General features: G+C 40.0%; 1 protein-coding gene across 3 annotated transcripts; it reads right to left on the reverse strand.

Moving 5' to 3' along the window:
• Positions 1-7,416: 7,416 nt before the first annotated feature.
• Neto2 (neuropilin and tolloid like 2) lies at positions 7,417-55,629 on the reverse strand. 3 transcript variants are annotated; one of them, XM_063249297.1, is made up of 9 exons: positions 55,299-55,628; positions 34,280-34,336; positions 31,331-31,471; positions 30,477-30,725; positions 26,887-26,910; positions 26,655-26,782; positions 21,212-21,440; positions 10,485-10,598; positions 7,417-9,416 (listed from the first exon to the last, which is right to left on the reverse strand). In XM_063249297.1, exons 1-9 carry the CDS (start codon positions 55,330-55,332, stop codon positions 8,836-8,838), a joined length of 1,557 nt encoding a protein of 518 aa, XP_063105367.1. In that variant the 5' UTR covers positions 55,333-55,628; the 3' UTR covers positions 7,417-8,835. The 3 variants fall into 3 exon arrangements, with proteins under 3 accessions (XP_063105367.1, XP_063105366.1, XP_063105368.1); XM_063249296.1 differs by having other exon boundaries at positions 26,866-26,910; positions 55,299-55,626; XM_063249298.1 differs by lacking the exon at positions 10,485-10,598 and having other exon boundaries at positions 26,866-26,910; positions 55,299-55,629.
• Positions 55,630-60,948: the final 5,319 nt, after the last annotated feature.

The following is a 60,948-nucleotide window of genomic DNA, read 5'->3' on the forward strand; positions in this document are numbered from 1 at the left end:
TGTCACAGGTCTGAAATGTTTCTTAAGGTAGAATGTAGGAGCAGTTGCTTTAATTTTTGCTTTAAAAAAAAAACTCCTTTACTCTGTTGCTGTGGTTTTTAACTGGGGTTGGTTGTTTACCCTTCCCCCTCCCCCTGCAGGGGACATAACGGGTTACTGGGATCTGGCCACCTCGCCAAAGTATTTTGATAGCTCTGTGCCTAAGAAACTGTCCTCTAGGATGAAAAATCTTCTTTTCCAAAAATTAGATTCTCCTTTCTCTTCCCATGTGTGTTACTGTTATCACATGGTGATTTTGTTCATAATATTTCTCTTGTACACATCTCCAGCACACAACAATGCTTGAAGTCATTAGGAAAAATGCCAATTTCTTAAATAGTATTTTTTAATTAGTATTTTAAAACACTGCAAATTAATCTTTGGCTGATTAGGTGGCATGCATGCAGCTGCAACTATCATGGGTTATTTGGATTGGAGTTCCTTTATGAGAAGGTTTCCATGAAATGGCTAATTGCTTTCAGTCTCCTCCTGTTCAAGAAAGAAAAAAGGAACAGAAAGAAGCTGCTTGTGTTTTCTTGTGTAGTGGCACATTAGTATTCGGCAGGGGTCCTGCACTGAATTCGAGGCTGCTACTGAGATATTGTCATTAAATTCCGACTTCTGCATCTGGCACGCCGCCTACGTTTAGCTCCGTGTGTTAAAGTGTAGATTACAGCCCAGCAAATCAGTGCTCTCGAATTGTGGGTCTATGTAAACCCGAAATTAAAAACAGTATGCAATCACTCTTTGCCACCTGATGAGGGGAGAGAAGAAAGCTTTTTTTCAGGGCAAAGAGGTGAGAATGCCAGTTTAAAATAGAAACACTCCTTGGCATAAGCTATAGCTAAGGCATGGTTTTCGATAAAGGCCGTTTCTCTGGATCTATCAGCCTATTGGTGACCTGTGCATTTCAGGAAATTTCTTCATCTTCTTGACAAGCTTGGTTTGATGTGGTAATATTCCTTTAAAAATCTGTAAGCATTTGTAGATATTGAGGGGTGGGGGCCCTGGATCCTCAAGGAAGGTTACTGACCAGAACCCCAAGCCAGAAACAATGCAACGAAGTGTGTGTGATATCCTTACTCAAAAGTGAAGGAAGGACATTTCAAGGCTTATAGTGGACAGACAGGTGCTGCTCCCAGCTCAGTGAAGTGCTGCAAAGAGGCAGTCACCGCCTGCCACCTGACGTTTAAGACTGGTGGCAGCAGTGCCAAAAGTATGGTTCAGTGGTACAGCACTTGCCTAGCATGCATGGAGCCCTAGATTTGACCCCCAGGACTCAATGTTAAGAAAAGAGAAGGCACACTCAGCTGGTTCCCTTCTTGTAGAGATCAGAGGCTAGGTGGAGTTTCCAAAGCAAGACCAACTATCCTGCCTCCAGAGACTAAGATTTGACAGACAAATACTAGAAAAGGAAGTAGGATACAATTATATCTACAGGACAAAACTATGTCAAGACATCAGCAACAGTAACTTCAAATTCAAAGGAAAAATCAATGTATATACAATTAGGGATACAACTGTATCTTTCATAGCCAGTCTGTGCTATCAGCCAGCTACTAAAAACAATTTCAGAACTTTTTCTGATTTGGTCTTTTGATCAAGCAAAGAGCTTTCTTCTCCAGGAAATCTGTTTTTTCTCTTTTCTTTTTTTTTCAAGACAGGGTCTCACTATGCAGTTCAGGCTAGCTTTGAGCTCACTTTGTACCCCAGGTTGGTCTCAGACTTGCAAAGATCCTCCTGCTTCAGCCTCCTGAGTGCTGGGATTACAGGCATGCACCACAATGCTTGGCTAGGAAATTTATTTTTCATGACAGAAAAAAGTATTTGTATAGAAGTGTTTTGGCTATATTTCTTGTTTTGGGGACAGGATGGGTTCTGGAAAGGAAGGGCTTGCTTGCATTTCTTTTTCTTTTTTATTAACAGTGTCCTCCATTTGTCCCCCCCCCCACCCCTTTTTTTATCTGTTGTCCCAAGAATCATCCAGCCCTGGTCTAGGAAACCTGTTAATGTGATTGGAAATAAGAAAGGTGTTGGCTAAATTATGGGAACACTTTCACAGAGCCATAGTAGAACTGTATCCTGATAATTGCATCTCAGAACTGGTAAGGGACATCATTTAGAGTTAGGGTTTAATTTTAGTTTAACAATTTCAAATGCAGAATAATTGAATTTCAGTATCTTTGCTATCCATCAGGAAAAGCATGAGTTTGGTTAAATATTTTTATTTGTGGATGAGGTGGTTAAAATATCTGATTCATCAAGATAATTTTGAGTTTTTCTGTAAACATTAAAACATCAGATGGGGCTGAGGATTTAGCTCAGCGGCATAAGCACCTGCCTTGCAAGCAGGCGGTCGTGAGTTCGATTCCCAGTACTGATAAAAAGGAAGAAGACAAAAAACAAAACAACAAAAAACATCAGGTTAGATTTCCCGACTTTTTACCCAAACTATGGAGCTGGGATGTACCACTGTCTTCTCTTTATAGTGTTGTATTAATTACCTATGGTTGCATAAAAATTACTCCCAAACATAACAGCTTCAACAACAAACGTGAGCTCGGTCTGCGCTGAGCAAGGGCCCCTTCCAGGGCCCCGCGCGGTGGGCACCGTTTGCTTCTTTGCAGGTTAGTGCAGTAAAGGTTTCTCTCCAGTTTTATGTTAGCTGTTGGCCAGAAACCCCCTCTCTTTTTCACAGCGGCCTCTCTACAGGCCTCTCGACCCAGCAAAGGCGGGCGAGGCGGGCGAAGCTGGTCCGCTGCTCCTGCCGCCCCGCTGGGGGTCGGGGTTCAAGTGTGGCTCACGGGGCGGCAGCCCCGGGGCCCACGGAGAAGCTGCAGACTCGGCGCGGGGCGCCGCCTCGCGGGTGGGAGGCCTTGCGGCTGCGCTTGGCTGCTCTTTGCACCCGCCCGCGTAGGCACTGCGCAACCCAAGGGTGGTAACTCGGGGGGCGGAAGAAAAACCTCTCACTCCTCACGTGACAATGTCTTGGGAAAGATCAATACCTAAAATTTCTGAAGAAAGCTGCTTTCGGCGAGCAGCAGCCACTCACGGCATCTCAGTCCCGCGGGCATCAGATGCTGCGGATTGGGCCGGGGCTGGCACAGGAGGGCACGTTTAAGTAAAACCTGCCCTGATCCCAAATGCAGACCTAGTTAAGTCTGCTCTGAGTAGTGTAGACAGCATGGTAACTGCCACGCCTCTCTGCTCCTGCTCCTCGGCCTGTGCCTGATGACTGTCTGCAACCTGCTGACCTCTGCTCCTTCCTACTCACCGAGCGTGGCCAGGACCACTGCGTCCTGCACCCTGAAAGGGCAGCGTGGTCCTGGCCACGCGCCCCGCAGGCCCTCACTGCCGCTTCCAGGACTGCGTGCAGCAGATCCGGTCCTGCAGGCAACTTAAGACAAAATGCCTTGTTTTTTAAAGTTCACCTTCTCTGAACTTGAGAACATAAGATGGTTCCAAGTGTCACAGTTCAAGGTTGCGTTTTACAAAAACCGTAACCACGATTACTTTATTCTGGAATCTGGTAAACAGGAAAGCCAACTTGGTCCTAGAAAGAAATTGTGCTGCCCAAAGCAGCTTAAATTCTTTGCCAATACTAAAGAGTTTAGGAACTGAGGGAAACAAATTGAAGCAGAAGCTTTTGTTTCCAGTTCAAGGGTTAAGATTCTTTGAAGTGCCAAATCGAGGATTAAGCATGGAGGATTCTTGTATGGTCTCACCCAGTGCTGGTGGACCTTTTATAGGCTGAGTGCCAAACTGCAGCCCAACGCCACTTACTTATCAGAGTGCCAACACTACAGTGAAAGCTGAATACCGAGCTCCGTTTACAGAGGGCAACTCACACATTAGCAGCTTTTGTCTTAGAGGAAAATACACTAACACACGTGACACAGGTTCACCGCCAGGGGTCCAGAGGTTCAACTTAATTAAATGCACTGTGTTCAGAGAGGACTTGACAGCCATGCTAAATGTCACCCCACTCTTCAGCACAGCTCCTGGGCTTCTGCAGCCAGTAAAGCAATCAGTGAAACACATGGAAACATAGCTGAAAAGTTAGTGAGGAAGGGCAAGTTATTAGTAGAGGAAGCTAAAAGGCATACCTAAGGTCACTCTGTCATTTAGTGGGGGCTCAGACACAAATCATTTTCCAAAACTCAAGATACAGCACACACATGTTTAATTTCTACAGTATACACTGTTTCCTTTAGGTTATTTTATTAAAGATAAAAAAGAATGAAACCATAAACAAATAGAAATTAAAGAAAAGAAAATGCAATTTGTCATCAAACTGTCAATATCATTTTTCTTATAGATTAACATTTTGAGCCTTACATTTCTGTGCAAAAGGACTCAGAATACTCTAAACAACTTTGATAAACAAAATAGAGCTCCAACTCCTTTAGGTTAAAAAAAAACCACAAAAGCAAAAATAAAAGCAAAGCTTTTTCTAATATCAAGCCTATGTATTATCACACTTTATTAAGAATTGGCTGGGGATACAGCTCAGCAGCACAAGCACCTGCCTGGCAATTGCGCTGTGATGAATTTGATCCCCAGTACAAAAAAAAAAAAAAAAAAAAGAATTCACAGTAACTGCTTGCAGAGTTGTTGGTCCCAAAGAATTATGGTAATAAATGTATAGAACATGGTGTTACATAAATAAAAAGGAGAAAAAGAATGTTTTGAAAAAGGTGACGGAGTCACATTTTAAATCAGAATGCTGACACGCTGTACACCTGGGTGGTGGCTTAGAGCTGCTTGCCTTGGAGCTCAGCCAGCAGAAGCTGGGCCAGAGCTGCAAGGGGCAGGATCACATCACTTTTTCGGACTCCAGTCTTTAACAAGGTTAGACTGGATTGTCTTCCTGTGGTCACCAAAACCAAGTTTCTTCTGGGTCTAATCTATGTGACTCAAGTATATTATTTCCACAACTTGCAAGAAAACACGAACAATCCAGAACCATTTCACCATGAGGGCATACTTCACCGCCTGCAGGAATTATCCCCAGAGTGGCAGCCAGGTCTTTCCTCTTGGGTGTCATCGGCTGGTGCACTCCAGAAGCGAGGAAGCACTCTTCTCATCACTGAGTACAATGTTCAGTGCCAGACATTTGGGAGTTTAATAACCAGTAATTTCACGAAACAGGACAAAGCCTTTGTCCCCCCCCCTCCCCCCCCCCGTACCGACGATCGAACTCATGACCGCCTGCTTGCAAGGCAGGTGCTTATGCCACTGAGCTATATCCCCAGCCTCCAAAGCCTTTGCTTTTTAACACTAAACTTTTACACTGAATCTGTTCCCTCCACCGAAGGATACCACACTTTATTCCCATATACTTGAGATGCTGGGATTATGTTTCCTGCAGTTCGTGGGCAAATGAGGTAACACAGACATATCATAAAGGTATGCTTAAAAGGGTTTCTTTTCAGGCTGTGGGTATAGCTTGGTGATACAGTAGTTGCTAGCAAGGCCCTGAGTTTGATTTCCAGCAACAATAACAATGTCATTGTTCTTTTTAAAAAGCCAAGTCTTGCTATGTCGCTCAGGCTGGTCTTACATTCCTACCCTTAAATGATCCTTCTGCCGCATCCTCCTGAGCTCTGGGATGACAGCCACGTGCTACAGTGCCTGGCAATGCTGCTTCTTAACTGAAAATACAGCTCTTGTGGATTCAGTGAGATCCAACACCGGAGCACTGTGTAATCCCTCCCAAGGGATGGCTAAGTTTCAGGTCCTAGTAATACAATGTAGGGCTTTCACTTTAGTAAATGATTTGTAGTTTTCTCACTGATTTCAATGATTAAATAGCATTAGCACTACTCTGGAAATAACACCTAAGAGTTAGCGTTCCCTTCCCTTTCTGTAAAATACAGGCAGAATGTTTACCTAAGGGACCAGACTCCTGGCTGCCTCAAACCCACTGGCCCCAGCATCAGCCCGGCGACGGACCCACCAGAAACAGGTCCACGCTCGTCAGGCGGAGCCTTGCCAGGGAAGGCTTGCACTGTGACTTTTCCTGCACTGTGCATTTTTTTAAAACTCTGAGGAAATGTCCTCAAACCCTTAGAGAAAACCAGTCTTCACGGAGGGTATTTTCTATTATGAAAAAACTGTTTCCTTCATTTTAGCAGCCAACATTTAGAACCAAGTTTGCTATTCAAGGTTTGCTTGCTGAGTTGCATAAAACCATGTTATTTCTGTGCTGTTTTAATGTTAAATATCATCTGTATTTTGTAGACCTCATTAAATCTTTTTAAAATAGGATACAAATTTCAAAAATATAGTGAAGCATACTGTATTATTTTCTACAACTAGAGGTTAAAGATGGATTTAATAACTGCTTTTGTAACAATTTTCTATAGAAATTATGCTAATTTCAGTTATGAAGAATGAGATAGTTGTTATATTAAGTATGTTCAAATGTTGGTGGGCCTATGTTAGCCATTAAAATGCCTATACAATTTAGTGGAAGAATTTGGTTATCCAATCTGCCTCTAGTACTAGTTCAATGAGTAGTACATTAAGTCTTTTTACTTTTCCAGCTTGTTCTGAAAATAGGAAATTATGTTAAAATATTAAATCATAAAAATAGGTGTGATTTTCTTATCTTCAGGGTGTAATCTAGTTTAAAGATGAGTGGATAAAGAAATGTGGCATCTCCACACAAGGGAGCACTACTCTCCCATAAAAGGGCAAATTTGAGTCATCTGAAAGAAAATGACTGCATCTTGTGACAATGTTACATGAAATAAATTATACACAGAAGTTAAATACCACATGACTTCTCTTATGAGAAACTCAACATATAAATAAAGAGCAAAATAAAAGATAATAGTGGGCTGGGGATTTAGCTCAGCGGCATAAGAACCTGCCTAGCAAGTGCGAGGTCATGAGTTGGCTCCCTGTTACCAAAAACAAAACAAAACACCAGATAATAGGAAATAGGTACATCTTTTGCAAATGGTAAGGGGATGCAAAAGTGAAAGTGGGCGCAGAAGGGGAAGCAGAAGAATTCAGATGTTACAAAAATGAGGCAACACCCCCCCCGAACGTAATCACCATGTACTAATAAACATTAAAAAAGATGAATTTGAAAAAAAGACGATACAAGAAACACGTTCTGAGGCAATATTTTGTTAAGCATCAAATGTAAAGTCACTTGAAAACTTATGTTTGTAATATTTAAAAGAATAAATGAAACCCAGTGAAACCTCAGTCTTATTTCAGTGAAAATTTACTACAAAAATGTAGAGAATAAAAATATATCTCTTGAATAGCATACCTATATTAATTATAATTTGATAAATGAATTCCTTTCTACATGTATCTTAAAATCCAAAATCTCAGTGCAAAAATAACATGATTGCCAGGTCAAGTAACAATGCATATTTTAATATTGTGTAGTGACTTAGAGCAATAAATATCACACAGTGAAAAATTATCACAAACTAAATACAAAAGGAAAGAAAAAGCTTATGTACATATACCAACATGTTTATAATAAATTAGAGTGAACAGTTCCATCACAGCATACAAAGCCACTAATGGGAATAGTGAAAGAAATCTGTCATGTAGACCTTTAATTTAGATATAATAAAGATTGTACAGTATCAAATGATATCAAAAGTCTAAAAAAAAAAACCAAGAGTTTTTATAGCATGTTTATAAATTACTATTCTATATACCATAAAAAAAATAAGGTCAAAAGTGCAGTTTAAAAAAAAGTTGAAATTGTTATTTTCATAATAGCTAGAAAAATGTACTGTTCCAAGAAGGAAGCAATTTAAATGCACACACAAAGAATTTTCCAGAGAATTTTCCTTTAGCTCTCACACAATCTTGGTTACCATATGCCAAAAAATGAACCAACAGAATGGGAGCAAAGTAATCTTTTTTTCAACAAAAATAACAGAAAACACGGATCTGGGGTGAGCATGGCTGCAAAGCAATGTGCCTGCAGGTCCCCTCCAGTGGGCCAAATGACTGCCACGGAGTGAAAGGGATGTCGCTGCCTCTGACCGCACGCAGGCCATCTTAAGGCTTACACAAGTCTTTATCTTTGTCAAATTCTTTGCTAAATCGGCTAGGCACACACACCTCAGGATGATACAATTTTCTAATGTAACTAGGAAAAATATGATTTAAAGGTATAAACCATATCTACTTCTCACAGGAAGGAAGGACTAAACTGTCCAGCCACTAAAAGGCAGCACTGCAGAAATTAGTCAAGGAGAAATGAAAGAAACAATTCCTAACTGGCCCTCACCACAGTGCCTGTGTCTGGGAAACGGAGGAACAAATACCTGTGCTTTAGTGCAGTACGCTGCAGAACCACTTATGTGAGAACCTGAACTGGGACACCACTGGGATTTACAGCAAATTAAATTTAAAGAGGAATAAAAGAAATGTAAGATAAATTTTACTCTTAAATTTGCGGTGGGATTAAAACAGTGACAAAGCTCTGTTAGTCAGGAGCAGCATTTCCAATGCTGAAACTAAGGGGCAGCCAGAGCCCAGCTCAACAACACTCCCTTCTTTGACTGCTCGCCAACCATCGTGCTTTGTTCAGATGATGCCGGCAACAGGTGGTGATGAGATCTCCTTGAATACACTGAGCTCCTAGGTTGGTTTAACAGATAGTACTGCCTGAGAAAATAAAAAACATCACTATTACCATGGTTAACAGGAAATGAAGGTCTGCATGGTTTGGACTGGAAAAAAGGACCAACCACTGCAAACAGAATGGGTGCTCTGTAGGCTGCATACACACATACTTAGTAATTAATGTCACTAAAAGTCGATGGATATGGATGCTTGTGCAGAGTCTTCTCGCCCTCTGACATAAATTTCACAGGGAATCTCTTCCATTACTCTGTCTTCGAGGGCCTGTTCAGGGCACTCATGTGCCTGTTTGAAAGTGTAGCTACTTTTCTTGAAGGTGCTATTGAAAGTTTTCATTGGCTGTGGTTGCGCGAAATCATTTCGGAAAGGAAGTTCCATGGAACTGAGGTTGGTCCTGCTCTGTTTGACGCTGGATGCCTGTGACCCACAGTGATGGTCATGAATGCACCGGGAGGCAGCGGATGAGCGCCGCATCTTCTGGTAATTGTCCAGTTCTTCTGACAAGTCTGCCAGGTCTGCAGAAATCTCTTTGTCCCTTAGTGAAAATAGTTCATAATGAGGAGGATCAAACACTTCTTGGAACCCAGTTTTATTAAACGCAGTTTTGCAAGCCATGACCTTTTTCCGGGGTTGTTTTACTTGTACTAAAATAGAAATAATGAGAAGAACCAAGACAATCCCTGATGTAACACCAATAATTGTCCCATGAGTTTTAGTGATTTGTTCAAATAGGCCAGCTTTCTTCTTTTCTGTAGAAAGAGAAAAAGAAACACTGAGGCTTTCAAAGTTCATTAATAGGAGTCCTAGCACAGATTAGTAAGGTATTTTTACGTAAAGAATGGGTCCAATATATCACAGACAATGTAACTCAAAACTAGACTCTTAAATACAGCAATCCTGTTATGATTTCTAGGTAACCACAATACAGCTAGATAGATTATAGAAAAGATAGACTACACACTTGATTTCTCAGAGTACATAAACGCACACAATTTGCAAAACAAATAAAATACAATAATGTAGAAAATTCCACAATACTGCTGTTCTATGAAGCTCAGTTTTCTGCTGTACGGCAGGCTTGACCACCTCCTCTTTACACAGCAGTGGTATTCTACTGCTGACCACCAAAGAGAGACAGCAAACACGACCAGCCTGACCCATCCATTATGGTCGACTGTTTCTGAATGATCACCTGAAAATATTTCATGTTTAGTACTTAACGTAAGCACCTTTTCATTTACTGAACTCTTGGAAAGATGCAGATAAACTTTAGTTTTGAGAGAGTGCTTTGCAAACCAACTTGCAGACATTTAATTATTAAGATAGGCATATTTATCTCTCCCAGAAAACACTGGAAATACAGCATAGGAGATTTGTTGGAAAAAACCAGTTCTTCTAATGGCTCTCTGGTTTTTTACACTGCAGAACTGAATCTTTTAGTTGACTTTTACCTATGTTTTTATGTGATTAAAAAAAAACAACAATAGAGGCCCTTCTCTAAATTATTTTGACATCTAAGTAAGGTGAATTTACAACACAGATGACAAATTTCAACAGCAAAAATACAGAAGGAGGATAGGAAATACTATAATGTACTTTTGAATGACTTGAAATACTCTCCACAAAAAAACTTAGTATCTGAGAGTGTTTTTCTTTGCTCTAACCACATTCCAGAGGTCTGTTATCCATTAAAATTTATATATCTATTTCTGCTGAAGCAGCTGTGCTAAACACAGTTGTAGAAAAGAGTCTGTAACCCTTTCCTAACAAAAACAGCCTCTCTCCCCTCACAAAGGCTGCCTCCGCACGGGACTCACCTTTGCAGTGATTCTCATCCCAAGGGTACGCACAGTTCTGAACACCATTGCAGACTAAGGAGTTATTGATGCACATGTTGCTATGGCAGAAGAAAGTGCTGCCTGTGCAGGGAGCTGCAGGAACACAGAAGACTGCGCTGCTAAGAACAGAGACTTACAGATGACAAACTTGTCGGATTCATTTTACTTTCAGAATTTGACTTTGCAAAGTAATTTCTTACCTCAAAGGCCTTTCCATGAACACATTTTGTGTTACACAAAGACAAATGTCAAAATCCTGATGCTGCCTCATACAAACCCTATCTAACACGAGCACCAAAGAGTCGCTGTCAATGTAGTGACAATATAAATGTACTTCCATAATTTTTATGGAATTGCTGTATAGTTTGGCAAATTTTTCAGATTTTTAAAAGACAGGGTTGGCAAGGATGAAGACACAGGGCTCTCTGTGTGCTGCTGATGGGAATGTAGAATGTTGTTGATGATGTCAAAAACTGGTGGCAACTCAGCAAGTTCAATGTGCATAATTATTTTATGATTCAGCAACTCTCCTCTTAGGCATCTACCCAACAGCAGGAAAGCAGGACTGCAAACAGTGCTCTCGCAGGAGTACTCGCTTACCAGTGCTCACACCAGCCAACAGGCAGAACCACTCACACACTCGTCAACAGGAAAACAGAGTTACACAGATGATTATTATCAGTACTAGGCATAAAGCGAAATGAACTTCTGTTACTTACTACAACAGGGGTGAACTTTCAAAACCACGCAAACTGAGATAAGCTAAAATTATACATATTAATGTATGACAATTATGTATGACTTTACCTCTGTGCAGGACCTAGAAGAAGCAAATTCCTAGAGATGGAAAGTAGAACAAGGGTAACAGAAGCTGGAGGAAAAGCGGGTGGGGAATTGGTATTTAAGTGGACAGAGTTCACTTTGGGGTGAGGAAAGCTCAGGAAACAGACAGTGGAGATGGACGCACGGTGACAAGGACATGCTGTCACTGCACTGTGCCCTTTAACACGGTCACTTTCATGCTTATGGTAGTAAAAAGGGGGAAACATCCACTTTTCTAAATTTCCAAAGCTTTTTTAGAAGATCATAAAGGTACATAGAAAACACAGAATGCCATTTCGTATTTTCTACAAGTTATTTTTTCAGCTCACAATGTTTCCTGCCTTCATGGTGATCACCTACTCATTTTGCAAAACAATCTAATGTTACTTTCTTTAAAGAACCCCAGCTCACTCCCAAATGTTTCTGTCACACTCCATACTTCTCTATTGGATACTTCTTATATATGTAAATATTTGTTATGATAGATTATGATTTATGTACACTGCTGTTATGAAACAAAGCTCTAGACTGGAGACCAAACTCATAGTAACAAAAGTACTTCAGATGTAAAGACACACAATTAAGAATACAGTTTAAACCAGGAATGGTAGAGCGAGCCTGTATCCCAGTACTCTGGAGGCTGAGGCAGAAGTATCGCTATGTAAGGCTAGCTTAGGCGACAAAGCCAGCCTGAACTGTATAGTGAGACCCTGTCTCAAAAATACACAAAAAAGTAGCTTAGTGTCTTCTTCCCATAAAATAATATTGCAGCAGTATGACAGAAGCCCCAAAACTTCAACTAACCATTTTGACTTCTAAAAACATAGCTAACAAAATGTATTTAATGCCAAAAAGATTCTTTGTTATTCAGAAAATATATGCTTTATCAAAGGACAAGTAGGTGAATACTGCTCCATACCATACTGACAAGTGCAGGTATTTCTGTTTTCTTTTTCAAGTTTCTTTCCAATATGAAAGAAATTATCTAACAGTTTACTGAATAATATGTTTTTCTCCCTAAACAAGATCTTTTTCTTTAAAAATGTAGAATGAACTGTATTAAAATTACAGCCATGAGTTTAATGTTTTTTCCCCTTTAAAGAGAAGACTCTTTTTGGGGTGCAGTTGTAGGAAGTTTTGTAACCCGTGACCAATCTCCTTGTGATTACGTGGTTGGTAAAAAAATGGTATTTTGAGATTCATTTGCTAGACCTCCTTTGTCTTTTTCTCAAGTACCTCTGAATATGGGCTGGAAAGACAGGTACTTACTGGGCTTCCAGAAAGCCTCAAGCACAGCCTGACAAGCACAGGCTCACAGAGTGGACAGAACTGCCTGGTTACCAGGATGCAGGCACCCGCTCAAGGCAGCACCCTTTTTCACGGTGACAGTAAACTTTTAGAGAGTGAGTGCCCAACTGCAACCCAAGCCCACTTACTTATTGGAGAGCTGCAGTTAAAGCTGAACGCTGAGGTTTCAGTTTAGAGAACTCACACAGTAACATCTTTCATCTTAAGAGAAAAACAGTAGTGGAGCTTTTAATCATACGAACAGCTTTTTACTGAAAGCAAAACTGGCACCCGGTGTGGTTCTGCGTGCCCCTCTGATTTGTGCTGTGGTGCACGCTGACAGCTCCTCAGCCCTTGGCTGGGTGACTTGGTGCGCGCCCGCTGTGCCATGTGTGCTGCAGGTCTGCCCGAGCTGCCCCAGAGGTGCTCTTCTCCCAGGGCCAACGCAGCAGTTAATAATCTCTGGCTAGTGAGTATGAACCAGGGTTTTTTCCCCTCCCCACTGTAAGCCAATCTGAGTCTATAATTTCCATGGTACCTACATAAAAAAAGAGAATCAACCTTTTTATTACAAAAAATAAGATGAAAAACAAAAAGGCTGTAAAACATACAGTATAAATAACAAAATGGCAGAACTCCTTTCTTGCTAATTACTTATAATGTAGACGGATTAAAACTCTCCAAGCAAAAGAAGAGATTGGCAAAATGATTTTAAGAAACCAGATTCTATTCTATTCTATGATATCTGCAAGATCTTTAGATCTAAAGATGTAGGGCCAGGGATGCTACAGCTCAGTGGCATAAGCACCTGCCTGGTAAGTGCAAGGCCCTTAGTTTGAGTCCCTGTATGAAAAAACTAAATAAATAAGGGCTGGGGATTTAGCTCAGCAGCACTTTTAAGCGCCTGCCTTGCAAGCACGCAGTCGTGAGTTCAATCCCTAGTACCAATATAAATAAATAAATAAATAAAATCTAAAAATGTAGAAAAAAAAATCTCAGCAATCAGGAGGCTGAGGCAGGAGGATAGCCCTGAGTTGGAGACCTGGGCTACAAAGTGAATTCAAAGCCAGCCTGAACTGCATAATGAAACCCTTGTTAAAAAAAAAAAAAAGTTAAAGGTCCAGGGTGGAAAAATCTTACTACAGTTTCACAATTGATACACTTTTCAGACAAAAACTTAAAGTGACAAAGAAGGGACATGATATATTTATAAAAGGGTTAATTCATCAACACATACAATTATAAACATATCTGAACTAAAAATCAGAGCCCCAAAATACATGAAGCAAACACTGACAGAAATGAAGGGCCACTTTTTTTTTGGTACTGGGGATTGAATTTACAACCTCATGCTTGCCAGGCAGATACTTGTGCTACTGAGCTGAAACCCCAGCCACTATCCACCTGCAGTAATGGATAGAATAATCAACCAGTAGCTCAACAAGGAAGTAAAGGAGTCGAACTGTGCTGCAATCCAACTGGACTAACAGACATACATATGTAAGAGAGGCTACCTAACAGTAATAGAATAAGCGTTTTTCTCAGGAAAAACAGAATAGCTTCCAAAATAGACAATTTGTTCAGCTACAAAATAAGGCTTAATGAAAATTAAACAAGTCTTAATGAAAGTGAAAGATGGAAATCATGTATTTCTCTTCCAATCATGACATAATTGAAACTAGTTATCAGTAACCAAAGGAAATCCACAAACTCATCGATTTGTAGAAAATTAAATCACATAGTATTTATACTTTTCAAATTGTGATTTCAAAGAAGAAATCATAAGGAAAATCAGAAAATACCTTGGGACAAGTGAAACCAAACATATACAGTGCATAAAGGAAAATGGTAGCGGTAAATGCCTACATTTAGAAGAGAGGAAAGGAAGCCAGGAGTAGAGACACCCATCTATAATTTCAGCACTCAGGAGGCTGGGGCAGGAGTGTGAGCCCAGCCAGGGGAGTTTAGTCTCACAATAGTAACAGGCTGGTAGCTTAATGTGAAATCCCCAGATTCAATTCCTAGTACCACAACAACAACAACAACAGAAAAAAAAAAAAAAAGAAAGAAAGAAAGAAAAAGAAAAACGCAACGTGGAAGACAGGATCAATAACAACCTGTACGATAAGGAACTAGAAAATGATCAAACTGAACCAAAAGTAGGAGTAATGAAGATTTGATAAGACAAAGAAAATAGAAAAATGAATTTGAGAATAAAATGCAAGGGTTGGGTCTTTGAAAAGATTAACAAAACTAAAAAAAGAAAAGATAAAGACTCAAGTTATTTAAGTCAGAAATCCAGTTGAGGACATTACTACAGATGCATAAAAAGGGTTCTAAGAGAAAGAATACAGACTGTTAACTTAGAGCAGAGGTGGCGAACTGCTGGCACATGTGCCATAGCAAGCTGTTTGCCATCACTGGGAGCTCTAACAGGTTTGCCATCACTGAAGGAAGGGACAAATTCTTTGTAACATGCAATTTACCAAAACTGCGTCATAAATAAACAGAAACATTAAAAGATCTGTAACAAGCAAGGAGATTGAAAAATGTTTTTAAACACCTAAGAGCTGTGCATGGCAGGTCAGAGCCCCAGCTACTTGTGAGGCTGAGGTAGGAGGACTGGAAGTTCAAGGTCAGCCTGGGTAACATAACAAGATCTCATCCCAAAAAAAGGAAAGAAAGAAAGACACAAAGACAGGAAGACAGACAGAAAGGAAAAAGGACTACGGATCCCAGAGAGTATGGGATACAATCTGCAGTACCACAAACAAAACAAAATGATACAAAACACCCAGACTACCAAATATTTAAGGGAAAATGAACACTAATTCACAAAGTCTTCCCAAAAGTTGAGGAACTTTCATTCTGTGTAGCTAGCATGACCCTATCAAAACTAGAAAAAGATATAGGAGAAGGGTGCTATGGAATAACATCCCTTATGAATGCTGATGGAAATACTATTTTAAATTTGGCAACATACTAAAAAGAATTATACATTATGACCAAGTGGAATTCATGCCTGGAATGAAAAGATGGTTCCAAATCAATCAATGTCGTATATTACATTAATAGAATAAAGGCAAACCCCCCAACATGATCATCTCAACTGAATAGGAAAAAGCACTTGACAAAATTCAATAACCTTTTATGTTAAAAACATTCAATAAAGTAGGAACAGAAGAAACCACTCTTGACATGATACAGACCACATAAGAAAACCCAAAGGTGATGTCACACTCCACTGAAGGGCTGAAAATTTCTCTTTTCTCTTTCTGGTGTGGTGTCAGGGGCTGAACCTAGGGCCATGTACATGGAAAGCAAGTGCTCTACTACGCAACCACATATCCCCCAGCCCCTTTGATTCTGAGATGGAGTCTAACTGAATTGCCCAGGCTGGCTTCAAACCATACTGTCTTCCTGCCTCTGTCTCTGAAGCAGGTAAGATTACAGAAGAATGCCATCATGCCAGTGGAAAGCTTCTCCGGTAAGATCAGGAAAAAGACAGACACCCCATTTCATTTCTATACAATGCTATATGAAAAGTCCTAGCTGGAGCAATTAGACAAGAAAAGGAAATATGAGATGTGAAAATGGGAACTGAAGGGACAGCTCTCTGGTGCAGTTCCAATGACTTGGGAACCTGAGGTAGGAGGATTGCTTGAGTTCAGGAGTTGGAGTCAGCCTGGGCAACACAGCAAAAGCTCGCCTCAAGAAAGATATACATTTGCAGATCACATGGTTTTATATGTAGAAAATCCAAGATTACACACATATAGACATATACACACACTCATACCCTTTGGACCTAATGAAATAATACAGTAAAGTTACAAGTTGCAAAATCAATATACAAAAATTAGTCATGTTTGTCAATACTAATAAAGAACAATAAAAATTAAGAAAGTAATTGCACTGTATCAGCATCAAAAGGAATAGACTACTTAGGAATATATTTATCAGGAAATCAAGAGGCCTGTAACTGAGCCAGGGATGGTGGTGCCTGCCTGTGATTCCAACACTGGGAGCTGAGGCAGGAGGACTTCCACGAGTGCAAGGCCAGTCTGGATTGTACGGCAAGACCCTGTCTCACCAACCCCCCCACCCAAAAAAGGAGACACAGAGAGAGAGAGAGACAGACAGACAGACAGACAGACAGACAGATAGAAGAGGGAGAGGAAGAGGCAGAGGGAGAGGCAGTAGAAGGGGGAGAGCGAGGGAGAGAGACTTGTAACTGAAAATTTCAAAACCACTGCTGAAAGAAATTAAAGACAACAAATAAATGGGAAGAATTCTGTGTTCATGGACTGGAAATCTTATCATAGGTAACATGAAAATAATTTTACAGATCTGAAGTGAGCCCTACTCAAAAATCAATGGAGTTTTTGTTTGTTTTGCTTTTGCTGAAACAGAAGATACCATCACAAAATTTATGGGATCTCAAGAAAACTTGAATTGCTAAATCAATCTTGAAAGAGAAAAGAGCTGGAGTAGTCATGCTTCCAGATTTCAAGATGGGCATGGTCAACAGATTTTGGTAAGAGTGCCGAGAGCAATCGGGGGCAAGGCCAGCTCTCTGTACAAATGATCCTGGCAAACCTCTATACACAAGAAAATGAATGATGCCGACTCTTCCCTTTGATCATAACCAGAAATTAACTCCAAACGGATGAAAGACCTCAACATAAGAGCTAAAACTGTAATGCTCTCAGAAGAAAATATGGGAGAAAAAGCTTCACATAACTGGCTTTGGAAGTGGTTTCTTGTGTATCACACCAAAATGAAATTATTTATGCTATGTCAAAGGACTACTAAAAGACAACATATAAACTGGGAAAAATATCTGCTTATCATGTGTCTGATAAGTGACGGCTACCCAACATATATAAAGAACTCATACAACTTCAGAAATATCCCAGTTAAAAAGTGGGTGAAGGGCTTGAATGGACATGCCTCCAGAGAATTTATAATAATGGCTAATTAGTCCATGCTCAGATGTTCAACCAATCTTAGGCAAATCAAGATGACAAGAAGACAGTACTTTACACATACTATGATGGTTATTATAAAAATTATGCAAAAAACCCAAGTGTTGGCAAGGATATGGAGAAATTAAAACCCTTAAGGTACTGCTGGTAGGAATGTAAAATGGGGCAACCACTATGGAAAAGTTTGCAAACCTCAAAAACTTAAATGGATTTTCCATGTGATTCAGTAATTTCTATGATTCAGCAAAGAACCAAAAAGAACTCAGAAATTTGTATGTTAAAGTTCACGGTAATGTTATTCATAATATCCAAAAGGCAAAAGCAATGGAAGTGTTTATCAATGAATATATAAGCAAAAAGGAATATATATCACCATGGAAAAGCATTCAGCCTTAAAAGGACTGAAATTCCCATACACACTAAGGCATGGATGAACTTGTTTATGCTAAGTGAAGTAAGTCAAGACACAGAAATGTTTCCACTTACGTGAGTTACTGATGGAGACAGGAAGTAAAACGGCTATCAGGAATGGGGAAAGAAGGAATGGAGAGTTGTTTTATGGGTGGAGTTTCAGCATAGGATAACAAAAACTCTCTAGAAATGTACAATGATTATTGTACAATACTATAAATGTATTTAATGCCACTTAAAGGTGGTTGAGGATAAATTTTATGTCATATATATTTTATAATTTTAAATAGTTACAACCCTTTTGAAGAGAATTTAGAAATACCTAACTAAATTATATATGGCTTACTTTGGACCAAAGAATCTCATACATATTATTTCTTATATCACTGCTTGTACTTGGAAGAATATTGGGAATATTCAATAAGGAGTGTGAATATAGATGACATACAATGTCTACTCTAACTATAAAAATAAGGAAGAGAGCTGTAAAACAAAACAAAACTATTTCTAGGATATATTGTTAAAAACGCAAAGTGTAGAAGAGTAAAATGATGTTCCTTTTAAGAAATAAAAAAAGAAAAAAAATAAGAAAATACACATGTATCTGTTCACTTGTGCAAAAACACAATAGGAAAGAATAAAAAGCAAAGAACGAGAGAAAAAGCACTAAAGCAGGAGAGAGAGAGAGCAATGATATTTTTATCATTTCTCTTTATACAGTTTGCTGGCAACAACAGTTATGTCCCAAGCACCCTAAAATAAAAACAATTTAAAGGAACTAAGATGTGGTAGAAGACAAAAAACAAAATATAAACAGTGACAAACGAATCTAAGTACGGAACACTGTAACAGAAAGTGGCCTCTCTAGCCAGTACACTTCATTTGCTGAGGTGCTCTTACCTTTTGTGTCTGGAGGTCCCCCCAAAGCCTCATGCAGTCATGGGCAGGCTGCTAGAATTTGTGCTGACTCTTGGTTCAATGCTGAGGTTATGGGTGTGAGTGTCACACCCACCTCAGGGAGTGCACCCTACATACAGTGTAAGAAACACAAAGAGTCTTCTCTCATGCTCCTCCCTTTGCTAGTGCTGCTTTTGCTGTTTCCCACTACCATGAACTGCTGCCCCTCTGCCAGGCCACCCTGCCTTGGAGTCAACTGATTGTGGACTGAGATCTCCACAAGCTGTGAGCTAAACAAACCTTTACTTCTTTAACTTTGGGTGTTGGGAATTTTGTCCCAGCAATGAAAGAAAAGTAACCGGGCAATAACCCAGATAACAGTTTCTGTTCTAGTTCTGGTTGTTTCTCTCTTAGAAATAGCTGGTCACTGTGATACATAACCGGTTACCATGATGCACATTTTAAGAACCAATCCCTGACTGACAAGCCATTCTGCCTCTGTACCTCCTGCTTGTTTATCCCATACAAGCCAGAGGTTAGCGCCAGATATGCTGGGAATGATCCTGATCAGTGTTCATCGATATAAATAAATCCGCTCCAAACACTGGGTGTTGCTTTGGTGTTTCTGCTTGCTGTTGCAATATAACCAAAATATGCAAATAATCTAAGTAATAAGTGTATCATGACAATAAGACTAATAATAAAGAGAACTGTATATAAATAAAATAGTCTGCTAGAAATCTCTCAAAGATGTAAGGGCTGGCAATTTGGCAAATCCCAGGACTAGACAAATACATGTATATTAGGATCGAACAAATAAAATGCAAATTTGTGTTTTAGAGAGTCAGGTTTCTTACAGTAAGATAAAGTGCTCTTTGGAAATAAGACTTGTTCTATGGCTGGGGCAGGGAACCACAGCTGTGCCTGGTTTATCCAGAGCTGCCTAAGAGTAAGGGATTAAAAAGTAACAATTAGGCACACTGAAAGGATATGGGAGGCAAACTAAGCAGCTTCCCATGGCCAAGATGTACTCCTCTAGAGTTATGATAATAGAATACTTAAATATTCATAAGCTTATATTGATAAAATAACAATAAATAAATGAGGGGAAAACAGCTCTTTAGATTTTAGCAGAATTTTAATTAATATGCAAAGAAGGAAGGATGGTAACTAAAACTCACCATTAAATTAACACAAAAGTAACAACTTGGGTGTGACACATGGGAATACTCAATGAATAATAAAACAGTGAGAGAAAGAATACAATCTTAGACTTATTAAAGAGAAAGAAAAATAAACAGCTATTTTACATTGGAGAAAAATGGCAGATAGCACCTCAATGAAATGACAGAAATTAGCAATATTAGCAGTAAGATAAATCAGTATGATGTGCCCCTACCTCACTGACATGAAGCACTGAGAAAGGCACATCAACGTTGTGCTATTCTTGATGAGACACACACCCTCAAATGAGTATGAGAGCACATGAGACAGACTGGTAGACATTTTAGCACATTGCTGGTGAGAACTCTTCACGTGTCAAGATCGTGAAGACCAAGGAAGATGGCAGCTGTCACAGATAGAGGGGACGAAGGATCTTTGACATATGAATGCAATGTGGGAAACTAGGTCAGGAAACATCAATGGCAAAGCAAGTAACATGTGCTCAAGGTCTATAATTAGTTACTAATACTGTATCAATGTTAATTTTCATTTTTGTTTAATAAGATGTTAACATTAGGATTACCTGAATAAAGGTCATATGGGAATTCTGTACTACTGTACAACTTTCTGTAAGTTTAAAGGTTTCTTTTTTTTTCAAAAAAGAAAACAACAGATCCAAATCTTTGGTGCCCATCGTTTGGTGGATTCACTCACAATGCTAAATTCACCACTTTACTTTAAAATTAGAAAATCTTAAGAGAAAATATTAAGTCTCTAGCTTGTGCAATCCCATCCCTAAGTTGTCTAAACAAGAGTGGTGTTGGGACTGGGGATTTAGCTCAGCGGCATAAGCACCTGCCTTGCAAGCAGGCGATCGTGGGTTCGATTCCCGGTACCAATAAAAAATGAAAAAGACAAAAAAAAACAAAAAAAATCCCCACAAAACCAAGAGCGGTGTTGTGTTACAGTTCATATGTTAACATGTTTTCACCCATGACAGTTTCCTGAGAACAGGGATCAAAGACTTTTACTTCTACATGCTGTTACCTTTCTGTCACAAGTACATGCTAAAGGAGTATACTGTGAGTGAGTGACAGTACACAGAAGACCTCAGGGCTGTAGAAAGTAGGTACTTACGCTCCACAAAGGACGTAAAGAGCATTCTGAACCTGCTAAGCCGACTGCCTTCATCGGCCCACATTCGGATCACGCCGACTCCTGTTTTAAGCATCACATCATTAGCCACAGTGCTGCAGAACTTGGCTTTCAGATTTTCAATAGCACTACTTCCATCATAGACTGCAACAAAGTTTCTTTTGCATTCATTCGAGTGCTCCATTTGATAATCTAGAAATCTCAAATAAATCTGTAAAATTAAAACAAAAATACTGTTGTAAAAATCCTTTTTTTCAACTTCTCCACGTTCATAGTCAAAATGTCAGACTGAATTACAAGAGCCGAGACAAAAACAACAGGTGAAAGTCTAATAACTAAGTAGTTAAAAGAGCTAACGCTAATGGTCTGTTTCTTTGTCTAAATAATGGAACCAAGCATTAGGGAATGTAAACTTTTAATTTTGTCTATAAAGAGAAGAAACTTTTAAACTTCACACATTTTCCTCATAAAAACAATCTTATGGTACTGAAGAATCACTCATAGTTTTATCATTTTAATAGTCAGAGAGTTTACTTTAGTTTATATATTTTAAGATCCCAGTCTACAGGGTATGTAAGACACATACCTCCTGCTTTTGCAGGTGTTACACTTTTATAGCATCCCACAGTGCTGTCTCATCTACTTGCACATTTTCCTATTTGCCGCATACTTGTTTTAAGATTCACCCTTAACCCTTCTCTACATTTTCAGACAAAGCATGCACCATTAGCATCTCCCCTATTCAAAGTTCATAGGCAGTTTGCTAATCAAAATAGATTTGGTTCATGTTTGTTCAAAGATACCCTTTACTTCTGTACACTGTAAGTATAGTAGGAATTTAAATATTAATCTACAAAAGAGCCCACTAATAAAACAGGAATTGTTTGCATCGTGGCGAGACTCAGGAGCCTGTCTAGGGTTCTTGTGGGTCAGTTCTGAACCCAGGCAGGCCTAACTCCATTTTTACTCACTTACGTATGTCCTTGAGCACACATTCTGGCTTTGGATCCAGTTGTGCATATGTAACTCTACAACTAAATTTTACTGAGAGTAAAACTTTCCACTGAAGACATCTAATGGGCAATAACTTTCTAGCTGTTACTTTTGACTTAGAAGGCTTAGTAAAACAAAAACATTCCTCTGTAAAATACGTTGATGGCAAAATACTAAAAGCAATTAAAACTACAGCTTGAATTTTGACCAATTAACTTTAAGTTATGTGAAATGACCAGCACGCCATTTCTACAAGCATGGTAGGAAATAAATAGGAAACAGATTCTCCATTCTAAATGGTACAAAATCTTTGTGCATGTAGGCAGCATGTTTTTATACACAGATCACTGCTTCTCATTAATTTCTGCGTTATGTACGCAGCCAAAACACTCTGTTCATGGTTCTGTGGTGACAAATAATACTGTATCCTCTCAATTAGACTATAATGTCTCCAATGAGAGACTCTTTTGCTAAAAGTTACCCACCATAATCATTGCTCATAGTAGGCAGAAGTTACTTTCTGCTTTTCTTTTAATACAAAAAATCATGGTTATGCCTAAGCTTACAGTAAATACTTTTCAAGAGCATTTCTACTTTTAAATCAAGAGTTGAAGATAAATCATGACCATATAACATTTCTGTTGTGAATACAACTAAATATTCTAGTTGGAACAGGATCTTGCTATGCAGTTCAGGCTGGCCTTGGGCTCACTTTGTAGCACAAGCTCATCTTGAACTCACAACGATCCTCCTGCCTCAGCCTCCCAAGTGTTGGGAGTTCAACCAATTTTTAGAAAATATTCATAGCAGTATGAATGTGACAAAGTGTGGAAGGGCACAAAGTACTCTTACACCAGTTGGCACGGAAAGACATGCTCATTAAATGCCCTTGGCCTCTCAGCCTACACCTGTGTCCCAAACAGGGAAGCAGAAAGTTACCAGGGATTAAGGGGAGAGTTTGGTCTCCTCCTCTGCAGACCAAGCAGAAACCTGGGTTCTCCTTGGAGTGGAATGCTCTATTCATGACAGGTGAAACCAGTGGGTAGAGCCTTAGCAGACGCCCACCAGTGTCACTAAGCTGACCCTCCTCACTTAGCCTTAGTTCACTGTAAAGGGCCTGCTCTGAATTTCCCCAGGCTGACAGCTTTTACAATGGATTCAAACACTTTTCCCAGCTCGTTCAGAACTCTAGTGGAGCAAAGGCTGTTATTTACTTGGAATCTAAGAAGACCCCAACAAACGTGAAATGAAATCTTAGAAATCTACTCCCATTATGGAAAGGCCATTGATGAAAATGGAGTAAAACAATTCTGTGTATTTTTAAGTATATATTAATAATTGCTTTCTTCTGTATATTTATATAAGTATTCTGCACGTTTCCCTTCAAAATCACGCATTTACTAATTTATTTCACCTTGGGTGTGCAGGATTACAGTGGTCTTTAACTTTCCTCTCTAAATGTCTCTGCTCAGTGGTAACACTGATGTTGCTGGCAGCTGAGTCAGATACCCTGCAACTGTGGGGGAAGACAGACACCTCTGCTGTGTTCCAGACCTCAAGACAAAAGATCAAACAAATGCACCCATATCCTAAGGGTAAGAAGAGCCAACATTCTAAATAGGTCTCTATCACCCCGAGGAAGCCAGGAGTCACCATCCCAACCCCCCACAGGAAGAGTCACTGCTCTCTAAGCATACTGGCTTGCTATATGATTCACTTCCCCATTTGTCCCCAGTTTAATCAATTTTACCTGAGCAATAAATCTTTTTAGTTAGCCACAGTTCTGTCCCACCTCACGCCTACCTTGCAAGTTCCTATGTTTTCCCAACCTTAGACCTGTTTCACTTTGTGATTTTGCTAGAGACAAGTCCCTTAAAAACACAGGGTCCTTGGCAACCCACTCAAGACCTGTTCTGTGTCTTTCTCTCAGACAGAAGCTTTCTTTCTCTCAATAAATATATTCTGCTCTTCACCTTCGTTGTTCCTAAAATTCATTCTCTGACTTTAGAGAACACAAACTCGTACCAGACATCTAGTAGGTGCTGTACACTAGCAAAAAGAGCTTCGTTATTGCTTGTCATGCTTGTGTTATGCCAAAGTATCTGTAATGTCACCTACCTACTGTTCTATATGCGTTTTTCCCCTCTCTGGATGACCTAATTGATATGTTAATCAATGCTCTCCTCTGTAAAGAATTGTGAATCCCTGGGAACCTAACCTAATTGATATGTTAACCATTGTTGCCCTCTATAAATAACAGATGTGGTGCTAAAATAAGCTAACAAAAGATTGTTAATGACTGTTAGACTACTCTACTCTCTGCTAAGGAAAACAAAGGTTTTCCTCATTTCCTTAGCAGATTTCCTGATCAATGCCCATAACCCCTTACTCTGTAAACTGTGATATGTACATAAAGGCTGCAAGCTTTGAGGATGACACACAGCTTTTGCAACTTCAACTGCACTGTGTTGCTGGGCCCAGGATAAAATAAATCAGCGCTGCTTTAAACAATATGTTTTTGCCTCATTTTTTGAGCATGAGTTTGGGGACTCGTTTGTGGATTACAAGAGTAGGTTCAACTTTCTTTCCCCAATGTCCCTTGGGCTGGGAATAACAAAACACCCGCCTAGCAGGCATGAGGCCTTGGGTCTGATCCCCAGTGCCACAAAACCAACCCACCCCACAAAGAACACACCACAGTACTGGGCTGTCTTTGTAATGCTGGGATTGGGGTTCTAGTATCTTTCACAGAGAAATCTTTATTTCCTACCAAGTACTTTATAATTTTACATTTTTGTATATAACCTGCTTTAATTTCTGTATAAGACATTAGGTGTAGGTGAAGGTTCTTTTAAAAATTTCCAATGTGCATGTCAAATAGTTTAATTTCTATCTATTGAGGCTATCCTTTCTCCACTGAGCTGCCTTTTATCTGTTAAAACCAACTAACCATATTGTACAACCCTCGCCTCTGGGCTCTTTCTTCTCTTCCACTGATCTATTTTTGTTCTCTTGTCAGTACTATTGTCTTGATTATTAAAGCTTTTTTTTTACTTTTCCCTTTTTTACCGGTACCAGGGATCGAATTCACGACTGCCTGCTTGCAAGGTAGGCATTTTGCTGCTGAGCTAAATCCCCAGCCCCCTAAAGCTTTATAGTAAATACTGAAATCAAGTGACCAGTCTTCTGCCTTTATTCTTTTTCAAAAATTATTTTGGGTTTTATAACTCCTCACCTATCCATTAAATTCTAATATATTTTCATACAATTTTAAAAAATGTAACTTTTTTTGGGGGGGGGGGAGACAGGGTCTCACTACATAGTCCAGGCTTTTTTCAATGCACTTTGTAGCCCAGGCTGACTCTGAACTCCTGATCCTCCTACCTCAGCCCCCCAAGTGATTACAGCAATGTGCCACCACGCCCAGCAATGATGGAATTCTGATGGAGCTGTTTTCAACTGTATACATCAATTTTGGAAGAAATGAAATTTTAGTATTGTAGAGACCATCAGTACACATGCCAGATGCCTGTTTCCATCTGAATTGGTCTCCGGAGTTTTTCAGTTTACAGGTGGTATGTACACTTTTTAATGGGGAGTGATTTTTAAATGGTACTGTTTTAACTTTGAACTCCAGCTGGTATTCCTAGTTTACGATGATACAAAAAATTTTGTGTTGAAATAAACATACTTATTTGTTCCAGAAGGATTTCTGGATAATGTTTGGAAATTTTTAACTATGCTACTAAGCTATATCCCAGCCCCCTGTTGTTCTTGGCAATGTGTCTTTAATGCATTAAGTTTTTAAAAATGTAAAGATTAATGTATTTGTCAATTAGCCTTTGTGTGTACTAAAACTAATTTTAACTGTTGATATTCCCAGTATGAATTAAAAGCAAAAATAGCAACCAATCTAATTGTGTCAGAATAATTTTAAAACACTTCCTTGTAGTATTTTTCAATAAAAGCTCTACACAGTCAATGGCTCTACATGCCAAACAGTAAGAACGCAGAAGTAGGCTCAGCATATTTGTATTTTTTTGAAGCCACTGCAAATAGAATTGTTTCCTGATTCCTTTTTCAGCTATATAGAAAAAGTATTGATTTTTAAATGATTTTGCATCCTGTCAACGTGTTTATATTTTGCATGGTTATGACCAACTCTGGGACCCTCAAGAAGACCTGCCTTGATTTCACTTGTTAGACAAGTTTCACTACATTGCCCAGGCTAACCTTGAACTCATGATCCTATTCCCTGTGTTTCCACCAAGTAGCTGGGACTATGGGAACATTCAATTGTGCTTGGTTAATTTTTAAGCTATAATATCAGTTTACATATTCAACAAATATAGCCATGAGTCAAAAGTTAACAATTATAGAAGCCATGTCATATTATGTTTTTTGAAATGACTCAATACACAGCAATCAATACCTTAGCTTTTGGAGTAGCTTTAATTGTCCAAATGCAATCAACTGCTTGGCCTGGTTTTGTTTTCTCTTCTTGTTCTACCTGACTGGAACGCACTATTCCATCAGCTCCTGACAGCTCAAACTGGCAATCTAGAAAGAATAAATGAATGATGTTCAAAGGAAAATAAAACTGATCAAATATACCATGGGGAAAAAGAGGTAATATACTAAACCTGGGATAGGATTTAAAATACCTCCTAGGTAAGTAAAGTCTGGATCTGTAACAGAAAAAAGAAGATAGTCATTGGGACAGGTATCTTAGGGCTTAACATTTTAAGATTTGTCAAACCTTCATTTAACAGCAATGTAAAAGAAGCTTTTACTGATATAAACTGTATGAACTTGCTTAAAGAATCATTTATGTAATGATAACACTTATACTTCACAATATCATAATTATGTTAGCAACAGGAGCAGCTAGTCCACTAACAGATGAACAGGTAAGCTGGGCATGGGCTTTTAACTTGGGGGGCTGATAGAGGAGCACTGCCGAAAGTCTGAGGTCTGGTATGCAAACCTGTGGCAATTCTCCTACCCCAGCTTCCGGAGTGCTGGGATTATAGATGTGGGCCTCCATGCCTGACTAAGGCTATCCTTTTTAAACTTTTAGCAGAGAAATGTCAAAAAAGATTTAAATCCTAAATGGCACAGAGGTGGGGAGTCATACCAGCTATCTGGAAAATTAATCAGATTTTTTTCATACATAGGCAAGAATTGTAAGATATCATAATTGCACTAATAAATTTTCCCTAATTATCTCAATTACTAACTTTGCACCATCAATTGGTTTTTCTCTAAATGTGTCATTCCCTAGGGAAATCTTATAAACATGACTTTAAGTAAACACAGACACAGCTATACTTTATGCATACCTTTTATTTTAACACAAAGTATTTTTCTTTCCTTAGTAATCACTGCAGAATCTGTGCTGCATTACAAAGGCAACATAACACAGCAGAAAAAATTGCCTAGAGAACTGGAACCCAGTCTTGGGTTTGCCACTGTGAAGTTAATCACTTCACCTCTCACTGTGTTTCCTCATCCCTAAAATAGGATATTACATATTTCTCATAACACTGTTAATAGCATAAAGTTAAATAGAACAATGTATATAGAAACTCTGAAGTAGTATCAATTATAAAGGATGAAAGTGTAGAAATCCTAAGCATTTTGTAATGTCCATGTTTTAACTATGTAGCCAACTGTCACAGTTTCTCTCACGACATACAGAACTAAGAGTTTGAAAAGGAGCTACTTTTGCTCAAAGTCAGCATCTTTGAGGTTTTAATTTTAAAAATTATTTTAAAATATTCAAACAAGAGCACCATTTTTGTTGTCTTTTTCTTTTAAGCAGTCTAAATTTATCTGTAAAGATTTTAACTTGTGTAAGATTTTGCAATAATGTCTTTAGGACACAAAAATTTATCAATTACTTGATTTAGTTAATAAAAATCGAACAACTGACCAATAATCCACATCAGTTATTTTATTTTGGGGCTTTTCTTTTTGTCTTTCTGAGACAGAGTTTTGCTATGCAGTTCACGTTGGCCTTGAACTCACTTTGTAGCCCAGGCTGGTCTCAAACTCATAATGATTCTCCCGCCTCAGCCTCCTAGAACTGGTACACCCTGGGCTGGGGGTGCTAACAATATGCCATTCACTGCTGGTTCATTGACTGTGACAAGTGCACCATTTGCGTGCACATTTACAGCAGCAGGGGAGGGAGGCGGCATATGATTCCTTTCTGTTCTATTTTGCTGTGAACCTAAAATTGCTCTAAGAACTAACATCTATCAGACAAATTTTACTTTTTGGAAATATCCCAGCATTTAGCAGATAAATACTGGCACAAAACTGTATTTTAAAAACACAATTATTCAATTATATTAACTACACAATTAACAAGTTTTACTGTGACATGTCCCTACACAATGTCAAATCCACCCTCTCCTCTTCCCTAACAGTCCTTAAGGAGCAAAATTACAGATTCCAAAATGTTTACTGATAGTGATAGAAAGTTACTTGTATTTTTCAGGCAAACAAAAAACTGAAACAGGTAATGAAGGTGTATGTAACACCTAAGCAGAAAAACCTGAAGAGAGACACACCAGACTGCTAACACTGATTTTATACAGAGGGTAGTAGATTATGAATGTAGCACTTTCTTTTTACTTGGGTCTGACTTAAATTTTTTCACCTACCAAATTTCTTACAAGAAAAATAAATAAAAGCAAAAAAAAAAATAGTTGCTGTATTAAGTATTTTTTTTGGGCGGGACAGGGTCTTACTATGTAGTTCGGGTCACTTTGAACCCGTTATATAGCTCAAACTGACCTTGAACTCATGGTAATCCTCCTGCTTCATCCTCCCAAGTACTGACACTGTTTGGGCCACCACATTGGCAAGTTTTTTAATTAATTAATTGATTTATTTTTATCCTGTTAAGTTTGCAAGCTTTGGACACAATAACAAGAACTTCTGTTTCTACCTGGGACACCTATACTTTATACTGGCTAGGGTTTTACAGCTCTGAGGGATTAGGTAAATCAGAGTGGTAGGCAGGTAGTACAGCAATAATGTAGTAGGCTGAACAATTACCCACCAACTTTATCTACACTTGTATTACCTTAGGTCAACGATGGCCAACTTTTAGAGCTTCGGATGATAAGAAACAGCCCATTGTGGCACATAGGGCATAGGTTTGCCCCACTGCCTAGATGGTTAAATAAAAGATTGAATAATACATTAGAAGGGAAAAGACGACACTGCTAAGGATTTGAGATGAAAAAGAGATATGAAGACTGAAGCCATGACTGTAGCAATATGAAGCTACAAGAGACCACAGATTCCCCTTACTGTCCTACGAGTGACTGAGACCCTGCTTGGATTGGGAACTTTGGCCTCCAAAACCACGAGAAAATATGTTCCTGTTGTTTTAAGCTGCCACATTTTTGGTAATTAAGTCATGTGCATCTTAGAAAATAAGTACAGTAACAGTGTAACCATTTTACCAAAACAACAGCAGCTATTATACCACTGTCCTAATGGCAAATCTCAGTTACAACTCTCCAAGTGATACAGCTATTAGGTGGCTGAGAAAGGGTTCAAACCTAGGTCTTTAACCTCTAGATGCAGAGCAGTGTGTGCTCACTATTTTCACTCAAATGAGGAATTAACTCAATTAGCCTAATGAAACAAACCTGTCAACCGATAGTTTTTGTAGGTACTATGAATAAACATTATTTTTATGTTGGCCTGAAGCACGTGCTGTACAGCATTTTTAACACTGAGAAAATGGGGGCTGGGGATTTAGCTTAGTGGCATAAGCGCCTGCCTTGCAAGCAGGCAGTCATGAGTTTGATCCCTGGTATCGATAAAAACGAAAAAGACAAAAAAAAAAAAAAAAAAAAAAACCTGAGAAAATGGGTCGGAGATACAGCTCAGTGGCACAGCACCGGCTCAGCAAGCACAAAGTCACAAGTTCAATCCCTAGTACCAAAAAAAATCCCAACACACACACACACACACACACACACAACAACCCCCAAACAAACAAACAAACAAAAAACTGAGAAAATATGGTATCACGATATGCTCAAAATTTAAATGATATGGAAGCATTTCCAATTTTTTATTTTTATTTGTTCATACATTGATTTTCTTTTGATCTTAGTAACTTCTTTAGTGTCTTGATTTAACCTTGCCAAATTTTCTCTTTTCTGTCCTTAGGATTCTAAAAACAGAGTGAGAAGCACAATCACTGAAAAGGTAACATACGCTTTACCTGGAATAAATGAGTATTTTGCACGAAATCCCAGTCCTTCAAGTTCTTCATCAGAACTAAACTTAATCCACATGAATCTCCCTGTTGATCTAATTAATGGAGGGCTTTTCATGCCACAGTAGCGATCTATAAGAGGAGAAAAACCAAATGGCCCATCTCGAACCTCCAAGTGATCAAACCGACATTCAAATGATGGTTCTATATAATAATGTTCATCAAAGGTCAGCTCTATTCTTTGACGTGGAGCAGCTATAAAACAAAGAGAAGCAAATCAGGACAGTAAGAATAAGAATACACTAATACAATGACACAAATGATTGAATCAAAACTATTGCTCTGTTAATGCATCATAGGTAAGGACTGTAATGGGAATTATACATCATAAACATCACATTTTACATTAATAATAGTTTACTTGTAGAAGTAGGATAATCTTCCTTTGGTATAAACTGTTTATTAAATGTACTTGATTAAAATTGAAATGTTGAAAAGCTACTGCTTAATGAGTTGATCAGATATATGTATCATGAAATATACAAAAATAAACAAATGAAAGGAGCCTACTAAAGTACACAGAAATTTGCATAGAGCCTAGTAAGAGATGTCAGTAAGTTTAAGTCTTTATCAGAAGTTTTTCATATATGCCTGATACACTTAACTGAATTTTATTTGAGAAGATTCAAAACTCCATTAAGTTTCAATATCATTTCGTTAGTTAATACTTACCACTACTAGAATTTAATTCAAATCCATGTTTTATTTTCAAATTGCTTTAACCAGAATTTTACAAATGTAGTTAGTTTTACAATAAAATAAAAATTCACCCAATAAAAGAAAAGAAAGTGGCCAAATACCTTCCAAAATGTAGATACATTCCTTGTTTGGTGGATATGAATCAGGATAATTTGGTGAAGCAAAATGACCCCCATTGCTGGTTCGAACCCAAATGCCACACTGAGTTGCAGGAATGTGCTTGATCCCAATATTTTGTCCATCTAGCAAAAAAAAAAAAAAAAAAAAGCATTTAAAACACAATTACTGCAAAAGAGAATAGCATTTTTCTCTTTCCCCCAAACTTCCCAAACAATTGTTCATTCTGTTACACACACACACACAATTGTAGAAACCAATGCCATGGGCTGGAGATTTAGCTCAACGGCATAAGCACCTGCCTGGCAAGCACAAAGTCATGAGTTCAATCCCCAGTACAAAAAAAAAAATCAATGCCAAAATTAGCACAATGAATTGAGTACAGCAGAAGGAAAAATAAAACAAACAGAAAAACAATTTGTAAAATGCACTCCTGGAAAAACTTGCTGCTAGGTGACAACCTGGCCATATAAGGGAATAGGGAAATAAAATGTTTTGTGGGAGAATCTCATAAATCAGTAAAATCTAATGAGTTCTATTCTGATATTAAAAATAAAAGGATCTGTGGAGTTGTTATGGTATCTTTATATTTAATACAGAAGTCAAATAAGATTGAAGATTGCTGAGAGATTTTAAAGATTATAGTTGAACATACATATAGCTCTCTCATGTCAATTCTACTTAAACAAGAGTGAATTTTTTAAAAATACCAAGCCATAAGTAGAAAGCGGTAGATATAATAATATCTAGCACTACTATAAATATTATGAGTAGTTGTACATAACCCTGGCCTTTCATTTTATTTATTTAGGTACCAGAGATCAAACTCACAATCTCATGCTTGCCAGGCAGGTGTTTGTGCCGCTGAGCTAAACCCCCAGCCCAAACCTGGCCTTTTAAAATAAATGAGTCTGAAAGAAAATAAAAATATGGGTCTGGTTATAGTCAATTTGGTTTCATATATCTTTTCCTTTTCCATCAATCCTAGGCAGCTACTGCTCTATCACCACATCAGAAAACTGGAGATAATTTCTTTGGAGAAAGTAAAACAGGGTGACTGGCCTATGGGATACCAGATGCAGCTGAGTGTGAAAATACCAAGGAAACAGGAAGATTACTACACAGTATGCTTGCTTCTCCTACTGAATCTGCCAAAAGCTACCTGGAGGGTGAGTCTCTATGAGGGAACAGATAGGTACTTTTCTGGGGAGCCTTTTTACCCTAAGAAAAGATCAACATGCACACCCTATGGGCTCCCAGTGTCAGGCAATTTAACAGCAGGGCCACAGTAAACAGTTCTTATCTAAACCTGCAGACAACTAACTAGCAGCTTTTCAGTATCCTTAATACAGAAGTAGACATTGAAAGACAGAGGGCAATATGAAAACACATCCAAACAGACAAACAAAGCAACTCTAGGGAAACAAAGACTATGTATAAAAGTCATTTAAAAACAAAAGAGTAACAATGCATTCTAGAGCTTTCATTTAAACTCTGGGAAAAAACCGATGTCCAGATACTCTTTAAAAAATGCATACTCAGAAAATAAGAGTGCTTCTACAAAGCAGAAGAAACTGAAGGTTAGAGTAGAGCTCAGGTCCTAGGCCAATCTGATTTGCTGCATGTGGTTAGAGGAAGTTTTACTGGGATGTTTCTACAATCTTGATTTGCACACTGTCTAGTTACTTTCACACCACAGCAGAAAGCTGAGCAGATGTTCCAGAGTGTATGTGGTCTGCAATGATGTAAACACTTGTTATTTGATCCTTTACAGAGAAACTTTCCTAAATTTCAGTCAGTGAATAAACTTGGCCATAACCAAATAATAAGAATCTCTGAAAATGCAGAACAGAGGAAAGAGAATTAAACAAATTAAAGCAAAAAATTCCTAAATTTAAGGCAGAATTCATAAAGACCAATGTGTGGCTTTCTAGTGATTTAATTAGAATTGTCATATAACTATATTGAGAAGCACCCTTCTCAATAATGTAAATGCAAAAAGAACATTTGTATGTGAATGGGAGTGGACAGCAGGAGTATCAAAGAGCTAAGTCCTTTTCTTCCATGGTTACAAAATCAGAATCTAGCATTTAAAACTGAGAGTCAAGAAATAGCAAGCAGTATAGGGCTGGGGAGTTAGCTCAGTGGTATAAATACCTGCCTGGCAAGTGCAAGGTCATTAGTTAGATCCTGGTACCAAAAAAAAAAAAAAAAAAGGCAGTATAGCATGTTACTCAAAGACAGGAAAGACAGTATCAAAAGAGTCAACAAAAAATAGCTATTTCCATGGACTAGGTAGGACAGCAGACTAGGACAGGAAATTGATTTTTCCCGATTATTTGGTACACTTTGATTTTTATCACATGTATATGTAACTGGTGAAAATAATGTAATAATTTCTAATATGAAAATATAGCTCAAAAACCACATCTATTAATCTTTTTTCATAAATTGGGACAATTAGGATAAGGCCAAAGGGCTCTGAATAACATACCAATAGAAATGCTTCATTTCTTTACATTGAAAAAAGGGCTTTTTAAAATTTTTCTTGTGGGCGCTGGGGATTTAGCTCAGCGGCATAAGCGCCTGCCTTCCAAGCAGGCAGTCGTGATAAAAAGGAAAAAGACAAAAAAAAATTTTTTTTTCTTGTGACAGAGCATGAATCTCATTTAATTTTTGGACATAATCCACAGTGTTGCCACGAGTTATCTATAATGTCAATTTTAAAAAAACTTATAGGTCAAGATTTATGTCAACAATTTACTCTAGGTAATTGCTGCTAAGCCCAGTTAAATTGAGGCTGACAGGTTGACATAAAAGCCTTCGGTCACTGAACACCCCAGAGGGACTGTGGGTCTAGTATTCAAAAGTCACAATCTTCTCCAATAAATTATGCCACTGTCTTGAACACGTTAGCACAGTAAGTACTTTACCTTGGGTCTTTTGGGCCACAGCGATCCCTTCCACTACAAGTACTGTTATTAACAACACTAGAAAAACAAAACCAAAAAAAGGTTAAAAAATAATTATACAACACTTTAATCCTGTAAGGAAAAAATCAGACTATAATGAAAGATCAGCTAAAATCACTATTTTTTTTTTACTTATATTCACACTCAAGACTTTTTAAAGTGTTAAACATTACATTCTACTTGACCCTTAAGTCAACCCAAGATGAGATGTAACTGATTATGTATTCATGTATACAAGTGCTAGAATATGGTATTGGAAGTGTTTTCTAACCTGAAATAGTTTTTAAAAAAACAGACCTTTTCTGTTTTGCAAACATAACCATTCCTCTACTTCCTGTACTCTGGCTCAGAATGTACATGCTGATGGCCAGTACGGCCGTGTGCTGTGTCAGTGAGTGTTCAGAGACTACCCAACTTGTGAGGGCCTTTGGGCAGAAGGAAGGGGCTAGGACACCTACAAGTCACGTGATGTTTACAGTCTTGCATTGCTATGTGCATGTTGCAAATGCCAGCTATACCTGTACACTGAAGCATTTCTCACTTTAAACAACACTGCTGTGACCTAGCTGTAAACATGTTGTTACAGTTTCTGTCTGGATGTCTCCCCAAAGCCTCAGGCTGCCCTGGTGGGGTGGGGGGCTGTGCTCATCAGAAGTGACTGAATCTATAGTTTGTGAGGGAGTCATTGTCTAGTGCTGATTATGGGCATGAGTGCTACACCCACCCTAGGTGGGTAGTCTGCATACAAAACAAGGGACAGGAAGTCTTCTCCTGTGCTCCTCACTTTATGCTCTGTTGTTTTTGCTGTTTTCTGCTGCCCTCTGTCATGTGTCACTATGCCTTGAAGCCAATAAAGTATGGACTGGATCTTCCACAAACTATAAACTAAATAAACCTTTCCTCCTTTAACTATGGCTGTTGGGTATTTTGTCCCAGCAACAACAAAGAAGTAATCAACACAGAATTTGGTACCAGAGAAGTGGAGTCGTTGCTGTGACTATACCTGACCATGTGGTTCAAAGCCTTTGTGAATGGCTTGTGGGGAGAGTTCAAAAAGGTCTGGAGATGTTGCCTGAAAGAGTAACACTGGAATTCCTTAGGCTGTTCTGTATGGGAGATTCTGGTCAGAGCTCAGAAGACCAGAAGACCAGTAAAGACCAGGTTCAAGAAGTTTCTGCTGGGAAGAACTTCATTAGCTGCTGGACTCCAGACAATGTGTGTTATGGCTTTGCAGAAAGTTTGTTTGCGTTTTGTTCATGTCCAGAGGTTTTGCATGAGCCTGAGATTAAGGGCAGCAGACTAATAAATCTAGCAGAAGAAATTTCAAGGTGTTTTAATGTGAGGCTATGGCACAGCTATTGTTGGGGGCCTTTAGCCAGATTTATATTAAGAATTGAGAGCAAAGAGCCCAGCAGGATGATATAAAACACTGTGAGTTTGGTCAGAAAAAAAGCTCCAGTAAAGCTGTAGACTGCAAAGATAAAGCTGAGAAGACCTCAATTACTGAGAAGGAACAGAATATGAAAGATGGCCCATAAGCATCACAAGAAGCTCAAAACTGCAAAAGTAAAAAAGAGGAGAAAGCTGCAGAGTACCATGTTGAATGGTGGCAGTATAGTGAATTTGTTCCTCAAAATCAGCTTCAGGCCCAGCAATCCAGGCATTGAATCTCTACAGCCAAGAGAGAAGAAAGCTGGCTACTGCTCCAGTTGGCAGCAGACCTTGGCATCATCAAGGTGGCACTAGTTTTAGACACATATATAATGTAAGAGTTCCGAGGTTAAAAAGGCTTCCACTCCAATTTCAGAAGAAAGCGTGGGAGGCCAGACAGTGTGCCCAACAGGGCAATGTGTGAACCTGTTAGGGTGAAGCCAAAGGTACAGTGGAGACCCCAGAAGTTTGGAGAAGCCAAAAATGTGGATCATCTAAGAAAACCTGCAGGAGGGAGCAAAGTGAGCCCGAAAGAAGTCATAGGAGCTGCAACCACCAGAAGTGCCACAGAGGCAAAGCCACGCAAACCCTCTGGAGCTCACAACTTACCATAGATTGCTTCGGATGTCCCACACAGAACTACAGCACTTAATATTTGACCTGATGCAGTTTGCACTGCGTTGGTCCCAAACCTCTGTATCCTCCTATTTGTACCTTCTGGAATGGTAATGTTTATCTTGTGCCACTGAATGTTGGAAAGGTGTAACTTCATCCATGTAACCTATACAGGGGCTCACAGTTAAGAGTTTGCCTTTAATCTTGGAAGAAACTTGGGACTTCGACTTTTTAGCAATGTTGAAACTGTTAGTTCAAGAGCATAATTACATGGTTTGTAAAGGCAGTTATAGAATAACGAACTTAGAGACACGTTATAGCAAGTTAAAATCAAATAGTCAATGCTCTGTCAATGCTCCTGCTCCTGTCATATAAACACTGCTGAATTCAGTCAGCCTTGACTGTCCGGGTCCACTGCTTTTCTTCTGATAATGCTCTGGGCCAGCTTGACTATTCTCAGCTTATGTTTCCCTTAATAAGAAAATGTATTGCTTCTACCTGGCTACAAGGACTTTGGTTGGGGTGAAGTAACATAGTCAGATACTTTTAACTCTGTTTGCTCCACTTGAATCCCTTCCCCTCAGCCCCAGGATGCTCCTCTGTTATGATAAACAATTCCTTTTAAACAAATATATTTAGAGTTAGCTTACCTGATAATATATGGCTTAATTCAGTCCATGTAACCAATCACATAATGCCTTGTAATTCCTGTCTATAAACTGTACTTAAACTGGATTCAAAGCTGGCTCTTTGCTAGTGATTTGGTCATGGTCCCACTAGGCAGCTGGTGTAATAAACAAGCTGCCTTCTAGATTCCTTGGTCTGAGTCCTCCATTTGGTTTGACATTGGTTTTTCTGCAACATTTGGATTTTTGCAACTCATAGTGATGGACTGTCTTTTGTATAACAAATAGATAACAGCTGTTGAGGGGCCAATGGGTAGAATGTTATGATGTCTGGAGGTTCCCACAAAGCTTCATGCAGTCATGGGGCAGGTTTCTAGAATTTGCGCTTGATTATGAGTGTGAGAGCTGCACTCACCTTAGGGCAGGCAGCCTACATGCAATATAAGGCAAAGAGTCTGTCATGGTTTATGTTTGTGTCCCCTAGGCCTCATGAGTTTGCATTGTGTATTTGTGATTGGTTCATCATCTAGTGCTTGGATTGATGGTGTCAGTGCTCCACCTACCTAGGGGTGGAGCCAGGATGTGATGTAATGGCAGGAAGAAGGTGTGTCTTTCTCTTTGCTGGTTCGAGCTTGCTGTTTGCAGCCGCCATGAAGCCCAGCCATGCCTGCCTGCCTTGCAGTCAACTGAGTGTAGACTAAAACCTCCAAAAACTGTAAGAAATAAACCTTTCCTTTCCCAGCTTTGGGCTTCAGGTATTTTGTCTCAGCAACGAGCATAAAGTAACTAAGACAGAGTCTTTGCTCCATGTTTCTGCCTTTTTGCTTTTGATGTTTTTGCTGTCTTCTGCTACTATGAACTGTTGCTTCTCTGCCATGCCACCCTGCCTTGGAGCCAGCTAATTATGGACTGAAACCACAAACTATGAGCTAAATAAACCTTTCTTTCCTAAATTTTGGGTGTTGGGTATTTTCTCAGCAATGCAAGAAAAGTAACCAACATAAACACTGATTTTTTAAGTATGTAGTCTGAAGATCTAAACTGTTTCTTTAACTTTTACTAACAGTACACTCTTCATTCCAATGAGAACTGTACCACCAGCCTGTACAAACTACTGTAAGAACAGGAAGTATAGTCACTCAGTCAATAAGGACTTACAGAGTATCTGCTAAAGAATAGGCACTGAGGATACTCACGTGGAGAGAGAAATGAAGCAGCATAGTTGAGTATGGACTTTAAGAGACAGATTCATTTGGGGTGGTTTTGTCTTTTACTGTGTGAGGCATTTTCAGCCAAGTTTACTTAGTACATCATCCCAATTTTGTAAGTGTAGCACCAACTTAATTGGTTGTGAAGATTAAATGAAAGACATGCATGGTAAATTGTATTGTATGTGCCAGATAACCTACTAAATGAATGATGTCAGGAATAACTAGCTTCTATGAGGATTCTATTTGTCAAATGCAATGTACAATAAAAGTGGAAAAGGGATTTAACAGAAGGAATAAAACATATGGGAAACAGAGTAGGTGACAATTCTTCCTGCTGGTAGTGAAGGGGACCAGAATGAAGAACACTTCAGAAAAAAGGCATATTCTAGCTGGGCCTCAAAGGAGAGACAAAAGAAATAGTTTAACATGGGATGGCGCATGAGCACTAATCTACAGATTCTAGGGAACTCTGAGTAATACAGCATGGCTATCACGTGGAAGGGAATGATGGGGTAACAAGTTAAGAGATTGTAAAGTCTCTCTCTCTCTCTGTTTTTTTTTTTTTTTTTTTTTTTTTTTTTTTTTTTTTTTTTTTTTTTTTTGGTCTTTTTTGAGACAGGGTCTCGCTGTGCAGTTCAGGTTGGCCTTGAGCTCACTTTGTAGCCCAGGCTGGCCTTGAACTTGCAATGATCCTCCTGCCTCAGCCTCCCGAGTGCTGGGATTACACGCGTGAGCCACCATGCCTGGCATAAGATTGTAAAGTCTTGAATGCAGTGCTGAAGAATGTAGATTTTGACTATAATGAGAAAGTGTTGTTTTTAAATTAAAAGTGATACAATATCTGGGTTTCAGACCAACAATCCTAATGGTTATGTGGCATCCAAGCTTTTAAAAAGAGGGTAAGGTCATTTAAACACAAATGATGTGCTGAAGCAGAGCAGTGATGGTAGAAAGGGAAGGAAGGGAGATAAAAGACACAATTCACATGTAAGCAACTGTGATTGGAAACTAGGACTGCTTTTGTTGCATCCCACAGATTCCAGTATACTGTATCTGCATTTTTGTTGGGTTATAGATATTGTCGAATTTCTTCTTTAAATTCATCAGTGACCCAATGGTTATTCAGGAGAGTAATTTCCATGTTTATGGAGTTTTTGCAGTTTCTTTTGTCATTAACTTTCAATTTCATTGCATAATGGTCAGATAACATACATGGACTAATTTCAGTTCCTTTGGGTTTACTTAGGTATGTTCTATGTAGTATATGGTCCATCTTAAGAGAATGTCCCATGTGGAGCTGAGAAGAATATATATCCTGATGCTGTTGGATGGAACACTGTAAACATCTACTTGTTTACAGGTTTGGTTCAGTTCTGGTATTTCTTTGCTGATTTTTTTGTCTGGTTGATCTATCTCTTTGTGATAATGGATTAATAAGGTCCCCCACTACAATTATTATTGCTTATTTGATTTTTTTCCTACCAGTATTTGTCTTACATAGTTAGGTGCTCCCTTATTTGGTACATTTATAATTATCTCTCCCTCTTTATGTTTTTCTCTAACAAGTATGTAGTGACCTTATCTCTTTTAATTATTCTTGGTTTGAAGTTCACATTGCATGCAAACAGAATAGCTACCCCTGCTTTTTTCTGGGTTCCTATTGCATGGAGTATTGTTTTCCATCCTTTGATTTTCAGGCTATGAATTCTTTTTGAGTTAAATGTGTTTCTTGTTACATCATATTGTTGGATCTTGTTTCTTGATCTACTTAGTCTATTTCTTTTGATTGATTGGTGAATTGAGCCCATTTACATTGACTGTTATAACTGAGATGCACTGGTTTGTCTTTGTCATGTTATTTTCCTGCTGCTGGTTCCCTGCTTTCCTCCTCTGTTTACCTGCCTGGTGTCTTCTTTCTGTTGTTTCTCTTGAAATTGTGGTCATTTTTATCTCTGTCTAAAGTATCTTTCAGTACTCTTTGTAGGGTCGGTTTGCTGGTCATGAATTCCTTCTGTTGTTCTTTGTCACAGAAGTATCTTATTTTTCCATTACTTTGATAGATAATGTTGCAGGATACAGCAATCAGGGTTGGAAGTTGTTTACTTTCAGAACTTGAAATACTTCCCTCCAAGCTCTTCTTGACTTGAGGGTTTGTGGTGAAAAGTCAGCTGTTATTCTGGTGGGTTTTCCTTTATAGATGATCTGTTTTCTCTAGCTTTTAATATTCTGTTCTTGTGATGAATTTCTGGGATCTTGATTACTATATATCTGGGTGTAATATATTTTTGTCATGGCTAACTCAAGTTTTAACTTACCTGGGTCAGCTTCTTTTCTCATGCTTGGGAAATTTTGCTACTACTTCTACAAACAGTCTTTTTATGTCATTTGTGTTGATGCCTGCTTATTCATTGATACCTATCAGTCTTATAAAGTCCTTTTTTTTGCATCGTCTTGTAGCCTTTGAATTGTTACTTCCTGATTTTTTATTTATTTATTTATTTTTTTTTTTTTGAGAGAGAAGGCCTTGTATGTAGTTCATGCTGGTCTTGGGCTCATTTTGTAGCCCAGGTTGGTTTTGAACTTTTGCAACAATCCTCCTGCCTCAGCCTCTCCAATGCTGGGATTAAAGAAGTGTGCCACCATGCCCAGCTTCCTGATCTTTTTCTCTTCTTTTTGAAAAAGGGCCTCACTATAGAGTTTAGCATGGCCTTGAACTCACTTTGTGCCCATGCTAGTCTCAACTTTCAAGAATCCTCTTGCCTCAGCCTCCCAAGTGCTGGGATTACAGGTATGTACCTGCGCGCCCGGCTCTCACTTATTATTTTTAAGCGATCTTTCATGATCCTGGATCCTGCCTGGAAGGTATGGAAGGTTATCTTCAGTTTTGTTAAAGTGTTTTGCCAGCTTTCAATGTAATTTTTAGAGATCTATTTTTCTAGATATATTTCCTATATTGGCTCCTATATTGGTCATTCAAGGTTTCCATCAGTTTCTTAAGCTCCTTTATTTTTTTTATCCATGTCCACTCTAGATTTGCCAAGCAATTATTTCATTATGGTTGTTATTTCTTTTTTTACCTGAGGGTTTTTCTGATCTGATTTTCTCTACAGTCTCATGGATATGTATCTTTACTTTGATTGCTATGAATTCAGAAATTTTGGTTGTCTTCCTTTCTTCGTTCGCGCATTTTATACTGGAGTTGATCTGGGTGAGCTGGAGGTCTGAGATTACATTTTGCTTGTGCATCTTGTCATTTTCTATTTCAAAAAATTTTGTTTTCTGTGCTGATCCTTTGGAAATTCTTGTAGGCAGCTATATCACTAATATCTCTAGGAAGAGTCTGTTTTTCATGGATGTCTTCTGTAAGTAGGGTGTTCTTTATCTGTGTCTGTCCCAACATCCTACCTTCCTAAGAGTGTGATGCTGATATCTGTTTAGCTCGGTCCCTGGTCCTTCAGTGAAGGGGTGTGATTACCCTGGAGCATCACAGTACTGTTACAGAAGGGAGAACTGATTATAACAAATATGACATCCCAGATAAAGTAGAATAATTAGCAATCACTGTATAAAGCACAGTTTAGAAACTGCCAACTGTGGTAACTATTACTTCTGTACCTGAAACCATAGGAGCAAAGTCTAGTTATATAACAGACCTGATCCTAAATCGAGAGTTTATATGCAAAGTGCTTTCCCTTGGTAGAATGGTTTTACCCTGTGGTGGGGAAACTTATGAAGGAGAGTGGATAAAACGAAGATAACTGAAAAGTGGAGCAAGGCAGCAGGGCAGAGGATGATCATGCTAGGTACAGAGGAGGGCAGAAGAGAAAGAATGGAGTAAGCTAGAGCCTGTCTAAACTTGGCTGCTGGGTTTTAGGGATGGAACTAGTTTTCTGCGGCTGGAGTTCTCTCTAGCTGCAGAAAAGGGAAGAAAGAGAGAAATGGGGCAGCCCCACCTGCCTGCTTCTGTTCTATGTGTCTCTGTCCCCAAGTAGAGCATTGGTTCACCTAACTCGCCACCTGTTGGTTTATGTTGTCAGTCCTGCTTTCGACTTTTCCAAGCACTAGTCCTATTAGCTAACACATGTGCCCTGGTGGGGGCTGGTGTTGCTGGCATGCCTGTCAGTTGCCTGGTCTCACTGATGTCGGGGGGAGGAGCTGGTCACTGGATATTTCCCACTGGGCCAGTAGCTGAGTCTCGCTGCTGCATTCTTTCTGCTGGACTGGTAGCAAGAGGTCCACTTTATGTCAACAAGCAGCTTGCCAAACCAAAGAGATACGGACATCAATATAAATGGAAAGTGTGACCCAAAGGAACAAAGAGCAAGTAGCTCACATGAATTTCCCATCCAGGTCCTCTGTGTGAAAGGACTCAAAGCTGCTGAAAGGTGGGAATGCTGACTGTTATTTACATTTGATTGTAGGTCAAATTCTATAGGCAGGTCTGGATGGGACTTTCTGAGGCTGTTTACACAGGTGCTGAAAACAGGAACAGGTCCAAACAGGAGCCAAAATTTTCAGTCTGTGGTTCTTTCAGAGATAAAGTGTGTGACTCCATTCAGTAAAGGGCCACCACATTCAATTATAAATTCAGGCACAGTTAGACACTTGGGCCACTTGTTATATCTCACCAAGAAATCAAAGTAGAGGCTGCTCCAGATGCGACTTTCCCTTGGTGGGACCCTCATGACTCAGTGATAATCAAGTAAGCAGCTGTTTGCTCATGAGGAAACCTGGTCACCTGGTAGATCATATCAGTTTCTTGGATTCAGTTAGCTGTGGTTCTGGTTGGAGCCTCCGAGGTTTGAATAAGATGCTGACAAAAGTCTCATGCAGGTATCCATTACACAGGCACAATGATCTTAAAAGAGAAAGCTGCTTACTCACAGATGAAGAGAATCATTAGAAACTGTAAGACACAGCCAAGAGGGAACCAATGCCAGAGGGCAGTGAGCTGAAAAACCTATAAATTTGAAGTTTAACAGGCATGTCAACCCTTTTAGAGATCCTTGAAGACTAATGCTAAGATTTTGGGAGTTTCCAACTCAACCTGACTTATCCTAGCACAACTGTATGAATTTGTATTTGAACAGCACAGACACCTCCCTGCTTAGCAAGAGCACCATCTAGTACTGTGTAATGTAGTTTTGAGAACCTTGTAAGCAAGGATCCAAAGATTTCTGTTGAGCTCTAATGGTCTAGGTGGTGGAAGGGATGATTCTATGGCAATGGAGGGAAAGGTCAATGGTCATGCATTCATTCCAGGTGCTGGCTCCTAGGCAGGATCTTACTTCAGCCCAACCACCTACATCAACTTCTCTTGGTAAATACAGCCCTTGGGTATGTCCACAAGTACCATCCTCACAATCAGAAGAGTTATCATTAGGGGACCCATCAATAATACAGAAAGGTCTTTCTTTCTAGTGTGTGATCTGGATTGTGAATGGGCTATTTCGAAGACAGCAAAAAATACAGTCAACTATCCCAAGACTCATGTAACACAGCAAAAAATACAGTCAACTATCCCAAGACTCATGTAACACTCATCTCCAAGTGTCTAGATACTTAAAGTCTGATGTTCTATTCTTTTAGCCACTGGTAATAAAAACAAACAAACCAGCAGGCCACAATAGGGCCCTGAAATCTTTGGAGGTTAGCAGAAAGGGAGAGAATATCTGCTGACAGAGAAAGGGACCAAGGCAGAGCAGAATGAGTCATTTAGCAGTGATGGAGCAGAGGTGTTTTTCCAGTTCACATGTACGTGTTGCAAAAACACCCGTGTTGTTGGAAAAGGGGCTTAACTTTATGAATAGCATTTTTGCAGATCAGAGACAGAGAAACAGGTTTGCTGTTTTCACAAGGTAACATTGGTCTACATATATATGAGAGCCTATAGTAACAAAAAAGCAGGGCAAATATTAAGGAGCACGTTTGCACCTAAAAAGGCTTAGGTCAAGTAGTCTAGAGTGGATCACAGTAAAATTGTAGATGATAGTGAAGTTAGTTTATAGCATTAAATGATGGCGTTTCCCTCCACTCCCACATCTGTACAGGGGATTAAGGATGGTTAGACAACAATGAAAATCACTATTGGATTTGGTTTTTTTGGTACTAGGGATCGAACTCATGACTTCATTCTTGCCAGACAGGCACTTATGCTGCTGAGCTAAATCCTCGGCCCCTAGATTTGTTTTTTAAAGGAGGAAAGATTTATTTTGGTTCATGGTTTGTAGAGATTTCAGTCCACACTATTGGATTTAAATGGAGCACCAGTAAGGAGGCGAGATATAAGGATAAAAGAAATGCCAAAGGTCACAAGGATTTCCAAGAATGGGCCAAGTTGGCCCACATAGTTAAGGAGTTTTAGAGGGCTTTAAAGAGAGGACAATTAAAAGTAGAGTAAGTTCCCAACTTAGGAACATTAGCATTGTAAACTTTTATAGGTGTACTGTATAAAATTCACTGCTGGCTTACAAACAATTCAACTTATGAACAATTCTCTCAGAGCAAAACTCATTGATAAGTTGGGGACTTACTGCAGTATGGGTATTATTAAAGTGCTGATAAATGAAAGATGTCAGTGTTTCAGGACCATAGAGGAAGAAAAAAAAATAAAGTAACAGCAACAAGGCAAAGCAGACAAAGAAAAATCCAAAGATTTCAACTGGTTGCAGACCCACTTTGAGGTTATACAGGCCTCGTCCTGATTCTTGGGTAATGTGTCTACTCACATGCAGACTTTCTGGCTCACCTGATTTGGTATGTAAGTGAGAGAAGTTGTGGTCCATTCAGTACAATTGAGAGGTAAGAAGCCTTTCTAAAATGGGAAATAAGAATTCAGAAGTCTGTGCCCTCTAATTTAGCTGTACATGGGCTAGTTAAGAGGACCCTTCTGGCAAAGCAGGAGGAAACCTTTGAGCTTGTGGCTTTTCCAGTAAACATACCCTCCAGTTCTCAGGCTTCATCTCCTGGAGCACCGTCTTGAAGGAATCTTCAACAAAGTTAGTATTGCGTGGTAGGATGCTAACCAGCTCCTTGAAATAATGCATGCCTCCTCTGATGAACATAGTCTGGTGAAGTCCTTTATTCACAAGCACTGGGGAGAACTTGTTTTCCTACAGGTAACAACTATGAGAAGGGCCTTGGGCAACGGGAAATGAGTGTCTTACAAATTCCTGCCAACTGGCTAATTTAGTTCATCTGTTTGTTCTGCTTGACCAAAGGACTAGGACTAAGCACAACAGTCATGCTAACAGATAGCTTGATTTCACCAAGGCTGAATAGTTTGCCCTGTAAAATAAATTCCTTGGTCTATAATATATAAAGTACTTAGGGGACCGACCCCTCACATTGGTATAATTTTCCCTAGTAAGGCTCTGGCTAATATTGAGGCGCTAGCTAATAGCACCAGAAAGCGCCAACCCAATGTGAATATATGCAATGACCCATACAAGCTGGGAGTGGGACTGCATGCCTGTAATTTCAGGTCCCTGGGAGGATGGAGGCAAACTGGAGGCCAGTGGGCAATTCAGTGAGACTCTACCTCAAATAAAACAGCTAAAGAGGGCTGAGAATGGTGATTGATGGTGTTGGGACTATTTATATCCCCATGAGGTGGTGAGATGAAAAGAATCTGACAGACTTCAAAAGGGTCATTTGGCAGGGGAAATAACCTATGAAAGCATGAAGTGGCTTCCCAGGGCTAAAATGGGGACATGTTTTACAAAGTTGGTGTCCTTGGTGAGTAATGGTGAAAAGGGCTTCCACCAATGTAGTATTTTCCACTGGACCACTGTGCCAGTATTCCAGAAAGTCAAGACATGGGCAGGGATAAAACGTACTTTTGAAGGCCAAGGGGAATGCAGTAGTACAGGTGAGCAAACTATATCAGGTGACAGGGAGATGAGGTGAGGAGAGACGACAGCCAAGAGAGAGGTGCTGGGTATGGGGAGCTAGATAAGGGACACAGGTGGTGAAAGCAGATCCCATGACAATCTTTCCATGACTTTCCTAAAAATGGAGGCAGCAGCAATTGCCTACAGACAAGGAGGTAATCCCTGGGCCATTGCAACAGGGAACACAGCAAAACCTGTTAGCTGGTTTGTTCTATCCTTTATAAGGTAAAGTTGGGACTTTATTTTGAAGGGAATAAAATAAAATAAAATGGAACAAAACATCGCAAATACTGGATTTCAAAATCAAGACAGAAGGAAATCCCCCACAGCTGCTACATTGCATATTGTTGTCCTATAAACAGATGCTCAGACTACCTGCCCAAGGCCTGCAGTCAATCAGTACAAGCATTGCTTTTGTACCTCAGTTGCTATCATTACAATCTGTGTACCTCCACGTCAGCCAGCTGTCTATTGGTGGTGGTGGTGGGAGGCTCTTATCTCCCAGCCTGTGAAGTTAGGACTTTTGGAATCTTTCTTCCCCATTCAATAGGTAGAAAGGGTGACTGAGTATCCCAAAGTGGGTGCTATGGTCAGTTTGTTCTTTATCTCCTTTAAGGTCTTTCAGTGGAGGCCAGTGAATAGGGTCTGGAGAAGAAACTTTCAGTATGCTGAAGAACAGTTGGGACACATATTAAAGAAAAATCTGGCGATCAGTTCTTCAAGTAATTAGCAAATACTAAAAGTCTCTGGAGTTGTCTTTTAATATAGCAAAAACAGAATACTAAGATGCCTGGGGGCACAAAGGGCTGAGATTTATACTGCTGGCTATCAAGAAATGACCCAGAATTTTGACAGAGGTCTGAAAGATTGGAAGTCTTTCCTTCAAAACTTTATATCCTCTGGAGGGCAGGTTAAGGTGCAACCTATCAGTAAGGCAAGTCTTTTGGAACTGGGGAGAACTTGTTTTCCTACAGGTAACAACTATGAGAAGGGCCTTGGGCAACGGGAAATGAGTGTCTTACAAATTCCTGCCAACTGGCTAATTTAGTTCATCTGTTTGTTCTGCTTGACCAAAGGACTAGGACTAAGCACAACAGTCATGCTAACAGATAGCTAACAGATAGCTAACAGTTGGGACACATATTAAAGAAAAATTTGGCGGAAGAGAGCTGAAATAAGGCACACTAGGTGATATCAGCTTATTCTGAAGAACTGGAGAAGTAGGTAAGTGTATCCTTAGAGACAAATAGCCCAGGTATCTTGTAGGCTTTTACAGGTAAAGGTATAGAAGTATATTGGCTGTCAAGATGTACTGGTGGACTGGACAAAGGATCACAGAGGCCAACAGCTTGGAAGCATAGGCTCACTGGTATTAGGGCTGAGAACCAATGGGTGTTAGCAACTCTGTTATAATGGCTCTGATATCCTGCACAAATCTCTATTCTCTTTCATTAGGTTTGTGGACAAGCAGAATAGGAGCACTGCAAGGGCTTGCATAAGGAATAAATTTCTGAGGTATAAAGTTCTACCTAAAATTGCATGCAGACTTAGAAGTACTGATTGATACTGAGCAGATTTTAATCCACCTGGATTTTAATGAAGGTTATAAATGGACACCACCACTGCAAGGTGCCCCGAGGCTTTCACGCAATTCTTGGGAGGGTAGGGTTAACGGGCTTGACAAGACAGATGGGTTCTGTAAGGCCAGGGATTTTTGATAGGGTTAATTCTAGTATCATTTCTTCCTTGGGGAGAAAGGGACATGGGGTTGACATGCTTCCAGAAAGTTCTTCCCCCATTGTTCCTCTTGGCCCAAACAGGAGGCAGTGACCCTCTGAGGGAGGGCCTACCTGGAAAGAAAAGGGCAGAGGCAGGAAACAGTCACAGGCTGGTGAGCACATCAAAGTGTGTCAGGGTTAAGGGGAGACACAGTAGCCTTAGATGTCAACCAGATACCTGTCTAGTTCGTCCCCAATTTCAGTAATTTCCTTAGTTGGTTGGCTTTAAGCAGATGAAACGTTCCCTGAATGTCCCCAGAGCACTCCTACTTTTGCTTGGAGGGGATGGTGAAGTAGCTTTATCAGGATTTGACTAAAGTCATCATTTGGATTTGAAACAAGCAAAACCAGCTAATGTGCTTTTTATTGAGACCTGAAGGCAGTTGGGGTGACCCTCTTTGCTATAAAGAGGATGCCATTAATCTGGAAGGGTTTTTCCCTATCATATCAATCTCAAGCTTGCGTGACTACAATACTTAACATTTTCTAGGCCTTCAGGTTGGCTAAAAAGGTTATTTTAGGGAGCATTTTACTGCCCAAATGAGATCATATTGTTTCTTTGAGGGTGCTGAGTGCCATAATGATAAACAAGTATGGTGTGAACCTATGGCATGTGTGTTGTTTTTAAGACAAAAAATGCTAATATGAGTTTTATCTAAACTCAGTATTCAGATTTGTGTTGTTGGCACTGTTCCACGTAAGTGGGTTTTGGTTGTAGTTTGGGTACTTATCTCTAAAAAGGTTGATCATCACTAGACTGTCATATGGTTTTTTTTTTTTTTTTTTGTCACATAAATTGAAATGTCAGTTTTGGGGCTCAGCGAACTACTGACAATAGCTCAGTGTTCCAATTTTTAGTCCAAGGAGTGTAGACAATCTGTCCATTTCCATCTCCTAAAATTCAGATCTTAAAAGGCACAGTTATGGAAGAGTGTGAACAATGGGAGAAAGGAGCAGGGAAGTCCGGAGAAGGAAGGAAGAAAGGTATAGAGGAGGGGAAAGAATAGACAGCAGATAGGGAGAAATAGTTGCAGCAGCATTTGCCTTGAGAGCACTGATGGTTTTAACTTTGTTACTGAAAGAACTAGTTTCTTTTTTTAATTTGTTGAGTTTGAGATTTAGTTTGAATTATTATTCTCTCAGAGAGATGCACAAAGATTCTTGGGATCATTCAGAAGATGTGAAATACCAATTACAGAGTGCTTCCCAATGCCTCTGAGAAGTTTAATATTTTGTATATTTTAATTGTGTATATAAATATACAAATTTTGGAGTGAAAAGAACCTCATATTGGCAAGCCAAGCTTTAGATTATCCCAGGTTATCTGGCTCTAGAGACTTAACCAATTACAGCTTTCTGAATTGTAATTTTTAGTTAAGAAGCTGGGTATCTGCATGGCGACTAGTAGAGGGTTTAGAACCTGGCTTATGCATTTTGTAGCTACCTAATGAAGTGCGCAACTACAACAGTGGTGGGATTCCCCAACCATGGGGACCAAGTCTTGATAACATGAATGAAACCATGCACTCCTAGCTTAAAGCCTCCAAGGCTTTTTTTACTTGCAGCACAGAAGGTCTGGATCCAGGAAGACTTACCCAATAGACCAGCACCACCAAGGAGACAACTGAGCTCCAGGGGGCACTTGCAGTATCTATGTGTGTGTGTCTACGATGATGCCAGGAAGAACTGGAAGCTCTCTTTAAATTCCACTTTTGACCCCAAGGAATATAAACAAAAATTCACTGGAAAATTTTCAGGACAAAAAGGGAGGCTTTTCCTCTGAGAAATACAGCCTTTGTCACAAATGTTAAGTGTGATCTGAAAGAAAAGGGTTGGCTTATATTAAGTTCCTGCCCAGATTCCTACTCTAGTTCATTGTACAGAGGATTACAAGTATGTGGGAAAAGCTTAGTTGTGATTGGATGTTATTTAAGTCTGACTTATTCAGGTGTGACTACTGAGGTAGTCAAGTTTGGCTGGCAAAATGAAGCTTTCTGAAGACTCTTTTGGCAGCAGAAACAAGAATAAGTGGGAGCAAGAGCCACAAAGTTCAGTCTGTGGTTCTTCCATGGACACAGTACATGTGTGAGCCTCCAGCCAACAAAGGGCTACCAGATTCCATTTTGGATTTAGGTCCAGTAAGTTCCTTGTACCTCTTCTCACAGATTCCCATTTTATTAGTTTCCACTAGTTAGATCAGGCTATAGGAAACAGAGATACTCATATTCTGTCATCAGATTGCAAACTGGTACTATTTTTTTGGATGTCAATTTGGCAGTAAGCATGTATTAAGGCTAAAAAATGTGCAAATCTTACCCAGTGATTTTACCTGTTGGTTTGAAAATGAAATGACTGAGATAGGGGTTTTTATACTTTTGTGTGCACTGTGATCACCTTGAAGCCTTACTGCATTAGACTGGGGGTTTGTTTTCAAGTATTCTGATCCAGCATGTTTAGGCTGGAGTTTGGAAGCCTGCACTTTTAGCAGCTTCTCTAGTGAGCAAGCTACTGGATCTAGGACCCTATCTGGAGGACCACTGCAACAAAGCTAGACTATTGAAAGAAACAGGTTGCCTTTCTTCTTCCTTTGATGGTGACAGGAACTCATCTGAACTGATAAGAACAGGGAAGAACAGGGGAGAGTGTGGGCAAAACGAAGCCTATGGCTTTGGTAATGTTGATCATGAGGTAAATTCCCTACTACCTATTCTATGCCCCTGCAAATAGTTCTCATTGTGTCTGATCATCTGTGTCTACCATGGATCTCTTTTCAAGTCTAGAAAGTTATCTTTACATTGTCTAAAACCTATTTATCTATGAACCTTTCTCATATTAATTTTATTTTACAATATTCACCTTCATTTGAGAGTGTTCACCAGCTTGCTCTTTGGTTTTGTTACTTCACTGATTTCATACAATCGTATGTTAGCATTAGGACTGGCACAAATAACCTTAAAACCTAAACAGTTTAAGTAAGATGGAAGTGATTTCTCTGATATATAAACAAACCAGAGAAAAACAGTCAAGGGACAGAGAGAAGGCTGTATCATCACCAGGGACCCAAGCTCCTATTTCATTCAGTTGTTTGACTTTCATTTCCAAGGTCATTTTATGCTTCAATATGGATGTCAGAATGCCAGCTATTTTAGTCTTCCTTATGTCTGCATCCTACTTGGCAAGAATGACATGAAGATTTCCTTGTCCCTTAAAAACACTTTCCTAGAATGTACAGTTACTTTAAGAAAAAAGTTTAAATTACAAGGTGATACTTTTCTTAAGTTATACACATCATCTTCTACTACGATCTAACCTGACTAGCCATAGTCATATGGCTATACCTAACCGAAAGTGAAGCTAGAAACCACGGTCTTTATTTTGAGCAATTGTGCCCTTAACTAAAATTTAGAGAATTACCAAAGAAGGATAAAACAGACACTTGGAGTCAATTATAAGTTTCTGTCACAGTTCCCTACAGCCTGTTGTGTATGTGGCAGGTAGCAATTTTGTTAGTAATGAAACATGATTCTTTCTAAAGATTCCTATTATAAGCGTTAAATGTTTCATGTAAGATTTCTTAAATCCACTACAAGATGTCAGACTGTAACAACCCTAACTGGTCTCCCTGCACGTTACTGTTTTCTTTAGCAGAATGGAATACAATTAGAGCCTATGTACTATTTGACATAGCAATAACTTTTTTATATAAACTATGCTCCAAAGGACAAAAAATTGCCTCACATTAATTAAATTCAATCTTCTTAGCCAAGAAAGATGGATGATGCCTTATGAACACTCCAGCCTACACACGCTAAGCTCACTGCTGCCAGTCACTGTTCCAGGAAAGAGTAACTGCAGCAGAGTGCTTTCTGTTTCCTGCAGAATGTGAGGAACTCGCTGTTAGTTAAAATGCTCTCAGATGGTAGTTTTGTATGCTCTATTTTGATTAAAGGAGTCCTCCAACATCCACAATTGTCATCAAAATTTAACGAGATCAGATTATACCTAGAAGAGCACTTGGTATATTCTGGGGCTGTAATTTCCAACACGCCAGTAGACAAATTCAAACCAACATATTTTAATGTCCTTTGGATTAGAAAAACAATGAGAATTTTACGTTAGTGCAACCTGTAATTTTGTAAGCAATAGAACAGACTCCTCAAAGTGTCAATTTCTGGGTGGTCACCCAGATGTTTGAGGTTACTGGGACAGCAAGGCCTTCTACCAATCACAGCAACCTTACTCTTACCTACCGTTTCTGTTTTAAATACTTCTTTAAAGAGTACTGAAACAGTTCTATTAAAGAAATCTTAGGACTTTCCCTTTTAACTCTGATTATAACCAGGACCTCAAAGTGTCTCATGGATCCATATTTTGTAACACTACTAACTATTCTGCAACATGAATAGAAAAAAACGATAGGAGTTTGTGCTGAACCTGTTGGGGTATGCACAGAACAGAACTGGAATTGCTCTTTCAATGTTTTAGATATGAAATTCACTTATAGGGTTTCATTTCCCCTTCTTGTAAAGGACTGAAAGTCAATCTGATTTGAACTTAGTTTGTAATGCAAATGGTTTTTTCCTAAAAGAGGAATTTGGCTTCAAAATACGAACCAGCTTTGAGGATTTACTGTAACAGTGCTTTGCCAACCCTGAGCTTTTGGTAGACAGTTACCTATAATTATGCAAAAAGTTAATTTTTAGTAAGGTTGCATTAAAACTTTATTTATTAAAAGTTTATCAATGCATAGCTTTTCAGTACTCTATTTCTGTATAGTTCACGTGCTTGGATGAGGTCGAAGACTAAAGAATACAAAATAACACAGTCTCAGAAAAATTTTTAAAATACAGTATCCGGGATTATTCATGCTCCATTACATCATGAATTTAACCATAGTTTATAAAGCTTTAATTTCTATTATTGAGTCTAATAAGATCCTTCTGTAGCACATGTGTAGTATGAGAATAGAAAATAATCTTATAATGCCAATCTAATATTTTCAAAGGATCATAATGCTTGGCCTCTTTATAAGTTTAACACAAATCTCGTAAGACCTGGAATGATAATGAACAGTTAAAAAGTGAATTACTGGGGCTGGGGATTTAGCTCAGTGACATAAGCACCTGTCTTACAAGCACATGGTCGTGAGTTTGATCTCTGGTACCGACAAAAAAAAAAAAAAAAAAAAAAGTGAATTATTTAGTGCCATACACAAGTGGGTTTTAATAATCTAATAGGAATTATCCTACTCTCAATGCTTAAAGTAAAACAAAAAGAATCAAAGGCATTTTAAAACACTAACTTCATAGATTTATTATGTCTATTTTAGTATTCCAAACAAGGTTTCCCATAGGTAGCTCCACAGTTATGCTAATGTTAAAGTTCCTTTGGATAAGAAACCTCTGATAGTGAAGTCACTCACCTTATAGGATATTTGAGGGCTATTTTTTCATGCCTTGGGACACATAATGTATAACAGCACTGGGGACCAACGTGAAAGTCTTTTTGTTTTTTTTTATCATTTAGGGCACTTTTTTTCCTGTTTATTACAACAAAATTTTACTCATTTTGGGTTTTACTGCTCCCATACCAATGTGAAAGTTAATTTTTAGAAATCAGAATTATTTTTATATAGGCAATCCTGTCCTAAGCAATAGCATCCGGCTTAAAAAAAAAATCAAGAGAAACAAGGTGTACAGTAAAACCCAAGTCTCCTCTTCACTCTGTTCTTCAAATCCACAGGAAAAAGGAAAGGAAAAAGAAAAGCAATTTTTGTATGTTTCTTTTATCTTTCATACCAATTTCTGGCACTTACACATACCACAGGAAACCTAAAAATAACTTGCTTTCTCTATAGTCAACCTTCAATAACAATGTATCTTGAGTTTTAAAATACTCTAGTATGTACATATAGTGTAGGTTGAGTAATATTTAAGAGAAGAGCCAAACACTACACTTCCTGTAGCTCTGCCTTCACCGCAGAATCCCTTCGGAAAGGTGCAACAATCAGTACCGCACATCGGCCAGAGAGGGCAGTGTGCACCAGCGTAAAAACCGGGCGGAGGCAGGATTCCGTCTCCACCCGCAGAGCACCTACTGGGCTCTGCCCGAGCCGCTGGGTCTTGTCAAGCTGCGCTGGTAAAGCTGGGGTACAGACCCCGGTTTCTTGGAGGCGGCACTCTCAAAAGGTCTGCCATTATGATGTTGATAATCTGGCACGGTGCATGAACCACCCGAACAGAAGAAAATAGCACTATCAGAAATCCTATGTCCATGTGGGTTATTACAAAAAGAGTAAAACAAAATCTTAATGTTTAAAAAATGACTAAGAAGTTACACAAAGCTACAGAATTTCGGAGCTGTTATTGTGATACAGTAAAGGAACCATTAAGGGTTTATGCACTAATCCAAACGTTCACAAGCTAAAGTCCTGTTACCTTCGTACACGCTTAATATAAATGTTTTAAGTGATTAAAAATATCAAGAATTTAAGCATATTTGGACCAACTGAAACGTAAATTTATCCAAAACATAGTTTGTCCAGGTACAAGTACACTTCACTTTTTAATAAAACAAATTTCAAGAAGAGTTAATGTAGGGTAAAAAAAGCCCAACATTTGTCACTGAACAAACATTAAGATACAGTAATAAGCCCCACAAGCCAGCGTTAATGCAAAGCCATAACGTCTTCCTCGGTATAAAAAGAGAATATCGTCTAACATTACAAATATTCAACATGCCATTTCTAACGAAATCAGGAACAAAAAACAAGTCCCTCACTGGGCTGTGGCGCGTCTTTCCCTGGGAATAAAAGGATTTATTCAATTCGAGTTTCAGATGCAACTTTGTATACCAACCTAAAGAACCTATATATCGAAATTTTCAGCTTAAAAACACCGCCCTGAAATGCAAAACGACTCTTGTGTTTCAGAGCTTCGTGCGCTGCTAAACCAATACTTCTGTTCCGTGCACCAAATCGGAATCCTTGCGGGCGGTGGGGTGCGGGGTCCCGGGAGGGCGCCCCGGGCCGCCGAGCCGGGTCCGCCAGCGCCCGGAGCCCGCAGTGGTGCCGCAGCCTGCGCGGCCGCAGCAGGTGGGACCCGACCGGCGCCGCCGGCGCCCGGGGCTCCTCTGTCCGCTGCACGACGCCTTGGCCGGGGCTTTCGTAGACAGCGTGGAATTACTTTTTGTTACTACGTTTTGAGAAGCCTCGGCCTTCACTGTACTGACCCGAGCCCACAACTTTGCAAAGCCGAGTGCCGAATCCTCCGGGGAAGCGCGGCTGCAGCGCCACCCAGTGCCCCGCCGTCCCTGACTCTGCCCCTTCCCCACCAGACGCGCCGGACCAAGAAGCGCGAGGGAGCGGGCTGGCCGGGCGCGAGCGCGGGCGCCGCCACACAAAGGGCCGGCCCGCAGGGGGCGCTTACCTTTCAAGGCCGCGCGCAGCTGCTCCAGGGCCATGTTCGCGAGTGGCCCGCGCTTCGGCGGGGCCGAGGTGGCGCTCAGGGCGCGGCGCGGCGACGGCTCCGCTCCGTTCCCATGGCTGTCCCCGGCCGCCCCGCGCGGACAAGCTCAGGTCCTGCAGCCCACCATGGCCCGGTCCCGCGCCGGCCTCCCGCGCAGCACACGCGCCCCGACGGCCGACGCCCCCCGGTCGGCGGCGCTGCGTCCCATCGACCGCCTGGGAGCCGAGGGGGCGCTGGCGCGTGCAGGGAACACACAAACCACCCCACTAGCCGCCAGGCGCGGGCTCCGCTAAAGTGGCAGGCGCGAGGCGCTTCGGCTCATTTAAGCAGGGAGCGCGAGCGCCGCGTGCTGGCCGCGCCACCGTGCGCATGTGCGCGCCTCGTCCCGCCCCCGCCCCCGCCCCACCAATCGCCTGACGAGCTGCCCGCGGCCTCGCGCCTGCCCCGCCCGCGTGCCCCGGGAGCTCCGCGCGCAGCCCGGACCTTTCGGGTTGGGGCGGGGCCTGGGGACGGGGGCGGGCCCTCCGTGGCGCTGACGGTTGCAGGTGGGCGCCCCTGAGCTGCCAGGCAGACCCCTGCCCGCTCGCGGGCAGGGGGAGTCTTGGACCCGGCCCCTGCGCTAGGCAGCTGTGTGGGCGTGCGGGAGAGTCATGGGCCCGGCCCCTGCCTCAAAGCGGCGCGGGCGAGCCCCAAACCACCTCTGCCTCCGCTACCGCCAGGGCCTCGCCCCTCTGCACAGCCGCGCCCGCAGTTGCGCGTGGAAGGCGAGGGCGCCGCGCGACCCGGGTGCAGCCTCGTGAGCGGGCGGGCGGCTCAGTGCGGTCAGCTGCGGGGGCGAAGGCCGCGCTCACTAGGGCCTCGCCACCGACACGGCCGCGGCGGAGCTGCGGTCTCAAGGCGGGGAGTGGCAGCCCGATTGGGGCTGGAACGGCGTGAGGGGGCGCGGGCGCGGGACGAGCGGGCTCCCGGGGCGAGGTTTCGGTGTGGGGCAGCATTGCTGGCGGGTGCCAGAGACGGTGAAGTCGCCTCCACCCCGCTCCCAGCTCGGGTCTCTGCTGGGAAGTGGTGTGGCATTTGCTTACGGCCTACACACATCCTTCCTTGCACCTTTTCAGTTTAAATGTTATTTATTTACTGCTGGAGACTAAACCCAGGGCCGTCACACTGAGCTACGTGGTTTTATTTGGAGACGGACTAGTTTACTTTACTTTTCTTTCTTTCTTTTTTTTTTTTTAAAGACAGTTTCAGTAAATTGCAGAATTGTCCGGGTTGGTCGCTACTTTGGTACCCTTCTGCCTCCACCTCCCAGAGCGCCGGGATTACAGGCATGCACTACCATGTCTGGCCTCTTGTCGGTTAAGTCATTTCTAGATTATAATACCTGCACAATGAAACTGTATTGTTCTGTTGATTGGGGGATAATGACAGAAAAAAACAAAACCTATCCATGTTCAGTACAGGCAAGGTTTCAGTATGTATTCCAGGCTGGCCTCAAACTCGGGGCAGTCCTCCTGCCTCAACCTTCCAAATGCTGAAATTACAGGCGTGTACCACCACACTCAGCCAAAACTAACTTTTTTCCTTTTTTTTTTTTTATCTGCTCTTACTTGAATTCTTGGATGTGGAACCCCTGAGATTCAGAGGGCAGACTTGCTGGAAAGCTAGGCAGATGCATTTATTCTTGACTGACAAAGCTAGAGGGATAGTTTTTAATAGTGGAGTGGTCATTCTGAGAGGATAGACCTGGCAATTGTATTGAGAATACAGAACCACAGAATTCAAAAAATAGATAATAGAATTTCCTCATTCAAATTAGTTGCTTTTAAGAGTATCATTTTGATGAAATCTAAGGAAAATGTATTTTCTGGTATGATGGGAGTTGATTTCAAATGGAAGTGTTACTTCTATGGCTCCCTGTGAAGACTTTAAATATAGTAAAGCACAGGTCATAGGTGAGACTGCTGTGCAGCCATGTGTTAGTTAAATCCAAAGGAAAGCATTTCGATGCATATGTCTCAGCTGGGGTGTGCTGTATTTGAGTTATTTTTCCGGAAGACCACCTGGCAATACCCAGTCTGTTCCCAGATTACCGGCCAGTTTTAAGGAGATTGAGGACTCTGCTTTCATTACATCCTGCCCAGCCTTCCAGGTATAGGTGTATTCTCTCCAACTCTTGAGTCAGGCCTGTACTTTGAATTCATTTTTTCTCATACAGCACTTTAATGGTGTTATGTGACACTCACTTATTAATAGAGTGAATAATTTGTTTTTAAATGAAACAATCTCAATGTTTGTATACTTAAATCTTTTTGTGTCTCTCTTTTGCTCTTGTATGGGAGCTCCAGCAGTTTATTAAAGCATAACCTATAGAGGCAGTTGCTAGCTTTAGAGATTGTTACTGACCAAATGTGTTCCCTCAAGTGCACATGTCGGAGCCTTAACGTGAACTGTGACTGTATCTGGAGACAGGATCCTTTAAGGAAACCACGAAGGTTGATTGAATTCACAAGGGAAGGGCCCTGATCAGATGGGGCTGGGGGCTGGTTCTCTCTCCCCATACACAGCCATGGAGGCTAAGCCATTGGGAGACATAGTGACAAGATGGCCTTCTGCAAGTGCAGGAGAGAGGCCTCACCAGAAACTGAACTGGCTGGTGATGTGGTCTGGTACTCCTGGCCTCTAAAATGCTGCAGAAACATATCTGTTGCTTACCCAGTCTATGGTATTTTTTGTGCCAGCCTGAGCTCACTAATATCAGAGACATAACTAAGGACGAAAAGGATATTTACAAACTTTGATATTCAGAAAAATCTATTAGAATGAAAACAGTACACTGTTTACAGTGTGTAAATATAGCTACACTAATGGTGAAATTTAGTGAAAGCCAAAATTGGGAAGGATTTTAGTGTATGAATATTTCATTGTTCATACAATTTTAAGAGTAGGGAAGGAATAAAAGTCTAAAAATTTTACAGGACATTTTATTTTTCTGCTTGGGCTGCCATGACAGAATACCATACCATGCCATGGTGGCTTAAAGAAAAGACATTTGTTTAGTCCTGGAGGTGGAAGGACTGAACCCGAAGTGCCCGCGGGCCACTGGAGCAACATCAATTAAAACACTACTGAGATTGCATCTCACCCCAGAAAGAATGCCATCATCAAGGAATTAGCCATAACAGATGCTGGCTGGGCTGTGTGGTGGTGGACGGGGAGCCCTTTTTCATTGTTGGTGGGAGTGTAAATTGGTACAACCACTATGGAAATCAGTATGGAGAGTCCTCTAAAAGGTGAAGAGAAATTCTGTTTGATCCAGCTATCTGTCTGATCCAGCTATTCCCCATCTAGATATCTTCCCCAAAGGGTTAGATACCATAAACAGTGGTGCATGCATAACCATGTTTTTAACAGCACAATTCATAATAGTTAAATCTTTTTCTTTTTGTACTAGGAATTGAATTCAGGACCTTGTGCTTGTCAGGCATCATAATAGTTAAATCTTGAAGCCAATTATATGTTCATCAACAGATAAATGGATAAAGAAAATGTATTTATACATAATGGAGTACTACTGTGCCATAATGAAGGATAAATGAGTCATTCATGGGAAATGGATGCACCTTGAGGTTAAGGAAATAAGATCTTAAGTAAACAAGACACAGAAACAAAGATATCACAGAGATTCTCTTATATGAGAAACCAAATATATAAATGCAAAATAAAATAATGAAAAAAATTATTGTAATGCAGTATGTTCAATATATCTAAACGTATCTTGATTTATGTGTTTTATGTTTTCTCATCTGCAAGTCTGGCTGTTAACCTGTGTTTATGTTAACACTTAAATCAGATACTGACAAAAAAGGCATTCATACCAACTCCCCACAATGAATGTAATTACTGTGTATTGCAAATATACTAATAAAAATAAAAAGCAGAGAAAAGAAAAGCAAAAAAACCCCACAAAAAACCAAGGTGCCAGTGGGCTTGGTTTCTGTCGGGTCACCCTCCCTCCCTGCCAATGTCCCTCTGTGCTCCATGCAGTTCGCTCTGTGCGAATGTGCATTCCTGGTGTTTTTTCTTTTCGTGTGACACTAGTCCATTGGGCTAGGGGTCCACCCTTATGCCTCATTGAATTTCAGTTATCTTCTAAAGGTCTTGTCCTTAAATATTGTCATGAAGGACGCCTGAACTCCAACATAACGGGCTTTGGAGGACACATACTTCAGAATATAAGACACACAAGCCAGAATTTATTTCCCTCTTACTAATGTTGAAGGAGAGGTGCCCCCAGGAAGCTAAGAAGAGAGCCAGTTCGGTAACAGTGTCACCTAAACTTATTTCCAAATCTCTGAGTTAGGGTAATTCCAAACCAGGAAAGGTTTTATATAATGCCTCCTACTAATACTAATGCTTTTCAGCTTTATTATGAAAATGTCAAGTGTGCAGATTTAATTTCTGGTCATCAGTTACTTTCATTTTGAAAACTAAAAAAGACTCTATAATTTCTTAGAAGAACATTGCTAACCTATGGCATCTTTTTCTCAAAAGCCAGAATTCCATTTTGAAAGATCTTAATCTTATTTTTACTAAACACTGAAATAAGTGTAGCTTGTTGGTACAATACAATAGATTTAAAGTGTAAAAATTTTAATATAGTTATCTGTGAATATTTACAAGATAATAGAAATTTCTTGTAAGTTCAACTTAAAGACTCAAACTAAATATCTGTGCTGGTTGATACACATATGCTATTCAATACTAGTGTTACTGGAAAAATATATTCAACCATATGTTGATGTTAATCAGTTCTCATATGTAAGGAAGGTATATTTAAATTATAGTGTTATCAAATCTAAAATTTCTTTTTGTGCCAAAATTAGATAACCTAAGGTTTACAGTGCAACTCATTGCTGCATGCTGTATTTCTCTGAAAATGAAACTGGATCACAAGTGCATTAAATCTGTTACAATGCATGATGTGTTGATTTATGAAGGTTCATATTAAACGTGACCACATCCGTTATTAAGTGTCCACAGTATTCACATATTGTGTCTGTACTCCCAACTGGTCATTTGGCGATAACCCTCGAATCCATCTTTTTACAAAGAGATTTACCTGTTGTCCAAAGTTTGAGTATTTACAAATAATTATAATTTATATTATTAAAGTCAATGATATTATTTATACTTAACCATATGTTAATATTATTTTATAATTCAATACATTCGTCGTGTGTTTCATGAACTAAATCTGTCTGGAAGATGGTTTTAACTAGGGCTTATTTTGGGGGTAAGGCTTATATAAACAGTACAGCCCCGTAAAGCTGTGGTTCAAAGTCTGCATCCTTAGCCGGGCGTGGTGGCTCACGCTTGTAATTCCAGCACTCGGGAGGCTGAGGCAGGAGGATCGTTGCGAGTTTGAGACCAGCCTAGGCTACAAAGTGAGCCCAAGACCAGCCTGAACTGCACAGCGAGACCCTGTCTCAAAAAGACAAAAAACCAACCAGCCAAACAAAAACCACAAAGTCTGCAAACTTAGTCGTTTGAGAATTTTTCCTTAGAACCTATTTAATTGCCCTCAGAAACTCCTGCAATTTTGTGGAAATGG

Source organism: Cavia porcellus, unplaced genomic scaffold, assembly GCF_034190915.1.
Source record: "Cavia porcellus strain 051 isolate PalLab524CR breed Dunkin Hartley unplaced genomic scaffold, mCavPor4.1 scaffold_5, whole genome shotgun sequence".
Taxonomy (NCBI): Eukaryota; Metazoa; Chordata; class Mammalia; order Rodentia; family Caviidae; genus Cavia; species Cavia porcellus.

What these genes read in the sequence shown, in the direction of transcription:
- Neto2 (XM_063249296.1), bottom strand. Translation starts at nt 55,332, where the DNA reads ATGGCCCTGGAGCAGCTGCGCGCGGCCTTGAAAG. An exon ending in TGTGGCCCAAAAGACCCAAG is followed by an intron (nt 31,472 to 34,279) that starts GTAAAGTACTTA and finishes TTTTTTTGCTAG; the next exon opens with ATGGACAAAATATTGGGATC. An exon ending in AAAATACTCATTTATTCCAG is followed by an intron (nt 26,911 to 30,476) that starts GTAAAGCGTATG and finishes TTTCTGTTACAG; the next exon opens with ATCCAGACTTTACTTACCTA.